Source organism: Tasmannia lanceolata, unplaced genomic scaffold, assembly GCF_043159265.1.
Source record: "Tasmannia lanceolata isolate RefF3 unplaced genomic scaffold, GAP_Taslan_0.1 ptg000012l, whole genome shotgun sequence".
NCBI classification, from domain to species: domain Eukaryota; kingdom Viridiplantae; phylum Streptophyta; class Magnoliopsida; order Canellales; family Winteraceae; genus Tasmannia; species Tasmannia lanceolata.
This window is the reverse complement of record NW_027518689.1, coordinates 20629889-20701977: the sequence shown is the minus strand read 5'-3', so window position 1 is coordinate 20701977 and position 72089 is coordinate 20629889. Positions and strand designations below refer to the sequence as shown.

Below are 72089 nucleotides of genomic sequence, written 5' to 3'. Positions count from 1 at the left end.
CACATGTGCAAGCTAGGCAAAAAGACCAACATGCCCATGGACACAAAAGTACATATTTGCCCTCACTACAACACTCAAAATAAAATTAAAATAAAGCTACCCAAAAAATACACTTTAAAATTTAACACTCCTCAAAGTGATTTTTTGGAAACTACTCCAAGCTTATCCCGAAGTAGCTCAAATGGTCCTTTGGAAAGTGACTTAGTAAAGATGTCGGCAATGTTCTCTTTGCTCCTCACTTCCGCTATACCAATTGTACCATCTAACATCTTTTCACGAATGAAATGATGCTTGATCTCAATATGCTTTGTTCTTGCATGACAAACCGAATTTGTGGCAAGTTTGAGCGCACTTTGGTTGTCACCAAGAATAGTCGTCGCCTTGTGGATAGGTAAATGGACATCTTCAATCAACCGCCGCAACCAAACACATTCTTGAGACGGAAGAGCGGCGACCTTATATTCCGTTTTCGTTGTTGAAAGAGACACCGAGTCTTGTTTCTTACTATACCAAGAAACACCCGCCGATCCACACAAAAACACATAACCAGAAGTAGATCTCCGATCATCCAAGTCCCCTCCACAGTCGGCATCAGTAAATCCATTCAACACAAAATCAACCACTTTCTTGTAAAGCAACCCAAAGTCAAGGGTAGAATTCACATACTTCAAAATTCTCTTTGCCGCCTCCAAGTGTGGTTTTTGTGGCGCTTGCATATAGCGACTAACAAGCCCAACGGAAAAAGAAATATCGGGTCTTGTGATAGTCAAGTAGATGAGACTACCCACAAAAGCACTATATGGCCGCGGATCCGGAAGAAGCTTGCCTTCTTCTCGCCTTATATTTATGTTAGGATCAAGAGGAGTAGCAGATCTTTTACTTTGATTCATTCCAAATCTTCCAACTAATTTCTCCGCATAGACTTTTTGAGAAACTAGCACTCCATCTTTCAAAGTTTCCACCTCCAAGCCAAGAAAGTGACTTAGCTCTCCCAAGTCCTTCATTTCAAAACGAATAGATAGCTCATCCCGTAGCTTTGCAACCTCAACATCATTGTTGCCAGTAACTATCATGTCATCGACGTAAAGAAGCACAATAACAAGCAAGCCTTTGTCTTTCTTCACAAATAAAGAATCGGAGTTAGATGCAAAATAACCACAAAATTGCAAGTATTCGGCAATCTTACCATACCACGCCCTTGGAGCTTGCTTTAACCCATAAAGAGCTTTCTTGAGCTTGCAAACATAATTCGGATGATCACTTGAATTGTAACCCGGCGGTTGCTCCATGTAGATGTCTTTGTCAATCTCACCATACAAAAATGCATTTTTCACATCAAGTTGAAACAATTTCCAACCATGACAAGCGGCCAATGAAATTACAACTCGAACGGAAGTCATCTTTGCAACGGGACTAAAGGTCTCCTCATAATCCTCTCCATACTTTTGAGAGAACCCTCTAGCCACCAACCTTGCTTTGAATCTATCCACACTCCATCCGCTTTCCGCTTCAATTTGTACACCCATTTACATGTAACCGGATTCACATCATTAGGCTTAGGAACAAGATCCCAAGTTTCATTTTTCACAAGTGCATTCATCTCCTCATTCATAACATCTTTCCATTCTCTCACCCCTTTTGCTTCATCAAAGCAAGAAGGCTCATTACCATCAAATGGACCGGAAAGAAACCAAGAATAAGTGCTCACCATGTTTTCATCCCGATACCGTGCCGGCTTGACAATCTTTCTTTTTAATCTTCTAAGATGTGATGCACTACACTCCTCTTCATTAGTTTCTTCATTTTGCTCATCTTCTTGAGCGTGACATGCAACATTACTCCCCCTATCACCTTGTTCCCCCATCGGCAAAGAAGAGGAAGACCCAAATTCCATTAGAACATTTGGTGTAACGGGCAAGTTCATTGTTGCTTGAGGCTCAACCTCAACAAGGATGTGCTCACCTACACCCACACCACTAGTGGAACCACCATCCAAAGCATAATAAGAAGAAACTTGATCAAACACAACATCTCTTGAAACAATGGACTTGTGAGTTGTAGGATCCATGCACTTCCAACATTTCTTCCTTTCATCATACCCAATGAAAATACAGTTCTTCGCCTTAGCATCCAACTTGGTTCTCCTTTCATCCGACACATGCACATAGCAAATTGAACCAAAAACCTTGAAATGCTTGACACTGGGCTTCACTCCAAACATCAACTCATAAGGAGACTTCATATTAATCGGACTAAGAGGCACCCGATTAATCACATAAGTTGCACATGCCATACATTCCGCCCATAAGGCCTTGGGTAAATTCTTTGCATGCAACCAACTTTTACAAGTGTCCACAAGATGCCTAATCTTCCTCTCCGCGACTCCACTTTGTTGAGGCGTATAGGCACAAGTGATATCCCTTTGTATATCATGATCATGACAAAATATAGAAAAGTCATCGGAAGTAAACTCGCCACCATTATCGGTTCTCAACCGTTTGATCTTCTTGTGAAGTACACCTTTAACGGTCTTCTTGAACTCAACAAACTTAGACAATGCATCGAATTTCTCCCTTATAAAATACACCCATGTGAATCTAGTAAAATCATCAACAAATAACAACATATAGTGGAAGCCAGAAAGTGAAGGTGTCCTACAAGGTCCCATTACATCACTATAGATAAGCTCCAAGGGGGCCTTGTACCTTGAAAGAGACTTGTCAAATGGAAGACGATGTGCCTTACCATATTGACAACCCTCACACCTTTCCACCACCAAAAGAATTCAAATTTGGTAGCCCATTCACTAGATTTTTAATCACCATGACCTTCAATTTATCCATGCTAATATGACCCAATCTAGTATGCCAAATTGAAGCACCATCATTTGTACTCATTTTATCAACATATAAAGTTGAAGCCGATAAAACAAATAAATCTTTAACCCTCTTACCGGTATAGACAACATCCGCCTTCAAGCTTGAAATATTCCGAAGAAATTTCACCTCCTTAGGCCCGAACAAAACATTATTTCCCTCATCAACCGCATTTGTAACCGAGAAAAGATTCTTCTTCATACCGGGAACATGAAACACACTCTTAAGTGTAGTAGGATCCTCATTTGCACCACCAATGGTAATGACCCCTTCTTTCTCTACGGAATGTATAGTGTTGTCCGCCGTGATAATAGCATCGTTGCCTTCATATCTTCGGAACTTTGAGAATTTGGATTCGTTGCCGGTAAGATGATGCCCACAACCGGAATCGGCAATCCAATCATCCTCAAAATTGATGGATGCCAAAGCACCCACCGTAGTAGTTTCCGCCACGAAACATCTACCCCAATCTTCTTCATTTTTTCGGTCATCAACATTTTCGGCTACATTACCATCCTTCAATTTCACACGGCAATTCTTTTGTATATGCCCAAGTTTACCACATCGGTAACACTTGATACCCTTCCGATTTCCATTACTCATAACGGATGATCCACCTTCCTCTCCACCTTTACTTGGAATATTTTCCTTCTCTTTATATTTGTTGGAAGGCTTCTTGTTGCTTGAAAATAATACTTATCCTTCACTCTCGGATATTGAACAACCCGCCATTTGTCTAGCTAAAGACTCTTGTGAAGCAAGAAGATTCTCAAACTCCACCAAAGAAGGTTGCCGATCCCACTCTTGAATCGACGTAACATAAGGAATATACTCTCTTTTCAACCCACGAACAATATGTCGCTTCATTCGTGCCACCGAAATAGGCTCTTCCGGATCCAATAAAGAAATCTCCGAACAAAGATTCTTGATCTTCAAAAAGAATTGAGAAATAGAGAGACCACCTTGTGTAGTATTTGCCAACTCATTCTCCAACATTTGTAGACGAGTCATATTCTTCTTGTTAAGCAATCCATCAAGGGTAGTCCAATTCTCACTCGCCGATTTTACCCAATGATGTGCTCAAACAAGTCATGCGAAATAGATCGCTTCAAAAGAAATTCGGCTTTGGCATTCTTCATCCTCCACACCTTCAACACATCGCCATTTTCTTGTGTATCTTTCGGAGCCACATTTGCATCTCCACAAACAACATCCCATAAATCTTCTCCCACAAGATAAAACTCCATAAATGTTCTCCATATCTTATAATTTGATTGATTTAGCAACTCAATGCCGAGTCCACTAACCTTTCCACTCGTATCTATCTTCAAAGCTCCGATTGGACTTCTTCACCAAGGATTTCTTGACAAGCACCAACTACCACCCTTTTGGCTTTGATACCATATAGAGAAATACGGAATTCGCAACACCGGAAAATCCTCTTCTCAAATAGTGAAACCAAAGTTTACACTAGCCCAAGAACAACAACCAAAGTAGAAGAAGAACAATGCCCAAAAAAGATGTGCTTCAATATATGAGAGAAGAACAAAATATACAAGATAAAGAACAATAAAAAAAAGAAAGCTTCAAGAGGAAAGCTTGCACACAAGAGAGCTTCAATGGAGGTCTAGGTAGTGGAGAATCTCTACAAAAGTGAAGTAATGAGAATTAGGCTTGGTCAAGGAAAGTAAAGAGAAGATAGCTTAGGTAAGTGGTAGTGGGTATGGGAAAGTGGTGTCTTAAATGTTAGGGAAGTAGTGGGTTTGGAGTTCCAAGTAAAGGTTTGAATTTGAAATAGGTAGGTAGTGGGAAAAGATGGAGCAAACATGTGTGGCTCACACATGTGCAAGCTAGGCAAAAAGACCAACATGCCCATGGACACAAAAGTACATATTTGCCCTCACTACAACACTCAAAATAAAAATAAAATAAAGCTACCCGAAAAATACACTTTAAAATTTAACAGGATTGTGGTGAGGATGGATTTGGAGAAAGCCTACGACCACGTTGACCGGCGATTCCTTGATTATGTTCTATTAAAAATGGGATTTGGTGAAACTTGGAGAAGGTGGATGCAGTCTTGTCTTTCATCTGCAACTTTCTCCATACGAATTAACGGTTCGTCGACCGGATACTTTCAGAGCTCTCGCGGACTGAGACAGGGAGGTCCGCTTTCGCTGTATCTCTTTATCATTGTTGCTGAAACCTTGAGTTTACTTATTTCAAAGGCAGAACATTTGGGTATGATCTCGGGTTTAAAACCTAGCTCAAACTCTCCCCCCATCTCTCATTTACAGTTCGCGGATGACACTCTACAGCTACTAGAAGATGGTGTGGCACTAGGGTTTGAAATCCTTTTGGGACTCAAAATTAATTTCTTGAAAAGCGTTGTGGCGGGGATAAATATGGACACGCGTTCTATCAAAGACCATGCCGATGTTATGGGATGTGTACAATCTTCTTTGCCAAATCAGTATCTGGATCTTCCCCTTGGATTCGGCATACCAAAGACTGCACAATGGAACCTGGTCGTCGAACGCATTGAACAAAAATTGGCCACATGGAAGAAACAGTACTTATCTTTCGGGGGGGCGCATCACTCTGATAAAAGCCGCCTTATCGAATATCCCGGTATACTTCTTGTCCCTATTTAAAATCCCTACTTCTGTTGCTATGCGAATCGAAAGACTCCAAATGAACTTCCTGTGGGACGGACGAGAGGAATTTAAAAGAAGCAAACATCTTCTAAAGTGGGAAAAGGTATGCAATGCTAAAAGAAAAGGGGGGCTGGGTATCGGAAATGTCAAACTACAAAAAAAGGCATTCTTGGGGAAATGGATCGGGAGCTCTTTGGCATAATCTGATTCGCGACAAATACGGCTGTAGTTGGGGTGAACAAGAATGTAATCTCCCTCAGGCTAGGAGAGGATCATGTGTGTGGCAATCAATCACTAGTACTTGTTCCCTTATTACCCCGAACATACGACTTAAAGTGGGGAAGGGCGAAAGCGTCAGATTCTGGATGGATTTATGGGCGGGTGATACTCGTCTGATGGATGCATTTCCGGCACTATTCCGGTTGGCTACTGAACCTAATGCAAGTACTGCACAAATTATATGGTTCGTGGCGCTGGCCACGGAAATATTTTTTGGGACATCCGTCTCCGTCGGGACCTAAAGGACGCTGAAATAGGCCAATTTGAATCATTGTTGAGTCTGCTATCATCTTACTACTTCTCCCCAAATGTGGATGATTGCTGGATTTGGATCCCTGATTCCCAAGGCGGATTCTCGGTACGCTCCTTCTTCCGCCTACTTACCAGAAACCAAGGGCAGTTATCCGAGCATGCAAGAATATGGGCTCCAATGCTCCCCCGAGAGTATCTGCGTTCGTATGGACTGTAGGGCACAGGTGTATTAATACATGTGATAGATTGCAGCGAAGGGGCTTTTACTTGCCCAATTGGTGTGTGTTATGCCATGAAGAAGAGGAGACTCTGGATCATCTGTTTGTACTCTGTCGTTATGCACGTAGGGTATGGATGGCCATTATCAAATCATTTGGACTGTCATGGGTGCTACCAAATTGCATTTCTAGCATTATTCTCAATTGGGCCGGTGCTTTCTCTGGATGCATCGGGCAAGCTATGTGGAAAGCTCTTCCCTTGGCGGTTATTTGGCATATATGGTGCGAGCGTAATAGACGCATTTTTAAGAGCAAGTCAAGGTCGTGGCATCACACTGTCCTAGACATCCACATATCCCTCATTTCTTAGACCCACTGCAGAAACGGGATCCTGTATTCTATAGGGACTGCTCTCCGCAACTGGAACACAGTCGTCTCGGAAAAACGGCATGCTTGTATCCCAACCCCGCGATGGATCCCTCCTCCGGATGGTTGGCATAAGTTAAACTCCGATGGAAGCTCACTTGGGAACCCCGGAAGAGCCGGGATTGGGGGGCTTATTAGAGACTCGGACTGTCGGACCATCATGTCTTTCTCGGGCGCCATTGATGTATGCGATGCTAACGAAGCCAAGGAAAAAGCACTCCTTTTTGGCCTCCGATGGTATGATGCTAACAATCTTGGTCCCTTAATGAAGGGGACTCAGCCAATGCGATAGCCTGGGCTTTAAATCGATCTCCTGGCCCGTGGAAACTCTATCACACGCTGGAAGCTATTCGTGACCTCGTTCGGGTCATCAAGCTTCATATCGAGTATAGGCGAAGATCAGCGAACTCACGTGCTGATACCCTTGCTAAGGAAGGGGTAGACATCATTCCGACGAGCATTCTCTTACCGGAAGGCAGGATTTCTCCGTAATTGGGCCACCGTGCCCTATATTTTCTCTGGTACTCACTGTGGAACATCTTGTCCCCTGTTCTATCATGGAATAAAATTATCATTACCTTTCCAAAAAAAAACTGTTAGCTAAGACAATGAGAAGGCACAACCCACCTTTCCTTTCCACACATGCTCTAAACCAAAAAAAAAACCTCGAGTATCCACATACCTCTTCCTTTGGATCTCGTCAGAATATCCCATGTTGACATCAAGATGATGAAGCATCCAACAAAGACTAACAACAATTGAAAAGATCATATAAAGAATTTTCATCTTGGCAATTGGACCATATGTCTGGAGATACTTTGTAGCTTTGTTTACACTCTCAAAATTCAAAATTTAAAAGATGGATCACATGTCAAATTGCAAATGGGATGAGTAGTTACTATTTCAAATTTGAAATAAGAGCACATGTTGGTTGATAAAAGAATGAGTGGTTACTGTTTAGAATTTAAAACAAGAGCACATGTTGACTGCAAAATAAGTAGTTACGAAAAGTTCTGTTCAAAATTTCTAAGAGAAAATGCAAGTGGTCGTGATAGGTTTTGTTCAAATTCAAAATGGAAGTTATTGCTAGAAATAACTGTCTTAGAACAGTTTGTAGGAGAAGTTCGTATAGAGAGATGGATGCATCAAGAAGAAGGCTCTCTCAACATCAACAGTCAACTTTTATCTTTTCTATTCTATTCATCTAGGAGTAGATTGTAATGTAGATCTCTAGTCTTGTTCTTGGGTGAGACAAAAGGACTTTCGAATGATGCGGAGCAAAAGTAATGGCTTTTAATGTCGATACACGCAGAATTTAAATGCCACGTCGATACATTCACAATGTAAAATGACTTGTGCTAAATGTCGAAACGTGCAAAACGCAAATGATGACGCTGATGCAGAAGAATACCAACAACTAGAGATCGATAGGTATCCGATAAACCTCTTAATAAAACAACACAAAAAGCGTCAGTGGAGAAGATAAAGATTTAAAGAGATATGCTCACCGGAGACAATGAATCCATTATGTTGTGTCTTCAATTCTTGGAGAGAAACTACAACTACTAAAAAGTAAAATTTCAGTACGAAAAAGTAAAATAGATGCAAAGATAAATTAAGACATGCTTGATGTTTGGTTCTTAGACCTCTTCCTTTGATGCTGCCTCTTCTTTTTATAGCTTTTCTCTGTAACCGTTCTCAACTGTCTATGGCAGTTTTCTCCAGCAGCAACTTCCCCTTTGAAATTTGAATAGAATTTGTCACCGCTATTTGTAACTTCCACTTTTGAACTTTGAATTTCAATGGTAACAATTACTTATAACTTCCGCTTTGATTTTGAATCTCAAAGGCCACCACATTTGGAAATAACCATCATTCATCTGTTGGTCGATAACGGCTTGGTAAATTCAAAAAATAGGTATATACAGCACCTACACCATCTGATTGATAACTTGTCTGATTATATGATCCAGTGTTCAAGATAACATATATCTGGGTAAGAGTCATCTATTTTTTATGTCGCGAAACTGTCCATGATAAGATCTACCAAGAAAAATACTGCCATCTTCAAAACATGAGAACAAGTGTGATTCCTCCCAACACCGCCATGGGATGGTTACTCATTCAAATACAGTAAAATAAAGACCTGTATGTTGATAGATATTATAACGGCCTCGGAGAGGAAAAACAGAGCGTCATAGGGCCGGGAATGCGACAACATGATCTGAAGAAATCCCATCTTGTGAGAGCAACAATTGAAAACATCGCCGACTTCAACTTCCCTATAGACTTCTTGAATTTGACTGACACAGGTTCTTCATGAGTTTTAAATGATAAGTTGTAATTACGAAGGAAAATTTGCCTTTTCTTTGCACGATCCAATCTATAGGCACTGTAAGAGGATGAAGCTTTACCTCTGCTGAATGACTGATAATTGTATCTCTTCTTTCCATTGTACCTTCTGCTATTCGCGTACCATTTATCTCTTTTGTCTAACACTTGATAGTAATCAAACTGCCGACTAAAAGATGAAGTATCACTTGTTACCAGAGATTTCATGGCGAAATTACAGGACCCACTTAAAATATTTTGGGTTTGTAGAGGAGGGCTTTAGTAACTTTAAATTGGAAGATTTTCTGTGCCCGTCCAAAGTAGGAGCTTTTAGAGGACAATCTTTGTTTTGACAGACTGGTTTTCTGGTGGCGTGCGATATTCTTCATATAGACAAGACAAAGGTGGGAAATGGAAAAAGATACTCCTATCTAAGGGACTAATTTTCAAACAATATATACTACATTCTGGTTGGTTGTATCTGATTCCATTTTCTGTCTTCTTCTAGGTGACACCATTATTTTTTAGAATTCTATAGCTTTCACATGGAAAATGAAATGTACACTCTCATCTCTAAAGAAGATTAATTAATTCAACTACAACAAGAACAAACTTCTAGGTGAGATTTTTTTTTTCTGTTCTATATTTTATTCTTATCAGCTTATGGTCAGATTAGACATTCGGTGTAGTGTAACCTACCCCATTGGAAATATGCATTTGGGTTTTGGATAAGAAGGCTTATCCCACTAACTTTTAGGGAAGGAAGATTCCACCAATATTTCCGGTAAAGCCATCATTTACATTTTTACCTCTGAGTATTTGGAGTCATTTTGGTGATTGTCCCATGGGGCTTGCCAAAAATGTTTGATCAGCCAAAAACTTAATTTGAATAGTATCGTGTGCGGGTGTGCCAAAAAAAATATTGGTTTCCAAAATTCAATGTGATGGGGCAATCAATTCGTCCCCGGGATTAGATTTCAGGGCGATTGAGAAGAATAGGGGAACCCACTTCTTCCTTAGACTCCTAATGCCTTTTACATAAACAAAGGACTTTAGGTCACCAAAATCCAAGCCTAACTGTAGTGAAATGCAGCAATCTAGACGACAACGGAATGAAGATGGCAACGATGAAGCAAAGAGACATTTGAGTAAACACCACATAAAAGCATGAACAAGCGCCAATGCATGGATATAGAATAGAAACTATATAGAAGAAAATGCTCACGTATGACTAGGGTAAAAACTAAGATAACTAAGACTAGGATAAAAACTAGGATAAGTAAATTAAGACACGTTTTGAATTGGTTCTAAGAACACTTCTTGGGACACAGTCTTCTCCTTTAGATTTCCATGGAAACCGTCCACAATGCTCCCGACTTTTGGGAGGAAACCTGTCATAACTGTCTTCAGCTACCCATTTGAATTTCAAATTCTAAGGGGTTGAAAATAACTACCATTATCCATGTTTTTAGGGAAATGCCCATTGGCGGATAATTGTCCTAATTCCAACGAATTAATAACTAATGAATGATTCGTCTCACAAGACCAATCTCATCTTAATTTCAATAGTGGGTGCAAACAATACCTGTTAATTAAATTGCTCCATACATCATCTAGGTTGTAGAATTATGATTGGAATCATTGGATCATACAAAGCACATTATCATATTCACCACAAGCCATCCTACGAATTGCTTCTATTCATGTCTGAGTATCAATATTCGATCAGTGTTATTGCATGTTAGAATGAATGAAGAGTTGTATTTTGGATTTTGGATTTGAAATAGAACAATTATTAGCATCTTGAAATGGAAGCAGACCCGATCCCAGGAAATCCCAAAGTTTAAGGAACAAGGATTCCTAGGGAAACACATTTGAAGAGAATCCATGTAAACCCACATCCTACTAGAGTTGAGATACTACTCAATAGAGATGCCATTCAAATACTCCACCATGGGTTCAAGAAATGGCGGCAACTCTGAGACTAACACATCAATGAAAATTCCAATCAGTTGTCTCAGGTGGTCTCTCAACAGATTTTGGTCATCCTGAGGCCATTTAAATCTTATAATTAATTTTTTTCTAGGCAAGTGGACATATTGTTAGTTCTTCTTAGTGATAGAATAGCGCGTACAGTGCCAGTTCAACTCCCAGAATGGCAGAATACTAGACCAATCAAGGAGTTCCCTACATCAGAACGACTAGTCCTAATTCTAGTGCCCCACAAGATAGTAACATAAGGGTCAGGCCGGTCAGCCGATTCTAAGTTTTGGCTAGGACGACATCTTTGCCTGGTGGCCAACATGCATGTTGGTTCCTCTGCAGCAAGGAGAGATAAATCAGAACCTAGCACCTGGGTATAATTTTCCAACAACGAAAAAGGTACAAGGAAATGGTGTGCCTAATATACTTGTCAAACAGGTAAATCCGTGTATGGGGAATTCACAAAAACCATTTGCCAATGGGAAAAATTAGCACCAGAAAGAACCAAATGGTAACTCACTGGTTGGAAGTTCAGATGGATTTCCTGTTAACAACAACGAGATTCCACAAGTTAATACCGATGGTGTGCCATTTAATGGAGCTGCTGGAAGTCACGTAGCCTGCCTGATCCTAGTTTCTAGACTAACCAACAACCTCTCTAGTGTAATTTTGTTTTGCAATATGTTGCATTGAATAGCTACTTGGGTAGAAACAATGAGGAAAGACATGATAGCTAGGAACATAAGAGAACATGACGACCTTGGATAGGATAGAATGGAAGAAAATGATCCATGTAGAAGAACCCAACTAGAGCCAGAATTAGAGCCAATTCCTTTCACCTTCTTCATAAAACTTTTTTAAAGGATTTATTTAGCCAAATACTGGAAGGGCATGTTATTCCATCACCCAAATAACTAAAGAACAAGAAGTACTGTATATAGTACTGTGCTTGTAGCCATAATACTAAAAACTGCATTTTTCTTTGAAATGCTCTGTAGAGACTATTACCAATGGGCTCAATAGAAGGCTATTACCGATGGAAGGTAAACTTTCAAAAATTAAAAAAAAACAGACAAGGTAATGATGCTGGTAGATGAAGATATCTTTCCATCCTCGTTGGAGAAAAGCCAGTGTGGAAGGGCCCCATTTCTGCATTGCGAGCTCTAATTTTTTCCTTCTTTAAGCACTGTTTGTATTGCAAGAAAAATATTTCTGACGTTTTTTCGTTTCTTTTCACAAGTTAATGGGAAATGATATGATAAAGGTTAATTTACAGTGATATCTACATAAATTGAAGGTCCCTCTCTAAAAATTGAATAGGGTTGGTTCAAGTTACTTTTTTCATAAATTGACGACCCCTCTAGAAATTGAGTAAGGTAGGTTCATGTTGTTTTTTTGTGTATAAAAAGTAGAACTAAAAATATTTTTCCTTTTGCCAAACTTTTCCACAGAATTCGTGCAATCCAAACAGGGCCATAGAGATGATTAAAAAAAATAAAAACATAATTAAACAAGGGATTTGCTAGGGACCATCGCACAAGGTATTTCGCAGAGTGTCTGTTGCATGAGAGATCAACCACATAAACTCAGATTTTGCCTTAATCATTTAATTCATCTGAGGTGGCTGCTCTCTAGTGCAACAGAAGCTCGGCCAAATGCCTTATGCGATCGTCCCTAGCAAATCCCACTAGACAATTTCCCCTTACAGAGTGGCACATGAATAATATTCGTCTTGGCCATTTTGTCTGTGGCAGAATAATTTTATAATTGCAAAAATGCCACTCATTTTTACTAAAATAAGCTTTCTACCAAAACCCACAAATGGGCTCATTCCTCCCCCTTGTATCCTCTCTTACCATGACATTTTCCTCTGTACCTTTGCTTGTGGTGGAATATCAAAAGCAAATCTTAAGCAACTTAGACCTTTAATGGGCATCTCTAATCACTTTGAATGAAAGGATATGTCTAGTAATACATCATGGTGTACACATGATAAGGCAATGCCCTACGTGGATTCTTGGCTGTCACACAGCCACATAATTTAACATTTGCTGTTATATTTAACCTTATTTTTAAATTTTAATTTCGAGTCCTGGAAAGTCTATACAAAAGAATACTGACCTTGCCGCCTGTACAACACCCAAAATGGACTCACCTTGAAAGCCATATATGAATTCACCCACTGAATAGCAAACAAAGGCGAAGACCTGAATTGGGTTGAAAGGGGGATTTGTAACCATCCATTGCCATTGATCATCAATCATTAGCTTCCTTCTTATAGGAAGATTCTGCAGTGGCCCCACTGTATATATCATGAAATGGGAGATTAAAATCCCCACCATCTTTCTCGAAATCATCCATATAAGTTGTCGAGGATAAACGGCGAGGATTCCTCCAATCCATGCCTGATTCAAGATCCTCCTCGCTTCTATCAGAGAAATAATCATAAGGGTGCCCAGACCCCGAATCATAATGGCCAAAAACTGGGGGATCAAGGAAACTAGCCTGGGGAGCAGTGGTCTCGGGACCATTTCGAGCCCACCAACGGGTATTTGTGGGATGTTTCACATGATCCGGGTCCGGATTCTGAAGGACACTGCCACGGAAGAAAGGACTAGATGTAGAGACTTCGAGATGACTCCGAAGCCGATCGTCCAAAGGGAAGTCCCAGTTTTCTTCACATCTTGGTTTGATTTCTTCATTGGTTTTTGGAATCCAAAAGTCTCTGCTTGGGCCAACAGCCACTTCTGAGGGTAATGTTGGCATGCCTCTTGAGTTATCTGCCGAATGGGGAGGGTGGGACGTGTAAAACCAATCAAGCAAATATGGATGACTCTTTTGATCCATGTTTATAGACCATAGAGAATCCAATTGATAAGTTGTTCTGGGAATGTTCCCTCTGTTAAAGAGTGGGTCCCTCGATGCATAGTTGAGCAATTCACCTTGACCTCTAGAATTCGGGCTCAGTTGCCACCTCCTGGCCGGCGAGTATGCCCACTGGATTTCCTGGTGTTGTATTTGCTGCTCTCTAAAATTCCGAAGGGTGGATAGGAATTGCTTTCCCTGAGCATTTGGCTCCCACGTAGGGTAAGTACTTTGGAAGCTGCAGGAAAAAACAAGGGGATCTATGTTCAAAAACATAGACTCAGAAATCAGTTAAGGACATAGAAACAGAAACTCCACAGGAAAATACTATATACATTGGTTGTATCTGGAAGTTTTAATGGTATCGGCAGAGTTGCAGGTGATAGAACAAACTGATATTTGCATCCTATGTTTTGATTTTGTAGAGAGCAATATAAACAAAATGTATGAAACCATGATGCAGTATAAAAAATACAAGGAAATGGAAGCCTAACAAATTGCCCATAAGTGGAGCTAAAAAACAAGGGGAATTTGCCCATAAAATTATCAGGAGAGCTCCATCTTTTATTGATTTAGATTTGAATTAAGAAAGAAAAGTGATTTGAAGACACCGCAGGGAGGATGCCAACGCCATGGCTGTCTCTATCTAAGCGCCCTGGCATCATCCCGTGGGATCCTACTAGCACTTCTCATCAAGAAATTATAAGTTACACGCCAAAAAATCCAAGTTACATTGAGAAATCCTGGACTAAAAAAGAGAAAAATTGGACTCAAATAACAAAGAGAAGATGGCTTTATGTCATTTCTGATAGAAAAATAAAAATCTAGGGAAATAACAATAAATGTGTTCCAAAGAGATCCAATACATTAGATACTCTAGCTATAATAGATTTTTTTTTAAATGGTGGGTCTTTATTAAAGAGGAAAAACACCCATGACCAAGGCAGTCATAGACCTAGGAGAATAAAAACAAGTAACTCTAGTTATCATATAGATAAACTACCACACATCCACACATACCTCAAAAATGATTTCTCCATTTTCCCTTGAGAGCTCCTTCTATCACGTACTGCGCTGTACGGTGAGCCATAGTTGCTATTTCCATGGCTCTCAAAATCAAAGACACTTAAGCTGCATAGTGAAATAAAATATTTAAAAGTCATTAACATGATGTACAAAATAAGACCAAATAAATGTATTGGTATCAATTCGGTCAGTGCAAGATTGAAAAAAACCTGCAAACGTTTCCAACACCTTCAACATCCACTGTGAAATCTGAAATGAACCGCAAAATGTCATCGACACGCTGCAAAGCAAAAACAGAGAACTGTCAGGGTTGTTTTGAATGATCCAGAAAGATGATGGTTTTTGTGTGTGTGTGTGTGTGGGGGGGGGGGGGGGGGGGGGGGGGGGGGCGAGGGGTCATGACGTTGTCTGTCAATATCAGTATGAATCACACCTTTGGTACGACAAAAAGAAGTAAATACGGCGTGAGGAAAATTGAGGCCATCTCCTCCAGTAACATCATCCCAGTGTACTGCAACATTGAGTAAATAAGCTTATAAGCACCACAACAATAATAGTTATATCATGCAATATAAAAGAACTAAGAGCAGCATGTGCAATTTCAGCCATAACATCATCCCTGTGGAATACATTTGTCGAGTAGAGAAGTATGATTTTTTAAGAGGAGAGAAGTATGATGAGCATTAATAATACATATTATGCAATATAAGTGCAGGATTAAGGACAGCTTGTGGGCTGTTCAGCGCTTAAGACCTGACAATTTCCCCAACAGTTGATTTTTTGAAGAGGGAGCAGAATTTATTGATAGTCAATCAGAGTACAGTAACGGAGACAGAATCCCACTAGATAATAAAATTCGTTGCAACAGTGTCATTTGCAGACCACCTCATGTTGGAGACTTCCAGATGCAAAAACAGACGTAGATCTGAAATTACTGAAATGATATTTGCTATGATCCACGGACAAGGTGCCCTATCGCTAAGCCTACGCCATTAACATTAGTGCCAATCCCCTTCAATGATCAATGGAGTGTGCGAGCCTCTTACGAACCATTTCAAGACTCAAAGGAGGGCTCTCGCTTCTGCATCACTAGAGTCACACACCCCAGCTGGTCCAGAAAATGAGAATAGAGTACACCTTGTATTGTAACAAAATATTCCCAACAATTTTTGCTCGAGCCGGATTACCTTTTGAACTTCCATCAAAATTGAACTTGACCCACTAAGCTGAGGTGCGAGCCACTTATGAGCCAACTTTACCTCCCAAATGACCGTCTTCCAATTTATTAGGATATCCTCCATGGTGTATGCAGCTAAGGTAAAGTCATTCCTAACCCAAGAGACAAGGGTGATTTTCCTTTCAGTTATTATACTTGCCAATCCCTTCTTTTTTTCTTCAAAAATATGGCTGTTCCTTTCTCTCCAAATATGGCATATCAAGGTGCACAGTACAACCCTCCAAAGGATAAGCCCTACTTTTACAGAGGGGCCATTGTTCCATTGCAAAATTGTTTTCCTCGTGGATCTATGGAAGACCCAATACATACCGAAGCTTTTGGTTATAGCCTTCCATAGACTGAAAGAGAATGGACAATGTAGCAGCACATGATCCAAAGTTTCTTCGTCTTTCTTACAAAAGATGCATCTGTTAGCAAGTGAAATCTTTCTCCTCTTGAGTCATTCACACATGTTAATCCTTTTGCTTGTCATCATCCAAGCAAAAAGCCACAATCTGAGGCAGAGGCAATGCTCGCCAAATTCATGGGAATTTACTTGAATCCGCATCCTCTCTTGCCAACCTAATCCAATAGTGTAAGAGGTCCAAACTCTTTGGCCATGGAAAGAAGGGGAACAATACTGGGATCATGAAGCGGTAAGAAGAAAGGAAAGGCTGCCTATTTTGATATCCTTAAGGTTTCAAGCCCTAAGCACCCCCCCCCTCTCTCGCTCTCTTTCCCAAGGTTGTCAGGGCAGGAATCGAAAGCAGGATTCGATTCGGGATTCGAAAGCGGGAATCGAAGGCTCCTGGGATGGTTGGAAGCGGGAATCGTGGGTTTGCCAGAGATTCGCCGGGGAATCGCCGGGAGTTGCTGGGGATTCGCAGGGATTCGCAGGGACTTGCTTGGGAATCGGGGTTCCTATAAAGTGGGAATCGGGGTTTCCATAAATTGGGAATCAGGGTTCCCAAAATTGGGAATCGGGGTTCCCAAAATGGGGAATTGGGGTTCCGACGGAATCGATTCGGGATTCCCCAGAATCGGGGAATCGAATCGAATCACGATTCCGATTCGAGATTCGGGGAATCGCGAATCCCCACAATCAGGTACGAATCCTGCTTCCCTGCTCTTTCCTCTCCATATAGCCACAAACTCTCACCCTTCTATCGGTCCACTAACCGGTATATGTCCGGAAATGCATTTCACAACAAGGACACCCCTATCCATAGGTCTACCCAAAACCAACACAAATAGAATTCCATGCGCTCAGACCTTTCCCTAAGACCTTTCCCTACAACAGGGTTAGTATTCTACTATTCTCCCAATCCGCTTATTTCCTCCCATACTTATCCTCAATGATTTTGTGCCACATTGCTTCCTTCTCCTCCCCATACCGCCATAGTCGTTCTCATGGCAGAGCTTTGTTCCTCAATTTAAGTCCAAAGCCGCCTTGTGATTTCAACCTGCATACATTTTCCAAACTCATTAAACGTATCACCTTTCTATCTGTCTCCCCTCCCTCCCCAAGGAAGTTTCTTTGCAATTTCTCTATTCTCTTCACCACCTTTGCCGGTATTTTGCACAACAACATAATAAACCGGTAGATTAGCCAGGGTCCTCCTGATAAGGGTTATTCTTCCCCTTAAAGGTAGGTATTGTTTCTTCTGTGTTGCTAATTTCTTCTCTACCCTTTCAATCACCAGATCCCAAAGCCATACTTTGGGGATGTCATATCCTACGTAGGGTACCTAATGCGTAGTTCTCTTTTACACCAAATAGCAAGGGCATGATTATCCACTTCCGTTTCCCGCAAATTAATACCTATTGCCAAACTTTTAGAGAAGTTTATCTTTAGCCCAGACCATTTCAAACCACTTGACTATTTTTTTTAGGTTTCTTGTGTAGTCCATCCCATCATGTAGGAAATTAGTGTGTTGTCCGCGATTGCATGGTTCTAGACCTCAAATAAATCTCCTTTATGTCGCCTTCATTAAGAGAAGATTTAAGGCTTCCGCCACCATGATGCATAGATACAGTGAAATTGGGTCTCACCATCCAAGACCTCTGGTGCTCCCATAAAACTCCGTTGAGGCTCCATCAACTAAAATAGATAATGATGATGTGGATATGCGTGCCTTTATGAAGTTCCTCCATTTGCTTTTGAATTCCAGCCTCTCCTAGAGGAACTCCACAAACTTTCGGTCGATGTGGTCATAGGATTTATCCATATCAATCTTGCATATGATGCCTTTCTCACTGCCTCTACCCCAAGTTTCGAGAATTTCATTGGCTACGAGAATGCCATCCAGAATTTGTCTTCCTTTCACAAAGTCTCCTTGGAACTAGGAAATAATGCTCCTCATTACCTCCTTCATTTTCCTTGATAATACCTTGGCCAACACTTTGTATATTGTGGATTAAGCTGATAGGCCGGTAGTCCTTAAGCTCAATGGCTCCCTCATGTTTTGGGATGAGGGTGACAAATGGGGTGTTTGCTTCCTTTCCCAACCAGCCTATTCTATGAAATTCACCCTTAAATAGTAAGACATCTTCCCATCCCAATAGTGCTGATAGAATGCCATCGGGAACCCATCAAGTCCTTGTGCATTATACTTTTTTATGCTGAAGATGGTGGCTCTCACCTCCTCCTCAAAGTCCCACTCCAACCATTTCTTTTGAACCTGGCCCATCCGCTTCAAGCTCAAGCCATCTAACTTTGGGTCTCCAGTCCTAATCTTGCTCATATAATTTTGAGAACTATCGCATTATTAGTCTTTTGATATACTCATTGTATTCAACCATCTCTCACCCTAAACAAGACAATTGATTGCATTGATTCTTCTTCTAGAATTCGCTATTATGTGAAAGAACTTAATCGATTTTGTCCCCGTCTCTTTAACCAAACGGCATGAGACTTTTCACTCCAATTTATTTCTTCCCTCCTCAAAATTTCTCATGTTCGGTCTTGAGAGTCTTTCTTCTTTATCTCTTCCTCCTCCAGCCTTACTTCCTCTTCCTTTCGTCTAGGTCATCTATCTTTAGCATGACAAGCTCCATCTTGGATTTTTGCCCCTAACCATATGTTTTTTTTCCATTTCTTTATCTTAATCTTCAATGCCCTCAACTTCCGAAAGAGAATAAATCCTTTCACCAGCTCCTCCATACACCAAGCCTTAACCCACTCATAAAAGCCTAGCACCTCAAATAAGGCCAAATCAAGCTTGAATGGCCCTGGCTCACCTTCATATTTATGTAGCTCAAGGAGAACCGGGCACAGATTTGATGTTGTGGGCAAGGCAACATCGTTTAGAGAATCAATGGAAGTCTATCCTCCCACTCTTTAGATATCAGCACCTGATCCAATATAACAAATGATTTTTATTTTTTTTTTGAATGATAATATGCAACAAATGATATTGTCCTGGTTGTTTGTCCATGTGAGAATCTAGCCCCTTCTAGAGGTAAATCCACCAACTTTGTCATGGATGTTCATCCATATGAGAACATAGTCCCTTTTATAGGTAAATCCACCAATTCACTGTTCAGGATGAATTTTGAGAGGTTCCTCATCCTTCTCGTAGTCCTCCCAGGAAAGCCTTTCTCATATGGGAGTTTGATTGTGTTGAAGTCCTCCAACCCCAAACCCCCGCGGCAAGAATAAAATCCATAGACTTCGCCATTTCTCAGAAATTTCTTGTCGCTCTCAGCCCAAAACAGATCATGTTGTCTTACCCTCGATGGTCCATATTCTGCCGCCAACTTCCATTTCGTGGAACATCCCGCCATTGAGCCTAGACTAGATAGAGAGTACTCTTTTCCTTCGGTCTCCTCAATATTGAACTTTTCTTTTCTCCATATTATGATGATTCTTCCGGCTGCAACCTTTGCATTTAAAGCCACCCACCTTTATTTCTTCTTTCCCAGATGTTTTTATGAGATTCACCACAACCCTTGATATTTTAGATTCCAAAACTTCCATGATGCCCACTCTTCTAATATGAGCAATGCCTTTTACAGCCACCCATGTCCGATGAGCCCAAACCCCTTATGTTCCAAAATACTATCTTCATAGTGTAAGTCGCAAAGTGTATAGTGTAAGTTGCAAAGTGTATCCCTGATATTGGCTTCATGCCAAATTCTTTAACTCCCGTCGCCCCTAGCTCTTTCTTTGCTTAACTATGCATGCTCCTTTCTCTCATGCCTCAATATCATCAAGCATCTTTCATGTAATGTTTCCTTTTACCGTCAAAAAATATGCCCACCTCCTTCCCCATGTCAGACATTATCTCCTTCTCCGCATGTTGCCAACTCCTCTCAGTGGATGATTCCTGGTAGCCCAAGTTAATTGCAGCTTTAATCATCTTCTCGCAATAAAGTTGACACATGTATGTTGACACATCTTCGTTCATCATACTACCCTTAAATGTCAGCTTGTTCTTCTCTTCACTTCATCTTCTCGACCTCCCTCCCCCCCTTCACAATATTTATCATTGAGTTCCCTGGAGGTGATTCCTTGCCTTTATGAATCCAATGATTTGATTTCATTCACGCAATAAAGTTGCAAAGAAAAATGCAAATTTGTAGTTATCCACAAGACATTAAATGTATAGAAGGTGAGCAGCGCATGAAATAAGTAGAAGTATCAAGGCATCTCGCGGTCTTATATGATGGATGCACATATTTTTATAAGGAAAAATATGTGGACAAAATTACAAGTGGGGACCGAGTGGATGGTGTGAAAATTAAAAACAATGTCTGTACACATCATGAAAGACTGCACAAATTGAAGGCTTAGAATTGTCCAATCAGGGTGGATTTTGCCCTGTGGCCCATCCATAGCAAGGCTTAGGAAATAATTGGTTTCGACTAATGAGCAAGTGGCCCCCACTAGTACTTTTGCCAACTCATTTTTTAGTAAAAATGAGTGCAACACACACACACACACACACACACACACAGTATATAGCAGAAGAGAAAAGGAGAGAATTATTTGAATTTCTCCCAAAATTCTAATAGAATTACACATCACTTTTTTTTGACTTTTTTTAACAAAGGCACTCTTTCAACCCACATATTTTCAATCCTTCCCCCTCCTTTATGCTTTTTAACAAAGGCACCCATTAAAGCCACATACTTTCAATCCTACCCCCCTCCTTTATGCTTTTTAACAAAGGCACCCATTAAAGCCACATAATTTCAATCCTACCCCCCTCCTTTATGCTTTTGTAATAAAAAAGTGGACAAAGTCAACATAGTGACGTTTTTTCTTTGCAAAATTACGGATTGGGTACATATGTTACATAATACTACGGATTTTTATGAACATATTACATAATACTACGGATTTTTATGAACATATTACATAATACTACGGATTCAGGACGCCTTTCAAAATATTGACGAATTCAGGGCACCTTAAGAGGAACAACATATTATGGAAACCTGTATAGATTGGAGGGCTAGGATCAACTTATGGAAATGATTTTACGGGCACAACCTATTTCTGTTGTGTTCCATCACATGGACGGTTTGGATCAACCTATGATGTGGTCCGTGCAGTTGGTCTTTTACTAGTGTGTGTGTGTGTGTGTGTGTGTGTGTATATATATATATATAGAGAGAGAGAGAGACGATATTCCACTCCCTTTCATCATTTCCAACCCCCACCACCCCACCCCTTTTGAATCAAAACGAATGAAAACATGTAATTACTAACCTTGGTTTAATTTATAATTTTCAAGTGAAAAAGGCTAGAAATTCAGATGGCTCAAATCCAATCTAATATTCTAAATCTCTACTATACAAAGTGTGGTGCTGTGGTTCTGTGGTGGTGGTGGGGTGTGTGTGTCAGAGAGGGGGTGGGTGGTTATTTCTTAGCCCGAAGACAGCCGAAGTGTATTATCTGACTCATTCACCCATATCACCAAACTAGCGCACCCCAAACCATTTGTAACCCAAGGGTGTTACATTACTACACAATAATAATCCTTCTTCCTGCTTTGTATATACGTGACAACAACACTACAGAGGCAATAAAGTGAAAAAAATAATCCTTGATTCTCCATCTCATAATTTTCCCCGTCGTTTTCACTCTATTGTTTCATTCTGAAGCTGCAGCTATGACTATGGTCCTGCCTGAAGAGCGGCTTCTTCGCAAATCTCAAAACTAAGCCTAAAAGACATACCCAACAACCAGACCTTCTCCATCAACCAAAGGCTTTGGTGGCACATCATCTTTGTATTAGATGGTGCAAAGTGGCAGGTAAGGAAAGAGAAGGATGGGTGTCGAGAGAGAGGGGGAGAGGGGAGAGGGGAGAGAGAAGGTGGGCTGACAAGTTGCTGCTTTTATAGCCTTTTCAATTCAAAAGTGATAAAAAACCAAACTTCAAACATCTATAAATATATTATATTCTAGATTACAGACTATTTCATTACTGATATTTGAGATAACTTATACCTCCAATGCACTTTTAATGAAGAATTTATAAGTAATATATCCCCTAGGCTGATCTTCAATCACTTCCTGAACATACTTTAATGTAAAATCCCTCCCTTGCCATATCACAGCCACAATACACTCCAGAAAACACACTATTCCTCCCCCCCGGCTTTTTCCCAAAAATAAAAAATAAACACCGCAACATAACATTGTCATTCCCTATCAAGCTAAACAGAGTTTGTTTTCATTCCCTCTTCTAGTTTCTCTACTCCAATAATAGTTTTTCCCCTCATGATAAGGGACAAAAGGATTAGAAATTTATAACGATGAGTCTAGGTTTAAAAGATTGAATCCAGTATTGGAAGAAGCTTATTAATATAAACCATTTTCACTAATTAAGAAAAGAAAGTCAATATTACTCTCTTGACATCAGCAGCCACATGAAAGTTAAGAAAAGTCAGCCTCCTCACTAAAATAGTCCCTAAAAACTAAGAGAGCTGCTAGGAAGACAATCCATGTCAGGGAGGCATAGTAAGGGACAAAAGGATGAGAAATTTACTAAGACGAGTCTAGGTTTAAAAGATTGAATCCAGTATTGGAAGAAGGTTATTAATATAAACCATTTTGACTAATCAAGAAAATAAAGTAACTATTCCTCTCTTAATCTCTTTACATAAGAAGCCACTTGAAAGTGTAAAAAAGTCAGTCTCCTAACTAAAATAGTAATTAAAACATAAGAGACCTGCTAGGAAGACAGTCCCTAACAGGGATGCCCCTATCCCTCCCTGTTACACCACATGTCAAAGTATATATTACAATAAGGTAAAGAAAAACGATTTTGAGCGAACTTTTACATTTCAAAAAAAAAAAAAAAAAAAAAAAAATATATATATATATATATATATATATATATATATATATATATATATATATATATATATATTACAATAAGGGGCCGTTTGGATACGCGGATTTTAGAATCCGGGATTTCTTCAAATTTGTAGCTAGGAGACGAGAAGAAGCGGACCAGCCGTTGTTTTTTACTCGTTTTTTACTTCTCGCCCTTCTTTCCCTCAACAAGAGAGTAGCAGATCCTCCCATATTTCCAGCTTTTAGAAATCTCAGGATGCAAGAGAGATTTTTAAAACGTGAATTTCTCACTTAAAATCCAAGAAACGCTATCGGGACAGCATACAGCAGCTTGATCATGAACCCTCTTTTACGTTGTTTTCAAACTAAAAACCTGGATTCTAAAATCCGCGTATCCAAATGGCCCCTAAGTTTTTTCCATAACAGAATAATACCCTTGGATTTTGATAAAATGAAAAAAAAAAATTCATACTCTAGTACACACGGTGAAATTATGAGGGATGTTTGAGAAGACCTTGACACAAGCACGTCTAAACTCTAAATATTGTCTTCCAAGACATAGTGTCATGATATTTCCTTGAGCTTGACACACAGAAGGGTTAGGTAACTTAGGTTTTAGCCTATGTCACAAATATAATTATCAGGAATTTCTCGGCAAGGTAAAATCTCGGGATGCATTATATTTTTTACTTTTTTCAGGTTTATATCAGGAAAAAATAATAAAATTATTTAAAAAATAAATAAATATAGAATATAAGAAAAAGCATAAAATAACAATAAATTAAAATATCGGGATAATTACCATTAAAAAATATCGGGATATCATCGCAATTTTTTATGAAAAAAATGGAAACATCGCTATATTTTTAAAATCTTGGGATTATTTCAGGATTTATCGCTTTATCAAAATGTCATGAGAAAACATGATATTTTGAAAATATCGTAGATATTTGTGATATATGTTTTAGCTTCATGGTTTTGTGAGGTGTCTACTCTTATCCGTTTGGCAGGTGCTCCCTCCCTCTCGCACAGGTTTGGAACTTTGGATTTCATTAAAGCGTTTAAAGTCGATGAATTTGTGTGGATCGAACTAGAGGCTTGAAATCAGAGTCGGATTGTTACATTTTCAGCCAAAGTTGGCAACTTTTGAAATGATTTTTTTTTTTCGGAGCCAAGTATAGGTCTAATGTTGATGTTGAGTTCTGTAACGCTTGACTGGTGAGAAAAGGGTCTGATAAAAATAATGGATAGGACTACTGATGAAATGCTGCAAGTAAACAACTAGAAATTGGCCAAAAGTAGAGAACTTATAAGAGAATTGAACAATCACAGGAACAATCCGACAGATCTTCACAAACAATGCTAAAGTGACCGTATTATTCTATTAATTATATCTGATTAGTCCCATTCTCATTCCTTCCATAGGATTGGAACTTCTTCCTTATTGCTTTCCATCTAATCCAGTATGTTGGTGGTTGGACATGGCAATATTTAATTTTTGTGGCGATCTGCAAGCTAGAAGCCGATCACCCTAAAATTTCTACTCTTTTTGTGAAATTTAGTAGTTAAAGCTTGAACTTCATTTTCCTAGGATGGAGAAATCTAAATCGTTTACATTTTAAAGGGTTGAGATCTAAGGAACCAACAAGAAGGAACTGACTGCAAGCTAGGTTTGGCTCTAGCTAACTCTTGTTTACTGTGAGTGATCGAGAACAGGGATTTCTTTGATGGATTAGACTTTTGGGGTGTTGGAGCTAGCTGGACAAAGATCCTCTCCTCTTTAGGTTCTTCTGGACCAGAATGCGTTCTGGAATCACAACCCCCAAAATGTGCCAATTTGGGGAAATTAATTTCCATTTATTCTTTACATAAAGTTCAGTAGGTTTTTTTTGGCCATGTGAAAATAAAGAAGTGAACAGCTTTTTTAGGTCAGAACTTGGAGTGTTTCCAATTTGGACGACTTTTAGATTGAGAAAGTGATGTATTTGGGCTGGGATAAGTAACTTGTAATTGGAGGACTCCTATTGAATTTAGTAAGTACTAAGTAGTTAGTCAAATGTTAGAAGTTTTGTAGTTTTGGAAGTTGGTGTTCTTGGTTTTCTATACTTATAATAGAGTTCCTATTTTTATTCGTCGCTGCTCTAAAATACAAATTTGACTTATTTAGGTCTATCAAAAGGCTGAAATTGATTGTATACTAATGTCAACTTGTCAAGAACGAGCTATGATTTTAAGGTGTTTTGATTTTGGTCCTATGATTAGGAGGTTTTGCTGCCCTGTTTAAGTGGTTAAATGAATAGTGACGAGTTTTCCTAATTAGTTTTTTTACCCTTCTTTCATCATGTTTTCATCACATCTATTGTTGTTTTACCAAAAGGGCGTAACACTATCATTTCAATATATGATCGGACTCATTAAGCTACTTTATTAAAAGAACAAACTTCTGAATTCCGAAGGCATTTGTATCAATCAGAAAAGAAATAAACTACTCTATGGAAAGTGTTTGTGTGGACATGTTTTTGTACCGTGTTAAGTGTGACATTCTATTTTTTATAGAATATAGTGATTACCTCTTTTATTAATAACTCTTCTTTTATTATAGACTCTTCTTTTCGCACTTCTTTAACTAATATTTGTTGTTATATCCCCTCCTCTAAGCCTAAACCCCTAAACAAATTCTTATTTCAATACTATATTCATTGTATCATATTGGTTTCGCTTTCTCACTGTATATTGGAGACAAAAGAGAACTAGATTAAATTGATGGATGCGTTGTTATTTGATTATCTCATGTTTGTTCTAGATTACAGTTGATTACTCATAAGATTTATTAGTTTGTTAAATGAATACCATATTTATATTGTTACAAATTATGATAAAAATCAGTAATTTTACATGTAAGTATGTGTCAACATTTCTAGATTTTTAGATGTTGCCATGTTAGACAACTCGTATCCGTGTCGAAACTCAACACACGAATCCATATCCACAAATTATGATTATATATACTTTCTAATTTAGCTGTGTCCCCATTTCTAAATTTTGGGGGTTTGCCGTGTCCGACAGTCCGTGTCCGTGTCGACAAGCGACACTCATGTTCGTGTCCACAAATCATAGTAGAGTGCTTGAGTATATCCCTTACTCTGATTCAGATAATCATGGTATATTACTTTCATTTTCCTTAATGCAGCTTAAAATACTGAAGAATCACAAAATTCATAGGATTATTCTGCCCCATGACAGTATGATTTCTTAACATATCCTTATACTAACAATGAATGGACAGTCGTCCAAGCAAAGCATACATTCATTATTTTTCACAAGATGCAACACAGGAAGAGGCCTATTCCTCTTAGTAGATAAAACAAAACTACTAGCGTTGCAACTTGGGTCGGACTCAACCCGAACCCAACAGGTTCAACCCAATTTTGGCTCAGGTAGGGTTGGCATTACTTCGGGTTGGGTTGGGAAAAGCCAACCCAATTTAATTTTGGATTGCATTTAGGGTTGAGGCCTTGGAAACCCGACCCGACCTGACCTCCGTCCTCTAATTTTATTTTTCTGTTTGGCCCTAGGTGAACCTGAACCCAACCCAACCCGATTTCGTGTTAGATGGGTTGGGCTAGGGTTGAGAAATTTAGAGACGGGTTGGGTTAAGGTTGACCATCCTCAACCCGAGGTTCAGGTTGGGCCAGGTTAGGGCTGAGGGAATGCTATCTCAGGTTGGGCTAGGGTTGGCCTCAACCGGATCCAATCCAACCCGAGTTGCACCACTAAAAAGTACAACGGCAGTAAAGTAGGGGTTTACCTGAAACAAGGTTTCAAACTCCATTCGGACAGAGTCAGCATTTTCTTTACCACGCCATCGCTTTGGCATATAATGGGTATGCTGGACAACAAGAGACATTGAACCTTCTGGATCAAGGACCTGAAATTCATCAGTCACAGCAGCCCTACTGATAGCAGTCACTGTTCCAAAAATGGCAGCATACCAAAACAAGTTGCGACCGAATATCTGCGTATAGAATCAAGATTCCATCAAATAAATATCTAACCACTTATTATCCTAAAAATTTTTTTTAAAAAAAAAGATAGTCTAAATCATTGCAATGGTGTGTTTAGACATTACATGACCCTCTAGCAGAGACTCTTCCAGTAATGCAATGATGATCAGAATAGCAGCAAAGCCACCAGAAACAAATGAGATAAACTTTGCAATCAAAGTAACAATAGGGGAAGGAAATTGCTTTAGATAATCTGCGGCATGTACAACACTACTGTTCATGCGATGTTTGAACAGATGGTCAACCTACAACAAACACAGAAAGAATAAGAGCCGAAAATACAGATCAACAATGTAAACGGGAAAATAAGGAAATCAACATTAGCAAAACAAATCAACCTCTTTGGTTCCACTTATTAACACATTTACTATTTTAAAGAGGCTCCCGATTTAAAGAGCACAACACACATGTTCCTTACCATTAAGAATGCATGCGCCATTAATAGCATATTAATCTCCACAAGATTGTAATGGAAAAAGTTAGCCCAAAGAATACACAAAATGAGCATTAGTTACAGGCCCTACTCATGACCTCGTTAAAATTGTCTTAAAAGGCATACAAGGCTTACACCTTTAGGTGAGGTGTAGCCTCAATGCCTCATGGTTTATGCCCTAGGCATTGTGGCATATTGAGAGTTTGAGACTGTTATGAAGTGTAAACTTCACAGGCATGTCTGCCATGAAACAAAAAAGGAGCAACCCATTTTTTTTATAAATTGGTTCTTTCCCTTCCCAACTTAAACTAATAGCTAAGGTCACCATTGAACGAAACCATCTAGATTATATAGACTATATTAACTTTCTAGATTCTTTACGATTAAAAAAATTATTAAGTTTCTGGATTTTTAAGTTTATATTTTTTTTATTCTTAGTTGAATGATGGTCAATACTTCGAAAATGTGGAACATGAAGCAAATTTTATTTCTAGAATTTATACTAATTTCATAATTTTTAAATTTTACTTTATTTATAAATTTTGAAACTTTAGAAATTATGAAATGAGGGTTAAATTTTCAAACTTTATGAAATGAGGCAACAATATGGGTTTTTTTTTTTTTTTTTTTAGAAAATTGAAACCAATTGAATGTACAATATGGGTATTATGGAAAGAGCAAAATGCTTGTATATTCAAGTGAAACACAGAGAGTGTAATTCCTATATAATAAGATCATTGACTTGTCTATTGCATGGGCGAGAACTTTTCCCAGCTTTAGATTTGTATCTGCCTATGATTTATGGTATGGACGGCAGGGGATAAGTCGTGAATCGAGTCGGGAACCTAAGATCAACCGAGAATGGGCCCCCCCTCCACAGGGCATATTGAAGTTGAACTTTGATGGGTCTAGCATGGTAACCCATGTCCGGCAGGAATTGGAGGTGTTCTAAAGGATGAGTTTGGGCAGTGTAATGACTGTGATTAACTTCTTCTTTGATAACCGTAAGATTTAGGCCTTTGGATCGGTAGATTTAAATTTGAAGCGTGGGGATCGAAGATCCATCGTTGATCAACCCTTAATCTTAAAAATTTAATCGCTCTCTCCCCTTGTTTATCTTAGATCCATTGCCCCTTTGGATCAACGGCTATTGAAAGGTTATCAAGGCTTGTTGAAAATGAATAAATTCCATGAAAAATGTCACTTAAAATATGGAAAATCAAGAGTTTAATGTTGTGGGAAGAGGGCCACGTTTTTCCTTGCTTGGGAAAATGTGAATACTCTTAAATAGAGAGTGGCCCACCTCCAAATTATTCTAATTCTAAAAATAAATTATATTCTTTGATTTTTTAGAGATGATCTAAAAATCTAGGTATAGTAAGATATAATTAGGGATATCTACTAACCATGAAAAATGAGTGAATGAGAGATAAAATAGGAAGATTCCAAATTTTATGGGCAGTTACATGATTCCCCATGAGGAAAGAATTGTGCACACAACTCATTGTGCACATCTTTTCCCTCTTTTGGTCGTTCCTTTCCTTTCTTTTATTTTCGTTTGAAATTTAAACCCCTTAAAGATAGCTACTATGCCTTGTAGATAAAGTCAAGGGGTTGGATTGATGGCAATTTACCATAGCCTCTTACAACTCACCATAAATTCCAATCTTAAAATAAGGAAAGTAAAGTAGAATAAAAAGAAACTTGGGCCTCCTCACACGCCCAACTATTGCTTCCTTTTTCCCCTCTATATCTCGCCCATATTCTTCCCTTCCCTTGTTCCCCTTGCACACCGGAGGAAGGAAGAAAGGAAAAGTGAAGATAAAAGTGAAGATAAAAGCGAAGCTTTGACCTCCTGTCTCAAACTCATCACAAGTAAGTATAGTGTACATATTTATGTTTTACTCAAGTTAGGCTAAATCCACTTGATATTGGTTTACCTAATATAATCATATGATATTAATGGGTTTCATCATCCAAACTGTTACAATTGGTCTGAGTCTATAAAACCATAAGAATTTTCTTGTCATCTCATTTGTTAGAACGGTCCAAATTACTTAAGGGTTCTTGATGTGTTGTTGTCACTTAAGTGCATAACTAAAATTTGAGATTAATAGGATATTAAGGGTTTCCTTATATTTTACAGACTTAATTAGTTGATAAAATCATGGGTTCTACTCAGTTATAAATACTCTTAGTCTACAATTGAAATTTTTATCAAAGCATAGAGTTTCAAGTAATAAAGTTTTATGCAGTTTTAAATCTCTACAGAACTATGCGCACAAAAAAAAAAAATTATGAATGATACTTTTTAGATTGATTTCTCAACAGTAGAAGCCCACTAAATTTTCAAGGAAAATGATAATAGAGATTTGATATTTAACAATTCCAGGTCATATGTTAAATAAAGTGATTTTTTTTTATTTCCAAAATAATATCTGTATGTAGAAATAAAACTACTAAAATTTTATGTAGGCCTTGATTTTCAACAGACATATGTACCTATTGTACATAAGAACAACCTCGCACATGTATAATTTTGCCCAAACAGTGCTAATGATATGTACAACGATAAAACGATCTTTATTACATGAGCCTTTTTCCAACAGTTATATTAAGGTGGAGTGAATGATTTCTCTCAATTTTCTCATAAATGATTTCACACCTAGATCAAATGATTTTTTTTATGTTATGTCAGTTCTATACATACATATATATATATATATATATATATATATATATATATATATATATAAATGATGTGTTATGAAATATCAAGATTTGTTTTCATCAGAACGCACATCATCAAAATGATTTTTAACTCCAAACACTAAGATTTATGAAAAAAATATTCTGTGTAACCAGTATATATGAAGTAAAATAAATTTCAATTCATAAATAAAAGAAAACAAGTGTGCTATTCTCGTTCGGGTATATATGTATCTTATAAATTTTAATTTAAGAAAAAGGGCTATTAGGAGTAAGAGGTTAGACGATTCTGGCTTTCAATCCTCCCCTAATGTATGCTATAACATTTAGATGGGTATCTTAGCATCTAAATTTATGCCAGGTCTGTCAAACCGCCCTCTTATTTCAAGGCCGTTCCAGAGCATCCACCTCACAGGTTCAATAAAACATTTTCGATAAGGCAGGTGATAGCTAACTTTGCTCGTATGGTTTTCAATTCATGCAACAAGAATGGTGAAGTATCTAAATTTTTATGGTTTTCTAAATTATGCTATGATAAATGAAATTTTGTCTCTTGTATTACATGTTGGAAATGGAATCTGATTTCTAATAAGGAATTATCAGTTTAATTGTTTTTATCATATGAAATAACTTGGAAGTCGGATGGAAACATAAGAAATATCCAAAGAGGAAATGGGAAAGGGGTGATGGGAAACCATTGAGTTATCCCCGTAAATAAAAGATATACAACTTGGGAGAACCGCGCAACTCCCAGTTGATGTCGGAATCCTACGGAGACCAAGAGTCCCTAGGCGGTATGATCTACCGTAATAAGTCCATGCGGAGTCGACCGTGTCGGCAAGGGCAACAAGCTAGTGGGAGCTGGAGTGCCCTGGGTTTAAATGAAAATGGTTACGATAAGAATGTAGCAGATTATAATCCTACGGAGACCAAGAGTCTCTTTCAGTTATTAGTACATTTGTTCACCCTAAATGATTTGTCTATTCAATTGCAGAAGATTTTGGTAAACCATTATTTGAAAAATTACAATTGTCTTATCTATAATATGGATCTTGATATGTTGTTTTAAATTGAATTCTTATACTGGTTCAGTTCTATCATCCTGCTGACCTTATTTTTATCCCCAGGATTAGAGAATTCTAATGAGGGTGCATTTGCGCACGAGGACGTCTAGGAGCGTAGGATGATGGGAGCAAATAATGAAGGAAGACGATACCCTTCGTCAACACTTTGAATTTATTTTAAATTGACTAGTTCGAGACTTTACTTAATTGAGTAAATTGGTTTTAAATTAAAGTTATTGTAAGGAGACATTTTGGAAATTGAATAAGAGCGATGGCTATTTAATTTTCATATATGGTTTTTTTTTTTAAATTATGAGTATTTTGGCAGGTGTTTACTTGTAGCGATCCGGTCATGGAAATCGGGTCATTACAGGCAGTGAGATGGGCATTTATGGGCCCCATTGGTGTTGCAGATGCCAATGAAGCCGAAAGTGCATGCGGTTCATCATGGAATAAAGTTCCTTGTGAATGTTGACCTAAATAAAGCGGTGGTAGAGGGATGGCTCAAAGGGTGAATCGAGTCGGGAACCTAAGATCAACCAAGAATGGGCCCTCCCTCCACAGGGCATATTGAAGTTGAACTTTGATGGGTCTAGCATGGTAACCCATGTCCAGCAGGAATTGGAGGTGTTCTAAGGGATGAGTTTGGGCAGTGAGATGGGCATTTATGGGCCCCATTGGTGTTGCAGAAGCCAATGAAGCCGAAAGTGCATGCGGTTCATCATGGAATAAAGTTCCTTGTGAATGTTGACCTAAATAAAGCGGTGGTAGAGGGATGGCTCAAAGGGTCCCACCCTCATCCTAGGAGATTTGCGCCGTTCTTTGACTAAATCCATGATAAGGTTAGTAGCGCTAATATTTCCTTCATTCATGTGAGGCGTTCGAATAATGGAATAGCCGGCAAGCTAGCCAGGGAGGGCACCTCGAAGGAGGGGGTGGAACTCTTTGACTTTCTTCCGCCATAACTTTTTCCTCTTTTGTTGTATTTCTTTTCTCATTTCATATTGTATCCTCTTTGTTTTGGATCGACTCACTCTTCGTCTCTTCCAACAAAATTCTCACCATTCAAAAAATATGAAATGAGGCTTACACCTCACGCCAGGACGATTGCTCCCCACCTTAGAAGAGGGTTGAAAGCCTTGCCTCATGCCTCCAAGTGTAACAAGAACTAGCAACTAGCATGCAAGTTAACCATGGTAGTTCAACCATGCAAGAAATATAAAAGAACTACCAAAATTTTTCCAATTTTCCAAGCCAAGACCTTCCATATTTTGACAGGCAAAATGGTCGACAGGAATTGGTAGGCTGTTAATGAATTGCCATTGTAAACAATTACAGATCGACCAACCCAACTCAACTCAACTCAAGCCAACAAAACCCAAAGGACCCAATAAAAAGTACAAATCTGCATCATAAAAAATTACAGATCTGCAACTCAATGCCAGGGTAAAAGATTTGTATCTACCGTTCTGAAATGGGATTTTCACCATATCATGATCTCCAAAATGTGAGGAGAGTGTTTTGTTTTGTTTTTTTGAAATGGAATCGGGTGTTTGCTAAAAAAAAGAGCATACTTTGTTCAACAGCCTTTATAAGTATTGAGACTTGAATGTGTTTGTAGCAGTTTGTTTTATGATTTAGTTATATGGACCATGATAGGACCCATTAACATTTATTGAAATATTGCGATTTTTCTTTTCAGCCCTTTACATTGCAAAGCTATGATTTCAATGGGTTATGTGAATTCCTTTCTCCCTTCAAATTTCTTCTCCTCCTCTCCTTTTCCTTCTCTACATTAATTCCCACAACTTCAGAGGCCTCCTCCAACTGATCTCTACTGCTCTTTTACATTAACATGGCATCATATCACTGATCTGATACTTGAATTCTCTCCCACCTTTCTCTCTCCTCGTAAATCTACAGGAAACCTTAAATCTGTCTTCTCCTGATCAAACCAGAAGATCTAGGGTTTTTCCTCTTGTTGTGCAAAGAAAACCTATGAGGTTCTCAATGCTTCTATGTCTGGGTGCCTGCTACCAAAGCGGTGCCTCTTTTGGTGTTTAATCAGGGAGGATTTGTAACATATATCAGTGAGTGTTGTCCTATGCAAGGACAGTAAGTGTTGCTGTGCAGTTTATCTAACTTTTGTGAAGTTTGTGTTGGTGCAGAATGTGTACAGCCCATATACATGGAATTTGAAAGATTGCAGTGCCTTCATGCTGTTCGTGGGGCCATAAGATTGCCAATATGCAGTTTGTGTAGCTAGGAAGGTGCATCTACAGTGTTCGTGTGGATAGTGTTCGTGCGGATTGAATTATTCAAATCTTACTATTCAAATTAAATCTGATGGATTTCGATTTAAATCCCCTCAAATCTTAATTTGTATGAATCTTGTGATTTTCAACTGAATATTAAGATTCAATCGTAAATCGTATGATTCATACGATTTATCCTAATTAAGTTTTGTATTAAGTAAAATAGGATTTTCATTCGAAAGAACCCCTTTCCCTTCTGCATTAGAAGAAGCCTTTGAATACACTCTTGTTAGAAGGAAGGAGACAGATGAAGAGGAAGAGAGGTTACAACGAATCAGAGCAGTTTGAACCAGTCAAGCACAGGGCATACGCTTGAGGGAATCATTTACATCGAGAAGGGAGGAGACTATAATGAGGGACTACATCGACGACTTATCAGATTTTTATATTGGTATTTGATGTTTGATGTTTGTGACTTTGAGAATCAATACGAGCTTGTGTCTTTTATTATTCTTAAGATCATTATCCAATATGTATGGGTTTGAATGAGAAATAGATTATTAGTAAGTGACAAGTTCGTTAGCAAACAATTCCTATTATGATATTGAATAACCAATCATGGCAGATTCTATTTAAATTAATGGATTTAGGTTAAAGATAAATAATGGCTATTTTATTGCCCACTAATTTGTGCATATTTTTTTACATTTTTTGAAAAATTTATAATATATATCTGAATGAATATTATAATGATAGATAATCTGATACCATTCAACCCCCTATTATTCCGATTTTCAAAACATTGTCTCCTAGAACCCACCCTGAAAATCTATTTCATTCTGGAGGTCACTGCCATTTAGCTTTTAATTTAGAAAGTCATTATTCATATTGCAACCATTAATGTGTTTGGAATGGCAATACACAAATGGTAGTTGGCTAAATCCAAACGGTGTAAAAATTTATTTCCAAATTGTTCTTAAATGTCACCTACTGAGAACTAGAGCCGTGCAATGGTAGGTGAGCTGATGGCTCTAGAAAATGAAAGTCTAATGGCTCCTGAAAATAAGTCTAATAGTGCTTACAAGCATTAACACTAAGATAGAAATTATAGATTTGTTTCCGTGTTTACGACATGAAGACTTGATAGCATGGTAGATTAACAAAATAAATACAGAATAAAAATACTAACTGATCAGCAATTACTAATCTAAATCCCATGTTTTTAATTATTTACTAGCCACAACAAAGAATGCTTATGTATGTGTATAAAAACTAAGATCCAATTGACCCACAATCTCTAGGTAATGGGGGTTAAAGGTTTCTATGCGAAGGGGTGCGACCCATTTTCAAATACTAACGTATACAGACAATTTTATTTTATTTTTTGAATGGTTACAATCAAATGTTATAACAATAGAAATTACAATTTTAGTTTCAGAAAATAATCACAATTCAAGAATGTGGACTGAGAATCAGGCATCGATGAAATAGATATTACCTCATTGAATTCCCTAAAAATCCACCTTGAAAGGTTAGACCACCTTCGAGATGATGCTGTACTCGGGTGATTATAGAATTGCTCAGCATGCCTCAAGAAGAGATATACCAACATAAAAATAACAATAAATGGGGAAATCAGTAGCATCCCAAACCCAACGGCCATAAGCCTCTTCTTTAATGAAGAAGGGTTACTAATAAAGTCCCTCCGAACACAAAAGTTTCTGCAGAAGTAGAAAATACTCAGTATCAGCACAGGGAAAATTACTAATTTCAATTTAATATAGCATACTTCAGTATAAAGTAGGTTTCTTTGTTTTTTTTGTTTTTTTTTAGTGATCTTTGAAGTGTATTTCTTCGAGAATGCCATTTCTGAAAAGAAATACTATTAGTGCCTGAACTCTGAACAAGAAAATATAAATATCATAAAAGTGAAAGAACTAAAGTCATCATAAAAGATTGCACTAGACTCAATAACAACCCCCACCACCAAAACCCCACCAACTAAACTAGTGGAAAATAAGAAGTCAAAGAACAACTAGATTTCCCAAAAAAAAAAAAAAAAACTAGATTTCCCAAAAAAAAAAAAAAAAACTAGATTTCCCAAAGATGCCATTAAAAAATGGCCAAACATATTTTCACACTAAATACAGCCAAATTGGAGAAAGGGAAATGATATCCTTCCCCGCCCCCCGCCCTTTAACGGTTTTTGTGAGAATGGTTCACTGCTTGAGGATAAAATTCACCCCCTCTAACGTTTTTCTTTGCCTATAAAACTTAACGAATAACGTTAAAGAGGGGTGGGATTTTATCTGTCAGAGAGGGAAATATCAGTCCCCTTGGAGAAATTATTATTGTATAATTGGAGAAATGGTGCAGAAAATGATTGTTAGGATAGTATTTTTTATGGAAATATCGATAGTGCATAGGAAGATAATCATACAAGGATGATCCATGCCTGAAGGCACACAAATGCATGCATATTCATAAATGTATGTACAATGAATATACCATGTCTTCGGATACAAAACTATCAGAAACCAATATAATCTAGAAACAAAAGCTTGTAGAAACAAAAATAACATAGACAACAACGACAATAACTCCCCTTGCATAATGTATTATACTATTAAGTATTAACTAATCAGACAAGTTCACTGAGAACATTTTTCCATAGCACAAAAAACAAAATAAAAATTAATGTACAAATAGCTTGAACCTCATATGCCAGTTTCATGACAATGCTTTGGTGGAAAAAAGCGAGATACTAATGTAATATTAAAGATTTGGTCGGAATCTTCAGCATCATGATTCTCAGATATGAAAAGGTTAAGCTCAATTAATCTAAAACGGTATACTTTGATGTCATTCTAGCTTGACTTATTTCATATAATTTGAACTGCATCTGCATATCCCCTATTAAAAACTTGTACATATTCTCTTTCAACAATCTTCTGGAGAAGATGGCAATTAGCCGTTGGCCCCACTAATATGGGATATCATTACCAATTAACATCAGAGACTGATGATGCTTAATGAGATAAACATTATCGACTAGCCATATGTTCAAAAAACAAAAACAAAAATGTGTGGCGTACTCTTCAAAAAACTCATCATATGCATGCACGCACACACATGGTATAGTGATTAACTGTATTTAACTGAATGGTAAAGGCCAGTTTCAATTTCTACTGTGTTTGTTTTTAAGGATCTTTTAATCTGATAACAAAATTAACTGGAAGATTTTATTATAGATTAAATTCGTTCATTTAATAAATTCAGGAATTTGAAGGGGACACACACATATGTATGCACACACACCCACACATGTGTGTACAAGCACGCACAGCCACGCATACACGCACGTGTATATATATATATTAAGAGATGGTGGGGGGAGCGAGGGGGGGAGATAGAGAGTAAACAATGGAGGAGTTGCTTTTGCGCATCAACTACAAAGATTAACATCATATGTCACTCAACCATCAAGAGCCCACTTCACAATAACTTTTCCCTTTTCTTTTTTTTTTTCTTTTTTTTTTTTTTTTTGCGTTATAACTGAAAGCCTTCAATTATTCCCATAAAAGGAATCATTGTCCTATGGAGGCAGAAAGCTAAAATATTTTATAAAAGTAGAAGTTCAAAACATGTGTAAAAGGAATCAATTCCCTACTAGGCAGAAGCTACAATATTGCACAAATTTAGAAGTTCAAAGAATACTATAATAAAAATTAAAAAGAAAACCAATAAATATGTCACACTACCTGTCAAACATGCTCTGCAGTATGCACCAATTTAAGGTCCATTCAAGAGTCTTTGTCAATATCAAGTAATGTTTCCTTCCATTCACACTGGAGTTGACAGAAGGACCAGCACCGGGAACCCACCGAGGGATTTGAAAAGCCAGCACACCTTTGTTGAGCATCCCAATCAAGTAATTTTCCTTACGCATAATCCGCATTAACACATCATGTGCAGAGAGATCCTTCACCACACATAGTTGCCGTGACCTTTGTATCTGAACAACTTTTTCTAGAATTTCTGCCCATGGTGTGGTTTGAATTTCACGATCTGTAACATTAAGACTGCAGAAAGGTAAAGGATTTGTTAATGGTCCATCAGTATGTTTAATTCCAAATAAATGATAGGTTCTCAGTTCGAGTCTCACCTATTATAATAGAAGTGACGAATCTCCAATGTGTCTTTCAGTTGTGCAAAGAATCTAAAAAAGCAGAAGACCCAATAGATAGAAAATATTCCCAGATACCCAACAATGATACCCTTCGAAAATGTGAAGGGAACTAATGGGTGCTTGTGAAGAGCCTCCTTTGCCAGATCACAGGGCTTTATTCCCGACTCAACGGCATCAATCCCACATTTTGCATTACGCAGGCCATGCCAATCAACAAATAATAGAAAAAATCCAGAAAAACATATGGTGAAACCAAGGCTCAAGAGTTCAACCATCCACTTGATGATAATACACCAAAGTCCTTTTTCACAGTAATAATTATATAGCCTTTCAAAGAAAAGGTCTAAATCGGAAATTGGTTCTACGTTCAAACTTTCACCATTGAGAAGTCCAGAAGGACTCTCACTACCAGTACTCTGCAGCCTTCGGTACTCGGACAGCTCTATTTCAGGGGGCACGTCATTGAGTAAACCAGTGGTTAGTGATGACTCTCCACGCCATTGCCATTTAAATCTGCTGGAGGCAGTTGCACCCTTCTGGCTACTGGACATCATTCATGTACACTCAGACCATGCAAAACTAGCCAGTCCATTCCCCAAACTCGTTGTTAGAATGCTTTAGACACTGAGCTGAAAAAAGAAAAACCCGGAATTTTAATGCGTCGAACAAGAACAACATATAGAATAATACTAATAGGGTTCATCCCCAAGTTAAAAAATCTAAATGAATGATGGGGAGTAAGATAAGTAATATCTGAAAATCATAATCGTATCGTAAATCGCAAAAGGGGTCGAATCGTAAATTGAATCGTAAATCGTAAGATTTTTTCAGATTTATAAGTAAAAATCAGAAAAAATTATTAAAAATATAAAAAATTTAAAATGAGTATAAAATGAGTAATTATCTATTTTCCAAAAAAAAAAAAAAAAAACTGAATTTTTGAATCAATTTTGAGCTCAAAACTGATTATTAGACTCCAAATTAAGGCTATGTTTGCTTTGGATTTTGAGAACCGAGTGCGAGTCCAAAAAGATTATTAGACCCACTGTTAAGGCCCTGTTCGTTTGAGATTATGCCAACTGATTGTGAGTCCAAAACCGATTATTGGGCTCAAATTTACGTTTAATTTTGAGCCCTGTTCGTTTGATATTATGCCAACTGATTGTGAGTCCAAAACCGATCATTGGGCTCAAATTTTCGTTTAATTTTGAGTCCAATAATTGGTTAGGACTCGCAGTTGGTTGCTATAGTCTCGAACAAACACAACCTAAACGTAAATTTGGGTCCAAGCCCAATAATCAGTTTTGGACTTGCAATCAGTTCTCAAAAACCAAAAGAAACAGGGCCTAAAGATTAAAACTGGTGTTGGGCTCCAATCGGTTGCAATAATCTCAAACGGACAAAGCCCAAGGACTGTTTATTTTGGATTTTAAGAACTGATTGGAGAAAAATTCAAAACAAAGGTGGGAAAACAGCTAACTCTTCTCTTCTTCTTGCTCGTACAATTTTTTGAGGAACCCTAAAGATCGAACGAATCAGCAAATTCAAACCCTAAAACTGATGGTTTTTTTGTTTTTTTTTTTTGCGTGTTTTTGAGCTCTCGTAAACCCTAGAGTCGACCAAAGAAGGGCAAACAAAAAATATAACCACAAACCCTAAAAATTCTGAAAGACAAATAAAAAATCCTCAATTTCAAAAAAAAAACAACGCAATCAAACGATAAGAAAGACCAGTACCCAAAAAAACCCTAATCGCCACAAACCCCAAACCAGAAAGACATATAATAAAATCAAAGAAACTTGACTGCAATCAAAGTATCTCTAAAAGTAGCAGATTACTGTTAAACATGTGGAAAGATTACTACTTTATTTATTTACCTTGATTGATTTCTTGTGATGAGCTGATTAGGGTTTCAAAATTTTGTGAGGAGAAAAGTCTTTTATTGTTCTTGCGGTGTCCCCAAGGCTACAAGAACACGCACGCCTCTGAGCTTAGGGAGATGTTTCCGTATGGAGAAGAAAAACTTTGGTTCTCTTCTCCAATAATTTATTGGGATTTTTACCTATGAGTCTCTCTCTCCCCTAAGTCCTAACAAAAGGAAAACACTTTGAAAACGGGATTCCGTTTGGAAAATAAAAACGTGCACTAAGAAGTATTATTTAAACGGTCCTGCTTTTAGAAAAGGGAGATGATAAATTCGCACCCATTGTGGGATGATTCGCGCCCTTTAAAGTGTATTGACGTCAAAAAGCATCAAAAGGCGTCAAACTTTAATGCTTTTTTTACGTCAATTCACACTAAGGGGTGTGAATTGGGTGTGCGAATTTATCTTTACCCTTTAGAAAATTAATGCCAAAAAGTCCCTACAACAAACCACTGTTAAGGGTCTGTTCGGTTGCAACGTAGAAACGGAAACGGATTTATTGGTCTTTATGTTTTTTTTTCGGATCTTTTTTTGCTAGGGTTTTGATCTGTTTTTTTCTTTCTGGCAGAGTTGTTGATGGTTGTGGATCTCTGTTTTTTTGTTTTTTAGGATCTGATTAGGCTATTGAAACCTCTGTTCTGCTGATGTTTGTGGCAGATTTCTTCGTTGCAGATTTCAAATTTTTTTTTTTTTGTTGATGGATGTCATAGGCTTATTTGATGATCTTGATCCATTTGTTTGCTTGATCTTTTTTCGCATCTCCCTGTTTTAATTCTGTGTTGTTTCTTTTCCGTTTCCTGGCAACTGAATGCACATTCCTGCTGTTTCTTTGTTGTTTCTTTTCTGTTTCCTGGCAATTGAATACACACTCCTACTACTTTCTTAGCAGTTTCTTTTCCTTTCCATTTTCTTCTGCCACGTCATTTCCTTTTCTTTTTCGTTTCCTTCGTGCAACCGAACAAACCCTTAGTTTTCTCTACTAACATTTATCAAATGGCAATATTAACCATTAACATATCTTGCCGTTAATGTTTTAAGGGTTAATGTTTTAGGGTTTTGTTAACGAGTGCCCCGTGATTAACTCGTTAAGGTGCATTGAAAATGTAAATCTACAATAAATTTACATAGGGATTAAGAGTTTTACATGGCTTTTGAGTCTTTTTCCTCAAACAATGTCAACAAAACCCATGTTTTAAATTAGTGTCCAGTTTCCGGAATGTGGGCCATTGGTATAGTCTACAGCCACATCAATGGTCTCCATTACCCCTGCTTGAAAGCATGTTCGTGCAGGCGAAAAAAAACAGTGGGGCCTAGATGATCTAAACCATTCATTTATTGGGTCAGGATGTAGATAGGAGGTGCCTAGAATATCCTCTCTATATGATGATCCTAACCATCCGATCCGTGGAGGTTTCTATAAAGTTCTGTCAATTTCAAAACTCCACAAATCGAAGAGTTAGGAACATCTTATAGGGAAGATTTTCTAGGACACCCTATTGACATCAGGGCCCAACAAATGAATGGTTTCGATCACTCTAAAATGTGGGCCCCACTGTTTTTTGGGGCTGCACATAGGGGTGGACACGGTTCGGTTCGGTTTTGGGGCATACCCAGAACCGAACCATATATAATCAGTTCCCTGAAATTGGAACCAGAACCGAACCATATATGTTTGGAACCGAACCGAACTAGAACCATATATAATCGGTTCGGTTCTGTTCTGGGTTTACCCAACCTTCACCAAATGTAGATATTTTGCTTAATCGTGTTTATAATCGGTTCAGTTCGGTCCTATTTATATATGAACTACAAACACTAACAGGCACAAATTTGGGCAATGCAAAAATTGTATATGAACTACAAACATGCACAAATTTCGGATAATCAGGCACAAATTTGGGAGGTGAATTAAAATTTTAAAGGCAAAGAAACACGTTAAAGAGAGGTGAATTAAAAGGGGCTAGCATGATTTTATCAAATGAGGAGGCATTGGGTTTTAAGGTGAGGGTCGGTTCTCGGTTCGGTTCCTGGTTCTGGGATCCCAAACCCAAAACCGAACCGAATTTCCACCGGTTCCAGGATATCAGAACCGGAACCGAACCATATAGATATGGAACCGAACCGAACCATATGTGCCGATTCGGTTCGGTTCCTCGGTTCGAACCGGAACCATGTCCACCCCTAGCTGCACGTGAATGCACGTCTGTCCACCAAATAATTTCTCTACGATAATAGTATCGGGAGTGCCATTATCAAAATAAGTGTGTACGGTGTCATTTTGCAATGGGGCCCCAAAACCGAAGAAACAAAATCCATGTTTTAGTAGTGCCCCTAGAATCTTGCTTTGGTACTCATTGGGGCCACATTGTTTGGGTGATCTAAATCATTCATTTGTTGGGCCCCACAACATAGATAAGGCGTGCTCATAAAATCCTCTCCACAGGTTGATCCTAACCCAGTGGTCCGTGGAGGTTTCTATTATGTGCCATCCATTTTATACCTCCACAAATTGGAAGGCTAGGATCACCCAATGGAGAAGATTTTATGGGCACACCTATCTACTTTTGGGGCCAACAAATGAATGGTTTAGAACACCCAAACAACGTGGGGCTCATTGTATTTTTGGACTGCTTATAATTTCTCATCTTCAACTGTGATCTTAAATACTTGGAAAAAACTGAAATTATTTCATAATCAAAATGGAGATGGTAAAACGCTTAGGGAGAATTTTACCAATATTGGGAGAAAGTAATTAACACATTGAGAAGTTAGGGTGGCTTTGTCATGTTGTAAATTGTAACACATCAAATTGACTGGCGTTTGTTTTAGGGACTTTTTGGCAATACTTTTCTAAAAGTAGGACTCTTTGAATAATATCTACTTCCTAGGGACGTTTAAGCAGTTATTTTGGCTATGGAGGGACTAATCGGCAAAAATCCCTACTTTATTAAAGCTTGATACTAGAATCATGATAATAGCTTAACTTCTATCCTAGTACAAAACCAATACTGCTATCTTTTGTCTGTTATGTTAACTCTATGTCTACGCTGGTTTGGCCTCATAGGGTCCGTTTGGATACATGGATTTTATAATCTAGGATTGTTAAATCCTAGATTTTAATTTTATATGCTAAGACTTGGATTTTATAAGCTAAAAATAAATTTTATATTCCTTAAAATAGATTTTATAATCGTAAAAAATATACGATTCTGATTTTAGCTTCTAAAATCTAGGTTTGACCTTTGTAACGATTGCAGTTTTTGCAATTTGTATAGTTTCTGCAATTTAGGAGACACCTCTATTCTGATCTTTAATGTTCTTCCAATCGGTGTCATTTTAGGTGGTCCATTTGTATATGTGTAAGGATCATATGTGCAACCTCTGATTTTGGGTTTGAAGTTGTTTATTGTTCTAGCTCGATTTTGATCCTGCAAATTTTGCAATTTTAATGGTGTTAATGTTAGTTTAATTATAAAAAATCAAATGTGAAAGTCAATCGTACCACTAGCGTCATTTATTGTTCTTGCAGTCTCTCAAAGGCTACGAGTGTTGAACGAACGAGAGATCCAGGTGCAGCGGAAGAAATTGTGGAGATATGAAACGCAAAATTCTCCGTCGGTCTTTAACCCAAAAATCCTAGATTACTAGATTGTCTTTGGTGATTGAATTGAAAAACAATCGAAAAATAGAAAACATTGTGAAATCAACTACCCGACTAGTAGCCTCTGCTTGATCCACTCCCCGCTTAGCTTCGAAGTTGCTCAAACTTGAATGCACCGAATGTTAAAGCTATGGCTCTGCAAGAATGCACGAACACAGGAGGAATTGAAGAACTTTTCTTAAACTTGGCTCCAAGCCAATAGAGGAAAAATCATGTATGAGTTCGCTTGTGGAAGAAGAACAAGAAGGGGGAGTCTTTGAATACTTTAGGAGAGAGGGAAAGAGTGCAAAAATTGTCCCATCTCTCATCTCTCTCTCTCTCTCTCTCTCTCTCTCTCTCTCTCTCTCTCTCTTAATACATATAAGTGGGCAACGAGGGTTGGACGTTCGAGGAGTCTTGGACGGCCAAGGCTTTCTAAAATACCTAGTTTCCTTATCCTACTAAATCACAAATTGGCTTTGTTAGCCCAAGGGTTTAACAAGTACTCCCATTGACATTTTTGATGATTAACAAACTCAATTTGATATAAAAAGACCTTATGTACTAATGATTTCCATTTGCTAAGTTATTGTGTTCATAGCTTTAGTACATTCAAGATTGCACAACAAATGGCAAATCATTCAAGCTCAAAGTGATATGAAAGGCATGAAGAAGGCATCACCATTACAAAGGCAATTCAAAGACAAGAGAAGACCAACACAACGGCTAGTCAAAGGTATTCAAAGACAAAGTCGAATTCAAGCCCAACAAGAATAGATATCAACTCAAAAGATCAAGCTTGGCTCAAGCATCAATGGAGTTAAGTGAAAATATGTCAAAGCCTCTACAAGGTGCCAACAAGATTGAAGAACTAGCAAAATTAGAATGTACATAGTTTATCATGTATAGTCTAGGTCTAAGGCACAAAGGAGAGTTATAATCAACCTAAATAGGATTTAATTGGTTAGTGAATGTTCATAGTGGTGTCCCAACATATTTGGACCCACATGACATTCCCTTTATCATGTTTAGATTGAGTTCCAAAAGCCCAAACAAAATCAGCAATGAAAACAGGAAATCCTGCTGGTTATACGCTTCTCGGAACTCCGATAATATTCTCGGAGCTCCGAGAATTGTTCCAAGTTCAAATAAATAGAGAACTCGGAGCTCCGAGCCCGGAGTCCGAGAAGACTGTTGGGGAGCTTAAAAAAGGTGTAATTTTCTCCCCTCTATATATATGAACTTTGGGACTCTTGGAAAACCATCAAATGAGTTAACCTAATATTCTAAGAGCATTCAAAGGCATTAATACTCATTTTCTTCAAGATTTTCACTCTCCATCTCTCTCTTGTGCTTTGACCTTGGCTTACTCTTGAGAGACCTTAGGATTTTCATTTTTTGATTTTTTTTCTTATGAGAGTGAGTGAGCTTTACATGTAATTAGCCTATCTAGAGGCAGGCAAGCTAAAACCTTTCATCTTCTTTGTATTTGGTACAAAGGGCGCCGTAGAAGACCCTTGGAGCTCGAAGCTCGGATTGTATAAGGCGAAAGGAACGCTGTATTTAAGTTCCTTGGAGAAGATAGTGGAAACCTTAAGGAGCCAAACTTGAGAAGAGTGGAGCAGGTCTTTGGTTAAGACCGAACCACTATAAAAATCCTTGTGTCAATCCTCTTTGTCTCTTCACTCCTTCTCTTGTGGTAAGTTCTTTACTTTTGTCTTGAATCTTAATATTGATTTTCTAATCAATCTAAAACTAGTGCAAACAAAGTTTTTGTAAGCCCAATGGTTCCCACCTTGGCATTCCCATCTTCTTTTGATGATTCCAATACACAAGTGATTTTATATCACTAATGTGTTTTATTGTCTAAGTTGTAGGTCATGATTGTATAAAGACAAGATTGCTTGGATTGAGGCCAAGAAGCTCTCATTGGACCACATTCGGAAGGTTAAGACATCGGAGATCCAAGACGCATGAAGACTTGAAGCATCGCAATTGAAAATCGAAGTCATTTTAGAATGTAAAGATCCAATCCTAGTTTAGGTGTTTAGAGGCATAAATAAAGTAAATCACACACCCCTAAATGTTTAAGAGATTGTCCTTGTGGTCTTCTAACACTTTGGATCCCTCATATACAATCCCAACTTTGTGTAGAGTTGGAAGCCCAAATGAATAAGAAACAGAATTGAAAAACCAGCTGCATATAGGCTTCTCGGAACTCCGAGAATATTCTCGGAGCTCCGAGCTCGGAACTACGAGAAATTCCTCGGAGCTCCGAGATTTGGTCCAGTAACATTTTCTTACCTTCTGTTTCATTTCCAGGAACTCCGAGAGAAATTCTCGGAACTCCGAGAATTTCTTAGAACTCCGATACCACTATTTCGGGAAGAAATTATAGCCGTTGGGGTTTTTGCCAGAATTACCACTAAGCCCCCAAACGGTCATATTTTGGGTTTTCTATATATATGGGTATTCTAAACTTCCCAACTATCAATTCTAACACTCTAAAAACCTATTGGAATATCCTAAGAGTGAATCAAGCTTGTTTATGCCTCTAATCCTCTAGAATTAGGATTTGGATCATAGGCTTCAATTTGTACATCTTCTACAAACCTTGTAAACCCTTGTGAGGGATTTTTTGTTCTTTCTTTCTTTATCAAGACAATTGTATTCGGACGAGTGTTCGGAGAAGCGGAGCCCACTCTCCGTGGTGAGGATTACCACCAAGGTTAAAGGCAATTGGAATTGTAATCGGCACCGATCTTCGCCTAAGTTAAGAAGATCAACATAGTGAAGCCATCAACGGGTTTGGTTGGTGGAGTGGAGTAGGCCCCGCGTTTTGAGGACCGAACCTCTTTAAATCTCGGGTGCACTCTCTCTTATCTCTTGCTTTATATTTGCATTGCACTTAGGATTTTACTTGTGTGCTTAATTGCCTTTCCGATCTCTTAAATCTTCAAAATTGGGTTAGAGTTTTTAAAAGATTAAAACTTGTTAGGAACCCAATTTTACCTCATCATAAGTTGCCATTAGAATAAGTACTCGGGCCTACCCCTGAAATTTCACTTGGTATCAGAGCCTTGGCTCTTAAAAGATTTTCTTTTCTTAAAATCTTTGGTAATTTTTTTTTTAAATTTTAACGAGGGAAGATCATAAGATCATTGGCAACTTTCTAATTGTGAAATGGCAAACATAAATGGAACCGGACTTCCGGAAGGCCATTCCACAACTAGACCTCCTTTCTTTGATGGGTCCAACTATGGACATTGGAAGACAAGGATGCGCATCTATCTTCTTTCGATAGATGTGGAGCTTTGGCATATTGTTGAAAATGGATACACTTTGCCTTCCAAGCCATTTAAAGAATGGAATGTTGCAGAGAAAAGGCATGCAAATTTAAATTACAAAGCTATAAACTCTTTGTTTTACGCCTTATTTACGGAGGAGTTTAATAGAGTAGCTTTTTTTTATTCCGCCAAGGTTATTTGGGATACACTTCCCGTTACCCATGAGGAAACATCACAAGTCAAGGATTCCAAAATAAACTTGTTAAAGAGCAAATATGAAATGTTTAGAATGGGTCAAAATGAAAGTATTTCTGAAATGTATACCCGATTTTCTAAAATTTCAAATGAATTAGCTAATCTTGGTAAATCTTATCCTACTGATGAGCTTGTGGGTAAGTTGCTTAGGTCACTTCCTCCACATTGGGATCCAACGATCACCGCGATACAAGAATCAAAGGATCTCAAGACGCTAACTATGGAGGAGCTTGTAGGATCTCTTATCACTCATGAGATGCTCCTCACTAGCCGACAAGAGAAGAAGAAGCCAAAAGAGAGAAAAAAAAGTAGATCCTTAGCACTCAAGGTGAAAGCGGACTCATCTTCCTCAAATGAGGCGGATAGTGATGAAGAAGAAGCTTTGAGAAAATTCAAAAGCTTATGGAGAAAGAAGCACAAAAAGGACAAAAAGAAGAAGAAAGAAGAAAGTGAAGTAGAATGAGGAATAAGATGCTATAATTGTAAGGAGACGGGACACAAAAGACCGGAGTGCCCTCTTCTCAACTCATCTTCCTCAAAGTACAAGGGAAAGAAGAAGGATTGAAAGAAGAACCAGGGTCTTGTAGCCGCTTGGGATGCTTCTAGCACTTCGGGAAAAAGCTCAAGTGAAGGGGAAGCTAATAAGGATGATCTTTGCTTCATGGCACTCACCCATGAAGATTAGGTAAATTCAAACCCCTCTATTAATTCATCAAGTAGTGATAGTGGAAACATATCTTATGATGAATTGTGCATTACCTTGCATTCTCAAATTTTAAAAAATAAAGTTCTAAAAAAATCTATTTCAAAATTAGAAAATGAACTTGATTTTTTGAAAAATGAATCTTCTTCTTCCAAATCTCAAGCTAAAGTAAAAATTGAAAATTTTAAACTTGAGATTGAAACCCTTAAGGGTAGTTTGGATGAGAAATATTGCCAAATTGCTAAACTCCAAAATGTGGCAAGCTCTTCCAAATCTTATGAAGATGACTTTAATGATTTTTTAAATCAAATAACACATATTCATAATAAAAATGAAGGTTAAGATTATGTCTCCATGGATTCTTAAATGGTGATAAAATTATTGACATAATCTTGTAAAAGGCTAGTCATAGACCTAATCATGTATTTTATGATAGGACTAGTCTATCTAACTCTCATGTTAGATGTCATTATTGTGGAATCTATGGTCATTACCAATTCCAATGTGCATCTAAGATTAGGGATTGTGGTGGAACCAAGAAAGCTTGGGTTCCCAAAGCCCCCATATGATTCTCTTCATATATGTTTTTAGATTAGGGGCTTGCACTTAATAATTTGTATATCTTTATCTTTGAATTTTAAAATCCCCTCTTGTATTGAATTTGTTTTCCCAATAGGGGGAGTTCTATGTTTGTCTTTTTTCTTGAAAAAGGAGGAGCTTAAAATTGTAAATTTCATCAATTTGATTTTCTTTTACCCATCTTTTTTATTGATGCCAAAGGGGGAGAAAAATCTAGTGTAAGGAAATATATGTGTGCTTTTATTGGAAAATCTCTTATGCTTGTCATCATAAAAAAGGGGGAGATTGAAAGCCCAATGGTTCCCACCTTGGCATTCCCATCTTCTTTTGATGATTCCAATACACAAGTGATTTTATATCACTAATATGTTTGATTGTCTAAGTTGTAGGTCATGATTGTATAAAGACAAGATTGCTTGGATTGAGGTCAAGAAGCTCTCATTGGACCACATTCAGAAGGCCAAGACATCGGAGATCCAAGAAGCATGAAGACTTGAAGCATCGCAATTGAAGATCGAAGTCGTTTTAGAATGTAAAGATCAAATCCTAGTTTAGGTGTTTAGAGGCATAAATAAAGTAAATCACACACCCCTAAATGTTTAAGAGATTGTCCTTGTGGTGTTCCAACACTTTGGAACCCTCATATACAATCCCAACTTTGTGTAGAGTTGGAAGCCCAAATGAATAAGAAACATAATTGAAAAACCAACTGCATATAGGCTTCTCGGAACTCCGAGAATATTCTCGGAGCTTCGAGATTTGGTCCAGTAACATTTTCTTACCTTCTGTTTCATTTCCCGGAACTCCGAGAGAAGTTCCGAGAATTTCTCGGAACTCCGAGAAAATATCTCAGATCTCCGAGACCACTATTTCGGGAAGAAATTATAGCCGTTGGGGTTTTTGCCAGAATTACCAGTATGCCCCCAAACGGTCATATTTTGGGTTTTCTATATATATGGGTATTCTAAACTTCCCAACTATCAATTCTAACACTCTAAAAACCTATTGGAATATCCTAAGAGTGAATCAAGCTTGTTTATGCCTCTCATCCTCTGGAATTAGGATTTGGATCATAGGCTTCAATTTGTACATCTTCAACATAGTGAAGCCATCAACGGGTTTGGTTGGTGGAGTGGAGTAGGCCTCGCGTTTTGAGGGCCGAACCACTTTAAATCTCGGGTGCACTCTCTCTTATCTCTTGATTTATATTTGCATTGCACTTAGGATTTAACTTGTGTGCTTAATTGCCTTTCTGATCTCTTAAATCTTCAAAATTGGGTTAGAATTTTCAAAAGATTAAAACTTGTTAGGAACCTAATTTTACCTCCTCATAAGTTGCAATTAGAATAAGTACTCGGGCCTACCCTTGGAATTTCAGTTTTTAACAACAGTATCTTTGTAAGCTATTGGGATACAACTATTCTATCGTATACAAGACATGGAAGGACAATCAGGTAGCTGATGCTTTATCGCGGATAGAAGAAAATTCAAACCACAACCCAAATTCTGCTACATCTAGGACTGTCAATCGGGCCGAACTTGGGGTGGGCCTGAGGTGCTCAAGCTCAGCCCATGTCTATACAACGGGCTTCGGGTCGAGTTCGAGCCTGACTAAATTAGAAAATTTGCTTGCCCAAACTCGGCCCAAACTCCACAACGGGCTTCGGGCCGAGTTCGGGCTTGCCCATCACCTCTTATTTTCTGCATGAGAAAAGACTAAGCCAAGCACAGAAAATCCAATTTCATAAAAAGCCATTAAACTTGTTGGCTTTGACATGTGAGAAAATCCACACCGATTGATTTAGCCAGATTTTGTCTTATTCATTTAATAAATCTGAGGTCGAACTTGTTGGCTTTGATTTGATGATCCAAACCGTTCATATGGAGTGCGCTGAAGAGGGGCAAAATAAAGAAAGAAAAAAACCCATTTAATGTCGAACTATAGCCTATAGGATATTAATGTTTAAGTAACCTATGTAATTAATATCTACTTATTTTTAAGGGCATAAAAATCTTGAAAAATTATATAGTAAATATATTATCGGGTCCGGGCCTATAACGGGCTGGACGACCCTTGATCAAGCTCAGCCCAAATTAGAGTTCGGGCTTCAACTTTTGACCAAGCTTGGTTTGGCTTCTTCTCATTTTAATTATGGGCGGGCTTTTAGCGGGCCGAACGGGAGGGCTTCGAGCTTGCCCATCCCGATTGACAGTCCTAGCTACGTCACTTTTGCAACTAGCCATTTCAAAGCCAGTTTTTGACATTTCAAGTCAAATTCAATTGGAAAATACTATGAACCTTGAGTTGTTAGCAAAACATGATCAAATCAGAAAAGGGGAGGCAGAACCAGAATTCACACTGTGGAATGGACTCATTTTCCATAATCAGAGATTGTTTATCTGTAAGCCCAATGGTTCCCACCTTGGCATTCCCATCTTCTTTTGATGATACCAATACACAAGTGATTTTATATCACTAATGTGTTTGAATGTTTAAGTTGTAGATTATAATTGCGCTAAGACAAGATTGCTTGGATTGAGGCCAAGAAGCTCTCATTGGACCACATTAGGAAGGCCAAAGACATCGGAGATCCAAGATGCATGAAGACTTGAAGCATCGCAATTGAAGATCGAAGTCATATTAGAATGTAACGATCCAATCCTAGTTTAGGTGTTTAGAGGAATAAATTAAGTTAATCTCACACACCCTAAATGTTTAAGAGATTGTCCTTGTGGTGTTCCAACAATTTGGAACCCTCATAACAATCCCAACTTAGTGTAGAGTTGGAAGCCCAAAAACAGAATTGAAAATCTGCTTGACATAGGCTTCTCGGAACTCCGAGAGATTCCTCGGAGCTCCGAGAAATGGTCCAGTAGCATTTTTCCAACTTCTGTTTGTATTCCCGGAACTCCGAGGAATTTCTCGGAACTCTGAGAATTCTCTCGGAACTCCGAGACCACTACTTCGGGAAGAAAAAAGAGTCGTTGGTGTTTTTGCCAGAATTACCACTATGCCACCAAACGGTCATATTTTGGTTCTTCTATATATATGGGCATTATAAACTTCCAAATTATCAATCCTAACACTCAAAAACTCTATTTGAACATCCTAAGAGTGATTCAAGCTTGTTTATGCCTCTCATCCTCTAAGATTAGGATTTGGATCATTAGGCTCAAATTTGTACATCTTCTACAAAGTTTGTAAACCCTTGTGAGAGATCTTTTGTTCTTTCTTTCTTTATCAAGAACATTGTAGTTGGGCGAGTGTTCGGAGAAGCGGAGCCCACTCTCCGTGGTGAGGATCGCCACCAAGGTTAAAGGCGGTTGGAATTGTAATCGGCACCGATCTTCGCCGAAGTTAAGAAGATCAAATAGTGAAGCCATCAACGGGTTTGGTTGGTGGAGTGGAGTAGGCATCGCGTTTTGAGGACCGAACCACTTTAAATCTCGGGTGCACTCTCTCTTGTCTCTTGCTCTACATTTGCATTGCACTTAGGATTTAACTTGTTGTGCTTAATTTTCATCTTTTGATCTCTTAATCTTCGAAATTGGGTTAGAAGTTTTGAAAAGGATAAAACTTGTTAGCAACCTAATTTCACCTCCTCATAAGTTGTCATACTCGGGACCACCCTTGGAATTTCATTATCAGTTCTACTTCACCACTAAGATACAAAATTATGCACGAATTCCATAATACCCCTCAAGCAGGACATGGTGGGGCATTACGCACATTCTTACAAATTTCTGCAAGTTTTTTCTGGAAAAATCTCAGAACTGATATCAAGAAATTCGTCAAAGATTGCTTAGTTTGCCAGCAAACAAAGTCTTCTACTTCACCTCCGTTTGGATTGTTACAGCCGTTACTGTGGATCCCGATCCGAGAGAGGCGGGGGACGTGCCCTCCGGAAGTCTCTAGATCATCCACGTGAAGGAGAGCTCTACCAAGGAACTCTCAAAAGAATGTGCCCCTCACAGCATGAGTGGTGATATAAGGTGAGATACCTCTCGATTCGGGGATTAGCCCGGATTCGAGACGTACCTTAAACAAAGAAGAGTCGTCATTCAAGGAAGTGGGCCCTGGATCCCATACTATGCTCTGTTGCAATGGATAACCAGAGATATAAAAGAAGGCTCGTGCCGGTTACGAATTTGGAAGGTCCGAAGAGCACCTCATCCGCCCAAGTGCAAACACCTGGTCTTTTATGCCATTTATTTATTGATTTTGAAGAGTTTTGGACGAAAGTCATATGAAATGGGAACATATATCTCCGAAAAGACGTCTATTTAACCATGCATGTCTCGGAGATGAATAATAAACACACACAAAATAAATGAAAGAAGTGTCACCTAAGAATAGCTAGATTTTGAGTGAATTGTCTAAATGATGTATAAGTTCTGGTGTGCAAACACATGCATGCTACAGCTAAAGGTATAGGGTCTGTACATGAAAGTAAGAAAACACAACAAAGCACACATCACGACTTCACTCTGCACCCGACTCGACATAACAAACCCTAAAACTCTAATGCAATACTTGACTCAGACCAAGATGGCCATCCATCCTGGCTGCTCTACCTATCCCGGCCTCAAGAAGAATAAGAATTAATATAGTTTGATGACCTATTCTAAACTATGATGGATAACCATCTAAGACCGCTATCCTAGACTCGATCAACTAGACCTGACTAGTTTTTAAAGCTTCTTGTGCAATTGCTTAAATTCAAGGGAATTGTAATTTTTAGGACTCTCTATATGCCCTAACTAATGCAAGTTGGTTAGCCTTAAGCTAATGCAGGTGGGCCCTACATCCTATGTGTAACTAGACTGTGCATCCTTGTGGACCCCGATCCGAGATAGAGGCGATGGAACGGGTCCCTAGCACCCTCAGGATCATCCACGTGTGAAGGAGAGCTCTGCCAAGGAACTCTCGAAACGGATGCCACCCTCATAGCATAGCATGAGTGGCGATATAAAAAGAAAGAGATATGTCTTGATCCGGAGCCAAGGCTCGAAACCGAGACATACCTGAAATAAACTCAGAGTCGCCATCCATGGATATGCCATGGAACCCTAAAATCAAATCCTCTGTGCAATGGATAACCAGAAATATATATGGGTTCGTGCCTGGTTACGAATGGGGAAGGTCTGAAGAGCACCCCTAATTCGTCCGAGTGCAAGCACTTGGTCTCTTATGCCATTTATTATTAACTCCAAAGAAGTTTGGGTAAAAATCATGTGAAATGGGAACAATCCTCAGGAATCGTCTACCTAAGCATGCATTTCCTGAGGATAAAATAATAAGCACACATAAAATAAAATGAAAGATGTGTCACCTAAGCATAGCTAGGTTATGAGTGACATGCCTAATGGGTGTCTAAGTTCTGATGTGCAAACACATGCAAGCTATAGCTAAAGGTATAGGATCAGTGCAAGAAAGTAAGAAAACACATCAAAAGAAATGCAATAACTACACAACAAATCCTAAGACTCTAAATGATTGGCCTGAGTCCTCAGATGGTCTGGTATTCATCCAAAGAAGCCTACGTATCCCCGCCTCCACGAGAATCAAGGCAACGTAGTTCTTCGCGCCTATTCTAAGCTATGATGCCTAAGACACCTAGCCCTCTATCCTAGACTCGATCTAAAAGACCGGACCAGTTATTAAAGTTTCTTATACGATTATTTAAATTCCAGTGAATTGTGGATTTTTAGGATACCCTATATGCCCTAACTAAATGCAGATTAGCCCTAGGCTAATGCAGGTGGTTCCTACAACCTATGTGTAACTAGGCTATGTTTCCTAAGGAAAACAAATGGTGGACTAGCGTATCCTATTCTAGTCATCACTCGGTGATGTGGATCGCCGACTGACCGGACGGAGGTGCTCCTATAACTCTAGGACAGACCCCTAACTCTAAAACAAGCACGCAACAAACAAACAAACAAACAACCTATCAAAAGAAACTCCTAACTTTGAAACTCTCTATCTAGGAGAAACTCCTAACTCTAGAGGAAGATCTTTTGAAAACAAGGTTTTAAAGGTTGCTTATTCAAAAGATTTTTAAAAAAATGCTATTTACAAAAGTTTGGCTGGACTTGGGATATAAATCCCAAGCTGCACTACGTACCTCGGAAGAGGATCAAGCCAACGTAGTTCGAAAACGAACTCTCCTAATTACTAATTCTAAAACACTCAACACTTTAGGCTTTCTTAGGGTTTTTCAAATGTTTTTGATTTTTGAAGAGTTTTCACCCTTTTGGTTAAAGACCTAAGGAAATACACAAAGCAATACCCTAGGGCCAAACCCTAGGGCTAACAGGGGAAACCCCTAAACCAGGTAAGCTAACTAACAAGGATGACGAAAGGATCTAAGACCCCAGAAGGCAAAGCTCCAATGAGACTGGGCTAGTCCCTAACAAAGAAGAATGACGACAACACTAAGGAGAAACTTCTAACAGATAATACCAAGGAAGGAGTACAACTGAGACAGAGGCTCTCTAATAATACCACGAAAAGATGAATGAGTCAAAGACTCTCCGATAATACCATTAAAGGGAACGAATGAGTCAAAGACTCTCTAATAAGGACAATTGAGTCAAAGACTCGCTAATAACATCGATAAGAAAAACAAATGAGTCAGAGACTCTCTAATAAAACTACTAAAAGGACGAATGAGTCGAAGACTCTCTAATAATACCAACCAAAGGACGAATGAGTCAGAGACTCTCTAATAACCACATAAAGACAACTGAGTCAAAAGACTCTCTAACAACACTACCTGAAGGACGAGGGAGTCAACGACTCTCTAACAATGCCATTCAAAGGACGAGCGAACCAACGACTCTCTAATAAAAATCACTAACGAAGATAAATGAGCCAAAGGCTCTCTAATATAACAACTTACAAGAGGAATGAGTCAAAGACTCTCTAAAAGGAGCTGCTCTAATATAAGGCTGGGTAAGCCTTCTAAAAATGGAAACCCTCTAAATGAGACAAGGCTTGTCTCCAAATAGGGGCTCTATAAATGAGGCAAGGCATGCCTCCTAATACTCCCTACCAAACTAAAGCGACTTCCCTAAGGGTAGGTCCAAAATGAGGCTTGTCTCCAAAAGAGAACTACCTCAATGAGACAGAGTGTGTCTCCTAGCACGGAACTCGCTAATAAGACCATAATGGTCTCCTAAATGAAGAAGAGAAACTAACACTTAAAGGTAAAAGACTAGAAAAGTTTCTAAATAAAGAAGGGAAACATTACTTGGACTACGCAAGTCCCCTGAGGCTGGGCTTGCTCTATAGAGACACAAATTGTCTCTAAAGGGGAGGCTCCAACTATCACCATCATTGCCCTCCCAAGGAAAATTCCTACGAAGTAAAGAATAGCCCAAATACTCGACCTATGATTCCATACTTTTTTGAATGCGAAGAAATCAAGGGAACCAACAATAAAATCAACAGGGTCCTAATTTTGTAGTTGGTATTTCACATTTCCAAATATCTGAGTATTGAAGTCATGATTGGAGACCGGGGGGGGGGGGGTAAGAGTTGAATACAGACATTCATATTCCTTTTCTATCAATTCATTACTCTTGGGGCAAGCAACTGAGGGTAAATCCTTGGTTTCGATCATATAACAAATTCCAAAGGGACGATACTGATAAAAATGATAGTATAGCCGCAAAAGAAGCAAAGCCTCTGTTATGACAACAGATACCCAATAATAAAAACTGATGGCCCAAACCACAAAGGACACAAAGCTTCCCTGATGACAAATATCGGTAATAAGAGATGATATTTTGAACCACAAAAGAAATTGAATCTCTACTATGTATCTTGACATCAAATATCAATGGTACAAAATGATAGCCCAAACCACAAGAGGAACAATCTCTATGACAATGAATGCTATTACAGTTCTGCACTTGAAATAACAGTGTATTAGAGGATCAAAATAAAGTATATACAACCATCAAACATGTTTATGCTGAAATCGGATCTCACCATAATCACTACGTGAATAATGCATCAAAGTAGATGAGCCAGATACTTGGAAAACAATAGCCATGTAACTCACACAAGCTACTACTTCAAAACCTTCACTATGATAACCTTTCGATTCTTAGAAGAAACCTTCAGTGCAACTCAATTCTAATAAAATTTCAAACACCTCTTAAAGCATGGATCCAAGCGAAATCAGTACACACCACAAAATCTAAGTAAGATAATGAAATCATGCCTCTAATTACCACTTCTTCATGGCAATCGCTAAGCTCAAGACAACAAAAGCTAAGACAAAACCCCAACAAAACCTTGATTCAGAAATTATCCCTCAAGTGAAAATGAACATGACCTTGCAGTGCTTCATAAAAAAAAAAATCTGAAACAGTGGCTTGAAGACAAGAACCCCAAAAGGAAATTTATTTTTCATACAACCCCATCTTCCTATAGACAATCCACTGAATATATACAAAAAATGGACCATGAGAAGCAGAGCATGAACATCACACAGCACTATGAAACTATGAAGCTTAGATTGCAATATAGAATAGAAATGAGAAGGGGTTTACCTTTTTGCTGTGTAATGTAGCAAAGATGCTTGCCGGAATTAATGGGGTTCTCGCCGGAGAAAATAGAGGTGCCGAATTTAAAGATCCCCGGAGAAGACGATAATGGTAGAGCCTAAGGGCTGCCAACCCTCCTATAACCCCTTCTCTCTCTATGCTATTCTCTTCTTGGAACCCTATTACAGAGACTCTTCTTTGTAAATCCAAAATAGTGAGAAGAAGAGGGTTTAACTGGTTAGGTTGAGATGGTGATGGCTAATGGGTGTGGGAGGTAAAGATGGGGGTTAGAAATAGAAAAAGGGTTTGAGAAAATGGGGGGAGTACTCGGTGAGGTGGGTTTGGTTTTACAGAAAAGGGTTTTGAGGTTGAAGATGGTGGAATCGATGGAGGTTGTGGAGGTGGCTGGCCGGAGATAGTGGTCGGAGGTGGGTTGCCGAGGTAGAAGACGATGGCCAGTCGGAGCTTGTGGTGGATTTGGGGAAGAAGAAGAAGATGGGGAAGGGATTTTGAAATGGGTTTTAACTGGGGTGATTTAAAATGGGTATTGGAATGGATTTGGTATAAAAGGGATGAGGGTTACAGATAGGGTGGTCGGATTTGAGGGGATTGATCGATTTAATGGAGATTGCGGCCGGATTCCAGCAAGAATCCGACCGGAAAATGGGATGGGGTGGCCGGATTAATGGAGGAGATAAGGAAAGGAGAAGAAGAAAAAGAAGAGTAGGAAGATCATGGTGGTGGATGGTGTTGGTGGTGGAAGAAATAGAAGAAGAAGAATAAGTGGAGGTGGCCGATCGGAGCTCCGGCACCGTTGCCGGAGGAGAAACACTCTCCCCTTCTCTGCAATCTCTCTTCCTCTCCCTCTGTCTCACGAGAAAAATCCCAGATTCCCTTTCTCCCTCTCTTTTCTCCTCATCCCCGTTAATTTCGAAAAATCTCCAGATCCAGATCTGAGATTTTCTCCCAAAATCTCAGATCCAGATCTGAGATTTTCCCTCAAATCCCCTTCTTCTTCTCCCCTTTCTCTCTGGTTTTTTTTCTCCTTCACGAAAATGAATTTTCCTTTTCTACGAAAAAAATGATATATTTGCCTCCCTTTTTCTGTGGACAACCCCCTTTAAGATGATTCACCCCCCCTTTCTACATCTGTACTGCGCACATTCTCTCGGCTAGTTGGCTAGGTGAATGGGCTCAGATCTCGATGAAATTTTGTGAGGATCTGGACGAGACCCTAATCTATGCTGGGGTTAAATTTGGGGTACCCACTCACTCATTTGACGAGGTTTTTGCACAATCAACATGAACTTGGGTTCGGTCAAAATGGGGTGTCTACAATCCTAAGGAAAACCATGGGCTAACTAAATGCATCATGGTCTAGCCATCGGCTCGACTAAGTGTCCAATCGACCACGACTCGAGGCCTCCTAACTCTAGGGACGCTCACACGACAAGACATACCATATCAACACAAACAGGACAGACTCCTGACTCTAAAACACCCCAAATATCTAGGACAGACTCCTAATTCTAGGAGAAGATCTTTTTGAAAAAGATTTTGAAGAATTTTTATATTTTTGGAAGGTTTGAAATGTTTATTTATAATGGTTTGGCTGGACTTGGGATGTGGATCCCAATCTGCACTACGTACTTTGTGGAAGAGGATCAAGTCAACGTAGTTCGGAACAGACTTTCCTAACTACTCCTAATGACTCAAGATTTTTGGAATGTTTTAGATTTTTCAGATGTTTTTGATGTTTTTGGAATTTTTGACACAAGTGGACATAATCCTATCATCATAAGGGTAGGACAGACTCCTGATATCCCGTAAAGGTTGGACAGCATCCTATGCTTTACGAGAGAATTGGACAGAATCTTGACTCTACAAGGGTTGGACGGCATCCTATATCCTGCAGAAGCGGATAAAAATCACATGACTTGATGAGAGGTTGGACGGAATCCTAACCCCTATGATGATAGGACAGATTTCTGATACTGAAGGACTGACTCCTATGCTAAAAACTGACTATCTAGCTAACTCTAGCTAAGGACAGACTTGAAACTAGTAGCTCTATAAAAGCGAAGAACGATGCCAATGAGACTAGGCTAGTATCTTAAAAGAAGATGAGATAAAGAAGGGTGCTAGTGAGATTGGGCAAGTCTTCTAAACATCGAGGTGGGCTCCAAGTATCCTTATCATTGTCCATGCAATGATAAAATAAGGTCAGGGCAACTATTAGACCGAGTTGGTCTTCTAATGAGGGTACAACTACTTGTGAGACTCAGGTAATCTCCTAATGTGTGACTCACTAATGAGACAGAGCTTGTCTCCAAAGGGTTTGATTTTCTATTGAGATAAAGCATGTCTCTCTAAGGGTAAGCTCCAGCTAACACTATCATTGCCCTTGCAATGATAAATTGGATAGGATAACTGTCAGCCTAAGTTGGTCTTCAACTAGTAAGGGGGTACAACTCATGAGACTTTGATAGTCTCCTAAAAGGTTGACTCCCTAACGAGACAAAGCTTGTCTCCTAAGAGGATATAACTTTGTTTACATGAGACATAGCTTGTCTCCCAAAGGGTGCGACTTTATATCGAGACATAGCTTGTCTCCTAAAAGGATGGGCTTTTCTGCATGAGACATAACTTGTCTCCTAAAAGAGTGGGCTCTAGATGACTCTTTCATTGCCCTTGCAATGAAGGGAGCTATTGTTTAAAGAGATATCTAACTAAAAAACCAAGCTAGTCTTTTATAAGAGAGAAAAGGGAAAGAAATGCTATTGGGACTATATAAGTCCTACTAAGGATGGGCTCTATACAACCAAAGGACAAATTCCTAAAATTAACACAAATTTCATAAGAGATTCAAGGAATACATGAATTTAGGTTGAGAACAATCAATTATACATATATAGATGTATCTAAGTTGAATCATGACAGATATTTTATCATGCAAATATGATATATTTTAATCAATGTAAAGCTAAATACTAAGCTATTATCAACTATCCCTTCTCGAAACTATTACACATAAACTAAACTATATGAGCAATAAATTATCCAAGCATTAAATTGCATGTAAACAATAATTTATGCAAGAACTGAACTATCTATAAGCCAAAATTATACTGAACTATGTATATAAATCATGACTTGTGCAAGAGGTGAATCATAAGTAAAGAATGAGCTACACAAAATTGAACTAAGACTTCTATAAGGACTGAAACCTATGCAAACAGGGAATCTCACAACTGAACTATACATAAGAAATGATTTACACAAGAAATGAATTATACACAAGTAAGGAGCTATACAAGGCTAACTGTGTGTGTGAGCAATGATTTACACAAGAATTGGACCATATATAATCGGGCTAATGTTATGACACAGAACAGGGATTTAAACTACAAGAAAATGAGCTGATTCTATGTCATAAAGAAAGTATTTAAACCACAAGAGAATGAAGAAAAGGACTGAACATGCACCCCTACTAATACATACAGTACTAGTAATAAAGAAAGAGACTGAACTTATGCTGCTACCAATATTAGCAATGAAGAGATAGACTGAATTTGTATCTTTCCCTACTAAATACAATGATAAACAAGAACCGAGTAAATGACAAAGTATGGCTGTGCTGACATGATTCTTCAAAAAGAAATAAAAGAAATGGGTCTCTAATTATTTATAGTTTTCGAAAGGATATATCTTCATGACTCACTACATATCTTATTATTCAGCTTTTAAGTCAAATTTACCTTGCCTATGATTACAGACCTAATAAAATGATATCTATTAAAAATTGTAAAGCATATTTAACTAATGATCTTATGACTTACAACAATATTCTTAAGTATGCATACAAATGGAGTTCAGTTCCAAAAAAAAAATCATTTCTAGTAAAATCTTGGATAAAATAATATTTCAGATATGATTATCATGTACCTCATAACAGAGTAACTATATAAAGAACATTATAATTCCTTTCTACTTCTTCTTCATTATCATCACAATGGTGGCAACAAAGTTAATAACCCAAAATAAATTCTATTTCAGTTCACACTATCAAGATACCCATCGAAAATATTTCAACTTTATTTAATCAATAAGAATATAAAGATACATAATTACACAAGGATATGTGCATGATCTTGAATTAAAGCAAGCTAAATGAACATGTGCTTGTTTCTTATATATAAACAACCATTTAACCCATGAAATATACTGTACCAATATAAATGATAACATATGAACACCTAAGCATCACAATAAAAATGCTTCACGATTCCAATTTTTCAAGCAAAATTTGAAATATTCCACAGATAAAAAAATAATAATAAAAATAAAATCATAATCTATTGATGGGGATATTAATGCTATACCTTATTTTTTTAAATAAAAACAAAGGACAATACTCCAGATAGAACAACCAAAAGAATCCCAACACATGTGGTCAATATCAGCCCACCCTAATGAGTTATCATCATTGTAACCTAACTATGACACATGCTTTTACAAAACAAAAGTTCAAGTATCAGCCTCCTAATAAGGGAATCACATCATCATAACAAAACATACTAATTCCTCTCATTTTCCAAATCTTAATTCTATGCAACTCCCAAAACCTTATTATTTTTTATCCAAACAAGGGACAATAGAATAAGCTAGAGTAATTAAATGAGCAGATCTACAATTCTATCATAACCAAAAGGTATATAAAATTAGGTTCAAGAAACAAATCAACTTACATTCCCCAATTTAGGACATGTTCATTTTCTCAACACCTGTTACCACACTTTCCTATTCTATTCGTCCATTGTCATTTTTTTTCAAGTCTCATTATTCTACAAATGTTCAAGTTAATGGAACCCATTTACACCCATGACAGAGATAAACTCTAGGTTATCCACTCAAATACTTAGCTATGTATACGTGTAATGCATTGAATATGTGACACACAAGGCATGGGTTTGAACTAAAGCCTGTGACATACGAAACCGTTCAAATCTTTGCATACTTTCTAGCCCTGATATACTCAACCAAAATCTTAAGAAAAATTGAACTTGTAAGATATAATTTGACAAATTAAACAAATGCTTTCAGCACATTGCCTAGGTATATGAATATAAGAATAGTAGGTATTCTTTTCATTTCTACTTTGAGGCATACAGGCAACAAAAAACAAAAAATAAAAATAAAATAAAAAATACAGGTCATGCCATTGTCAAGAAAGATTGTGTGAATATTGGTCATTCAAAGAAAAATGTCATCAGTACTGCCTTAACACCTCCATGATAAATACTCACCTAAACATTTCTTAATCAAGTAGCCATATCACATTATCATGAGGACTTGACGACAATCATCAAGAAAATTACAATTATTGAATGATTCCTAGCCATAACATCTAAAATAAATCAATCAACCTAAAAACAAATTTAATTAATTCAACCTGGAATTAAAGAATCAAACATACCTTTTCGAAATCAGAGTTCTTTAAAACAACGATTGTCACCTTTCTCAATCATATAACCTTTGGCACCTTGCGGTTGAGAAGATATTTGCCAAAAACGATGAGTTTCACCGAAGTATGAAGGAAATAGAACATCTACCACAGAGCTTTAAAGCTATTAAAGCTTCAATCTTCAAAGAACACAGAGCCAAAATGATCGGAGCCTTAAAAAAATTGCCACAATTAAATCTATGATGACTGATTTCATAGAGATGAGATCTTCTCCTTCTTTTTGTGACTCCTCAATGGACTGTGACAGAGCTTGGATATGGCGAGGGGAAAAACACGAATGCCGGCACCGAGAAATCTCACCAGATATGTATAAGAGGTGTGTGTTTAAAGAGGAATCGTCGGATTCCGGCGAGGATGACCGGAAAAGAGGGAGATGGAACTGAATCTAAGGCTTGTGTGATTGGATCTCTATGGAAATGAAGAGTTAGGGTTTCAAATTTAGAAATAAAATTTTTTAGGACTTTTAGAGTAGATCATGAGAAGGCAAGATAATGAGGTGAACAAAGCTTGGTTAGAAAAAGTGGCCGGAGCTAACCGAAGATCAATCGGAGAAGAAAGAGAAGAGGAACTAAGGTTTAGGAAAAGAAAATGAAGAAAAATCTGAGAACTAAGAATAAGAAGAGGAGCCAGGAGCAAAGGAGAAGAAAAACTAGTTGAGATTATTGCTTGGAATCAACCGGAATCTGGCCGGAATCCACCGAAGAAGATGATCGGAAAAAGGATCAAGATTTGGATCGAGATCTACTTTCTCTCTCTAAGCTCTCACACTCTCTCTTTCTCTAAAAATGAAATTTAGAAAAGCCCTAATCCCCTCAAATGATAGCTTAATTTGGTATTTATAGGAATTTCTGGCGATTGATATCCGCACTCCAAGTGGATGAGGCACGCGAAAAAATTGATAAACGCGCGCGCAAACCATGTCTTTTTCGGCCCAAGTTCGGCCCCTTCCAGGATAATTCACCCCACTTATACGTATTTGCACTACGACACCATCTCCGCTTGTTCGCTAGGCAAACGCGCTCGGATTTTGAAAAAATTTTGTAGGGACCCTGGTAAGTCCCTAACCTAGCTTAGGGTACAATTTGGGATCCTACCTCACTGATTTGATGGGGTTTTGCACAAAATTGAAAGGTTTAGGGCACGGTCAAAATGAGGTGTCTACAGATGCCCCTCTTTGGCAGAGCGTGCTTGTCGCGCGAATGTCAAAGTTGAACAGACAACACATTTTGACTTGCCCAAGATTGGTAAGGGAAGAAAGAATAAAGGAAGATGATTTTGTTCTGATTGAAGTTTTGGAATGGTCAGATACCTCCGGGGTCTCGATATGGAATGGATGCCTCAGGGGTCTTCAGATGGAATATGCTTTGGTTGTTTGCTTAGTGCTCTCAAAGAGATTTTGGTTCTTTCTACGCTCGGGGCGAACGCTCTCAAGGAAACTTTTCTTCTTTCTACGCTAGAGGCGAATCGGGTTCTCAGGGAGAATCGAGTTCTACGCTCGCGGCGAATGTTGAGTAAAGATTTGGTTCGACGCTCAAGGCGAATGCTTTCAGAGAAAAGTTAGGTTTTATGCTTGGAGTGAATACTTTCAAGGAGAAAATTGGTTCTTCGCTTGAAGCGAATACTCTCAGGGTGAATTTTAGTTCTACGCTTAGAACGAATGCTTTCAGGAAAAATATGGTTCTACGCTTGGAGCGAATGCTTTCAGGAAGAATATGGTTCTACGCTTGGAGCGAATACTTTCAAGGAAAAATTGGGCTCTACGCTTGGAGCGAATGCTTTCAAGAAGAATATGGTTCTACGCTTGGAGCGAATACTTTCAAGAAAAAATTGGGTTCTACGCTTGGAGCGAATGCTTTCAGGAAGAATATGGTTCTTCACTCGGGGTGGATGCTCTTAGGGAGAATATGGTTTCTTTCCTCGGGGTGGTTACTTTCAGGGAGAATATGGTTAGGTTCGAATGCTTGATTTGATTACCAACTTCGTATGTGAGTAGAAACTCCGCTGGGAATAATGAGGCAGATTCTCAATGAAATGATGAGAAAGATTCTCAGTGGAATGGTGAGACAAACTCTCAAAGGATTGCTGAGACAGACTCTCAATGGAATTCGACTGAGGAATTGAATTCAAAAACTGTGTTCAAGCTACTCTTATCTTCATTTGTTGAGAATAGCCATCTCAATCATCATTGCTCACTTGATATCTGTTATGACCTGATTGCTCAGGGCATAAAAGATGCTCCTAGTTTGATTTTACTTCCATGACAAATTCATAAGAGAGCAAAACACAAAGAAATGGTTTAAAAGCTTTTCATTTCTTGAATATTTGAGGTTATAAAGCTTTCAGGTTTACAACAGACTGTATCTGCCTGACAACCTCCTTTCATTTCCGATGATCTCTACCGTTTCAAATGGGCTTGAAAGCCCGTCAGATGGACTTGAGAATCTACCATCTTCTGAACTTCGTTCTGCTGGGTATCACCTTTGAGGAGACACAACTTCATCATTTTTCACCTTTACCTTCTTGCTTCTTGTTATCCCAGCTTTGGGAGGGATATTAGACTACACAGGCTTCCCCACACAAGACTCTGGAACTTGACCTTGACTTGACGAAGAAAGGACTTTGACGGCCAACAAACGGGACTTCGACGGACACAATGACTTAGACTTGAAGAGAGACTGAATCTGCTTCTTAGTCTGATAAGTATTTTAAAATGGTACAGTCTACCACTATTTGAATCTTTTGAAAACCGTATTTAAAGGTGTTTCATCCCTCTTTCCGGTATTTCCATCATGGTTATTATCCCTTTGGATTGCTTAGTCTTAACCCCCTTAGCTTAAAGAGTGTCAGAAAAATCTTTGCTGGCGCTTACTCAAACTTTGGAGTAGTGCCGCCAAAAAATAATGAAAGTCTTGTTGGCTTTCAGAGGTTCTGTCCTTTATGAAGTCACTGCCATGACCAAATCGCCTTTTTTAGGTTTTCGATTTAGCGGACCGTATGCGTTATATTTTGCCTGGACTGTCTGCCCTTGCAAATTTTCTATCCAGCAGGCTCAGTACCCTGATTTTTGCCTAAGCCACCCTTTTGGATTTTTAGCTTAGCGGGTGAATGACCCTAACTTTTGCCTAGACCGCCCTTGTGGGTTTTCAGTCTAGCGGGTCTAAGACTCCATCATTTTTTCTTTTTCTTTCTGTTTCTCTACAAACTTGGGCCTAAATACACCAGAAGGACTTTTAGGTAGGCTTGGGTTCAAACAGGTTAACCTTTGGTAAGTTTTCATGTATTTGACCGAATCTAGCCCTCCAGACTGCCTACGTATCCCCAAAGAAAATGGAAATCAGGTCCGCGTAGTTCGCCCATTTGGGTTTCAAGGTTTGTTTGTTTTGTTTCTTTCTTCTCCAAGGATTTGAAAGATTTGAAGGATTTGACCGAACCCGAATTGATCAGGTTGCCTACGTACTATGTAGAAAGGGATCAGGTCATGACGTAGTTCAGGTTCAATATCTTTTATAACGCAAGTCATAAAAGATGCCCCTGGTTTGAGTTTATCTAAGAAAGAAGGGTTTTTTTTTAGGCCCAAAGGGTTTACAAATAGTTTTTGACTTTGAGGTTGTTGGCTTTTAAGCTCTGATCGACCAAAGACGGCCTCCTGATGTATCTAAGCATAGTACTTCTTTAGTTGGTCCAGGTTTGTAGGTTCTGTTAATTTTTCTCCATTTTCATCGAGGAGTCTTACAGCTTTTCCAGGCAGGACTTCATCAACAATGTAAGGACCAGACCAGTTTGTTCTGAACTTTCCTCTGGGATCAAACACCGGTGCCCAGTAGGACTTCAAGACGAGATCTCCTGGCTTCAAGTCTCGGACCTTGACTTTCTTGTTGAATGTGCTTTCGATTCTTCTCTGATACCCTTGGATGTGGTATAAGGCTCTCAGCCTCTCTTCATCTATCATCTGCAGCTCATCATGTTTGGCTTTGGCCCACTCAGACTCTGCAAATTCGCTTCCATCATTACCCTTAAGGATGGAATTCTCAGCTCAACAGGCAAGACTGCTTCCATTCCATACACCAACGAGTACAGAGTTACACCTGTAGAGGATCTGATCGATGTCCTATAAGCCCATAAGGCAAAAGGAAGTTTGTTCGACCAATCCTTATAAGTCTCGGTCATCTTACTGATTATGACCTTGATGTTCTTATTTGCTGCCTCTACAGCCCCGTTTGTCTGAGGTCTGTAAGGAGATGACTTGTGATGCTTGATTTTGAACTCTTCACACAGGTGTACTACCTCTTTCTTGAAGTGAGATCCATTATCAGAAATCAATTCTTGAGGTACTCCATATCTGCAAATGATATTTGCACGGATGAACTTCGCAACTGTGTTCGAAGTTATGGAAGCATACGAAGCAGCTTCTATCCACTTCGTGAAGTAGTCAATGGCTATTAGAATATACTCATGTCCACTTGACGACTTTGGATCAACTTTGCTAATGATATTAATCCCCCATACTGAGAATGGCCATGGCGACGTCATAGAGTGTAACTCTGACAGAGGCACATGAATAAGATTCGCATTGACTTGGCATTTATGACATTTCTTCAGGAATGCGAAGCAGTCTGCTTCCATTGTGGGCCAGTAGAATCCAAGTCTTAGGATTTTCCTTGACAACATCTTACCATTCATGTGAGGGCCACAAACACCTTCATGTGTTTGCTCTATGAGCTCTACGGCCTGATCTTTATCAACACACAAAAGTTGTATCCCATCAAATGACATTCTGTACAATTCTTCACTACAAATGATGAAGTTGGCAGCGAACCTCTGAAGAGTTTTCCTCTCTTTGCTGGAAGCCTCAGGTGGATGACCCTTGCCTGAAATGAGATTTATAATGTCTGTGTACCATGGCTTTCCGTCTGGACATCTGGCTGATATCTCTATGGCATTCACATGTGCGGGAGCCCATTGTAACCTCACAGCTAAAGGTTGAACCTCCATCGTCACAGAAATGTCTAACATTGACGCCAGAGTAGCCAAAGCATCGGCAAAGTGATTCTTGGTCCTTGACAGATGAGTGAAAGTGACACTTCTGAACTTCTTGACCAGGGATTCGAGATATATGTGATATGAGATCAACCTCGCCTCTTTTGTTTTCCAATCCCCATTTATTTGACAAATGATCAGGATTGAGTCCCCAAACACATCTATATCTTGAATTCGTAAAGCCAAAGCTGCATCAAGTCCTGCAATGCATGCTTCATATTCTGCCATATTATTGGTGCATTCAAACTGCAACTTGATGGATATAGGGATATACTCCTTCTTTGGAGATACTAAAACTGCCCCTATTCCTTGGCCATGATTATTGACGGCTTCGTAAAAGTACATAAGCCACCTGGTACTCAGGGTCTTTTCCTCAATGTCCATGATCTCTTTATCATGAAAGTCAGCCTTCAGAAAAGCATTCTCCTCAACAGGAGCATTAGCCAGTTGCTCAGCTATGACCCGTCCCTTAATTGATTTCTGAGTGACATAAGTGATGTCAAATTCAGACAACAGCAACAACCATCTGGTTGTTCTTCTAGTAAGAGCGGGTTTTTCGAACAAATACTTCAACGGATCCATCCGTGAGAGCAAAAGTACTTTATTCGATAACAGATAATGTCTAAGCCTCTGAGTTGCCCAAACCAATGCTAGACAAGTCTTTTCCAAGATAGTGTACTTGATTTCATACTCGAGCATTTTCTTGCTGATATAGTAGATAGGCTTTTCTTTCTTAGACCCTGCATCCTGCTGAGGAAGCAGACAACCCATTGCTGTATCTGTGATAGATAAGTACAACAACAGTGGTTGACCAGGAATTACTGGGGATAGGACAGGAGGCAAAGACAAGCACTGCTTGACCTTTTCAAATGCTTCCCGACATTCTTCATTCCACTTCTTGGGAGAATTCTTCTTTAATAACTTGAAGATGGGTTCACATGTCATGGTTAAATGAGATATGAATCTCCTCAAGTATTGCACTTTGCCAAGGAATCCACGGATCTGCTTTTCCGTCTTTGGTGGTTGCATTTCTTGGATGGCCTTAATCTTCTGAGGGTCCACTTCGATTCCTCTCTCGCTGACCATGAATCCAAGCAACTTCCCTGATGTGATCCCAAATACACATTTGCTGGGGTTCAAGCGAAGCTGATATTTTCTAATTCTTTCAAAGAACTTTCTCAAGGCTATTGTATGCTCTGATCGAGTCTTTCCTTTGACAATCATGTCATCTACATAGACCTCGACCTCCTTATGAATCATGTCGTGAAGAAGAGTAGTCGCAGCCCTCTGATAGGCAGCACCAGCATTCTTGAGTTCAAAAGGCATCACTCTGTAGCAATATGTCCCCCACTGAGTAATGAACGCTGTCTTCATCATATCCTCAGGCGCCATTTTAATTTGCTTGTACCCTGAGAATCCATCCATGAAAGATAAGAGTGCATGTCCAGCTGTATTGTCAACCAGGAGATCAATGTTCGGAAGCGAAAAATTGTCTTTCAGACTTGTCTTGTTCAAATCTCTGAAATCGACACACATCCTGACTTTCCCGTCCTTCTTGGGCACTGGTACAATATTTGCAAGCCATTCGGGGTATTCAACTACTTCGATGAATTTTACTTCGATTAGTTTCTTAACCTGATCATGAACTTTCAACTCCCATTCTGTTTTAAGTTTCCGGAGTTTTTGCTTCTTCGGCTTGATGCCAGGGATTAGAGGTAATTTGTGTTGTACAATGTCCACATTGAATCCTGACATGTCATCGTAAGATCAAGCAAGAACCTCTTTAAACTCTTTTAGCAAGGTGATTAATTATTCGCGCTCCTCAGGAGATAAAATTTTGCCAATCCGTATCTCCCGAATTAAGGCTTCATCACCTATATTTACGGTTTCAATTTTCTCTTAAAGTAGTTTTGCTCGGCGACTCTCCTCTTATTGAATCATATGTTTGATTTCAAGGGGAGTGTCATCGACTTCCTCATTAGAGGGGGAGTCTTGATTATCATTATTAGTTACTTAATCAGGTTTAGAAGCAGAATCAGTAACAGAGACAAATACAGGAATATACGCAAAAGAGTCTTTTATTTCATCGGAATCAATGATTACATCAGTAAGATAACCCACAGCAGGCTTTACAGACTCTGAAACAGAATGAAAAGACAAATTGACATCAGTGTCAATACAATCAGAATTATGTACAGACGAAACATCAATGAAGACGTCCTCAGACTCGGACTCCACGCCACCAGGGATAGACTCGTCATCAACTCCAGAAGTAGACCCGACCTTTACAGTACCTGCATCAAAAGAAAAGTTAGAAATGACACTCTGGGACGGACTCAGAAACAGACACAAATTTTGAAACGACTGACTCTTTTGAAGGGACTGGACTATACTGAAAGACTACTTGGGGTATAACCTGTGAAGTCCAGTTATCCAAAACTCCCTCAGCTGGGGTAATGGAGCTTCTTGGGTTCATGAAAGGTATGTCTCCTCCAATCATCGCAATGACTGGTGTCTCAACTTGAAACAAGGAGTCTAGGAGTTCAGATTCAAAGTTTTCAACCCAATCTATCCCTGGCTCAGCTGTCTCTGCAATCTGCTCAAAGAAAAAAATTCTCTGGCAGATCATCGGTAAAGAAAATCTCTAGTCCTAGCAATTTTACCCCATTCTCATCATACCAAGGCTCAGAAAAACCATAAAACGGACAATCAGCCCCTTCTTTTCTGAATCTGCCATCCATCACCATGTTGAACGGACCCATAGGAAACTCTAAACCTCGGCGACGACACTCGGCCCATTTTAGCATGTATGCTTTCATTTCAGCATGTATGCTTTCATTTCCTGGACTTCTTTTCGAGTATGCTGATACCCTAACCCGAATAATCCATTCACCGCCTTCATCACTGGCCATTCAGTCAAGCCTTGCAAATTCCTTCCCAGGCCAGCTTCAGGGACATACCCATGTCGTCGCATTATTCTCATTACATGGACATTGGTGCTTGTCAAAAACATGATCTCCTCATTCATGGCCTCCTCCATAGTAATAGTAGAGACCTCTAGTGAAAATCCTGTTAGGCTGACATCCTTGGCATTTTCGACAGCTGATTCAGCGGTTATCTGCCCAATTTCAGGTTCTGGATCCCCTCGTACTGTAATCACTCTGTTATTCCAGATGAATTTAAGTTTCTGATGTAGCGTTGAAGGAATAACTCCGACCTTATGCAGCCAAGGTCGGCCCAGCAGAAGAAAGAAAGAGGTTTTGATATCAAGCACTTGGAACTCGACTTCAAAAGTCTCTCCTCCAATCTCGATCTCAGTGGCCAATATTCCGATCACATCTCTTCTAGTGCCGTCATACGCCAATATACCATGTTCAAATGGTATGAAGCTATCTGGCCCAAATGCCAAGGTAACGGCGGTGCTCAAAGGACATACGTTCAAGGCTGACCCGTTATCCACTAGCACTTCGGGCACTCTCTTCTTGTTACAAATTATGGTAATCCTGGGAGGACGGGTATGGTCTCTTCCTTCTGGAGGGAGGTCTTCGTTAGTAAAAGATAATTCCCTAGAAGCTCTTGTCACGGCCACTAAGCTGACCAACTCGGCAGGGGTGATTTCAACTGACACTTGAGACGCATTTAACTCACGGAGTACTACTTGTCTGGACACATTAGCTTGCGTCTGTGGACCCCGATCCAAGAGAGGCAGGGGGACGAGCCCCCCAGAAAGTCTCTGGATCATCCACGTGAAGGAGAGCTCCACCAAGGAACTCTCGAAAGAGTGCCCCTCACAGCATGAGTGGCGATGTAAAGTGAGATACCTCTCGATTCGGGGACTAGCCCGGATTCGAGGCGTACCTTAGACATAGAAAGAGTCGCCATCCAAAGAAGTAGGCCCTGGATCCCATGCTGTGCTCTGTCGCAATAAATAACCAGAGATACAAAAGGTCCGTGCCTGATGACGAATGGGGAAGGGGTTAGGCGCCCCCAATTTGCCCAAGTGCAAGCACCTGGTCTCTTATGCCATTTATTATTAACTTTGAAGAGTTTTGGGCGAAAATCATGCGAAATGGGAACGAATATCCCCGAGATAATGTCTAGCTAATCATGCATGTCTCGGAGATGAATAAGAAGCACACACAAAAGAAAATGAAAGACGTGCCACCTAAGAATAGCTTGGTTATGAGTGTCATGCCTAATTGATGTCTAAGTTCCGATGGGCAAACACATGCACACTACAACTAAAGATATAAGGTCTACCCAGGAATGTAAGAAAACACAGCAAAACATACAGCACAACGCATGACTCGACACGACAAACCCTAAACTCTAAGGTGATACTTGACTCGGACCAGGATGGCCATCCATCCTGGCTGCACTACGTATCCCGGCCTCAGGCAGAATCAGAGTCAACATAGTTCGGCGACCT

The 72089-nt window shown here is 38.8% G+C and overlaps 1 protein-coding gene across 1 annotated transcript; it reads right to left on the bottom strand.

The window, feature by feature from the left end:
• Positions 1 to 12913: 12913 nt before the first annotated feature.
• Positions 12914 to 40250, bottom strand: APG9 (autophagy 9 (APG9)). Its single transcript, XM_077391837.1, has 10 exons — positions 40030 to 40250; positions 38129 to 38781; positions 37725 to 38045; positions 35462 to 35684; positions 27568 to 27747; positions 27247 to 27453; positions 15347 to 15424; positions 15123 to 15193; positions 14908 to 15018; positions 12914 to 14125 (listed from the first exon to the last, which is right to left on the bottom strand). Exons 2-10 carry the CDS (start codon positions 38704 to 38706, stop codon positions 13279 to 13281), a joined length of 2616 nt encoding a protein of 871 aa, XP_077247952.1. The 5' UTR covers positions 38707 to 38781; positions 40030 to 40250; the 3' UTR covers positions 12914 to 13278.
• Between the last annotated feature and the right edge of the window lie 31839 nt (positions 40251 to 72089).

What these genes read in the sequence shown, in the direction of transcription:
- APG9 (XM_077391837.1), bottom strand. Translation starts at nt 38,706, where the DNA reads ATGATGTCCAGTAGCCAGAAGGGTGCAACTGCCTCCAGCAGATTTAAA. An exon ending in CGTCACTTCTATTATAATAG is followed by an intron (nt 38,046 to 38,128) that starts GTGAGACTCGAA and finishes ACCTTTCTGCAG; the next exon opens with TCTTAATGTTACAGATCGTG. An exon ending in AGTTTGAAACCTTGTTTCAG is followed by an intron (nt 15,425 to 27,246) that starts GTAAACCCCTAC and finishes TCAATGTTGCAG; the next exon opens with TACACTGGGATGATGTTACT.